The sequence below is a fragment of the Artemia franciscana genome, chromosome 13, assembly GCF_032884065.1.
Source record: "Artemia franciscana chromosome 13, ASM3288406v1, whole genome shotgun sequence".
NCBI lineage: Eukaryota > Metazoa > Arthropoda > Branchiopoda > Anostraca > Artemiidae > Artemia > Artemia franciscana.
In genome coordinates this window covers 26,871,508-26,943,596 of record NC_088875.1, presented here as the reverse complement: position 1 = coordinate 26,943,596, position 72,089 = coordinate 26,871,508, and the positions used below count along the sequence as shown (strand labels likewise).

General features: G+C 35.5%; 3 protein-coding genes across 7 annotated transcripts in view; 2 read left to right on the top strand and 1 right to left on the bottom strand.

Annotated features, from left to right (window-relative positions):
- LOC136034737 (zinc finger protein GLIS1-like) overlaps positions 1 to 5,446 on the top strand; it is a 78,157-nt gene extending 72,711 nt beyond the window's left edge. For all 4 annotated transcript variants that reach the window (XM_065716112.1, XM_065716110.1, XM_065716109.1 and 1 more), the window contains one exon: positions 3,459 to 5,446. In XM_065716112.1, the coding sequence (XP_065572184.1) occupies positions 3,459 to 3,535 (77 nt within the window). In that variant the 3' untranslated portion in view covers positions 3,536 to 5,446. The remainder of the gene's footprint in view (positions 1 to 3,458) is intronic.
- Positions 5,447 to 16,667: 11,221 nt separating this feature from the next.
- LOC136034736 (pre-mRNA-splicing factor ISY1 homolog) lies at positions 16,668 to 65,858 on the bottom strand. 2 transcript variants are annotated; one of them, XM_065716108.1, is made up of 7 exons: positions 65,780 to 65,858; positions 53,753 to 53,775; positions 37,619 to 37,779; positions 35,157 to 35,360; positions 33,085 to 33,234; positions 21,394 to 21,458; positions 16,668 to 16,925 (listed from the first exon to the last, which is right to left on the bottom strand). In XM_065716108.1, the coding sequence occupies exons 1-7, from the start codon at positions 65,780 to 65,782 to the stop codon at positions 16,767 to 16,769; spliced, it is 765 nt and encodes a 254-aa protein (XP_065572180.1). In that variant the 5' UTR covers positions 65,783 to 65,858; the 3' UTR covers positions 16,668 to 16,766. The 2 variants fall into 2 exon arrangements, with proteins under 2 accessions (XP_065572180.1, XP_065572179.1); XM_065716107.1 differs by lacking the exons at positions 53,753 to 53,775; positions 65,780 to 65,858 and adding an exon at positions 42,682 to 42,755.
- A 2,607-nt stretch (positions 65,859 to 68,465) lies between these two features.
- Positions 68,466 to 72,089, top strand: part of LOC136034735 (hydroxysteroid dehydrogenase-like protein 2) — a 43,589-nt gene continuing 39,965 nt past the window's right edge. Inside the window, exon 1 of the mRNA XM_065716106.1 lies at positions 68,466 to 68,590. Within this exon, the coding sequence (XP_065572178.1) occupies positions 68,577 to 68,590 (14 nt within the window). The 5' untranslated portion in view covers positions 68,466 to 68,576. The remainder of the gene's footprint in view (positions 68,591 to 72,089) is intronic.

Here is a 72,089-nt window from a genome sequence, read left to right as displayed (position 1 = left end):
GTCATTATTAGCATGATGATTGTCAAAGAAAAATTTGAGACGACTTTCAGATGCAGTTCTATCTGAGGTACTGTAAGACAAAGAAGATAAAGAGTGTTTATGTTTTATAATACCCTGGAGAAATTTATCAGAGGCGTCATTTAATTTTTTTCGGGGAGGGGGGTGAAAGGGAGTATAGGGAAAGAAACTTAAGCTTTCCAAGAATGGCAAGATTTACATCAAGTTTATTTTATATGATTACGGCAATTTTACAGACAATACGCATTAAGGTGTACGAGGCCATGACCTCCCAGAAATATTCTTTAAATTAAGAAATAGGCTTTTCAAGTGAAATGAAGCTTGCCAATCCTTGCCTTGCTCGATCTTTCCATCCCTTTTTAAACCAAAAGACAACGAATGATTTAAGCCGAAATATCTACAGGAAAATTAGCCATTCAGTTTTTCTATCTTTTGAGGGAGAGAGGAGAGAGACTGCCAAATCATATTTTATACCCTATTTTTCAATAATATTTCCTCTTCTCAGCATATTTTACAATCTCTGAACCTCGGGGGAAGGCCTTAAAACACCCCCTCTACAACTATTCACCTCCCAATAAAGACAGCCCTTGCAAGTACAGTTTGCTATTATGCAGCAATGTTTACAGCATGGTAGTGGAAAGGCAAGGGGTTGCGCAACATTTGTCAAAAGTCAAGGTTAACCTAATTCTGAAATATTTTAGAACGAAATGTTTTTTTTGTCCTAACGCAAGTTATTGGTAGGATCAGGAGAAAACACATGTAATTGGACAAGGTCAAAGCCCTGGGATTCTTTTTTGACTTAAAGCTCCGGATTCTTTTCGAAAGCTTCCTACAAGTTCAGGTTTCTAAGATTCCACCGAAAATTTTCCCAGGATATTATCTGTGTCGTGAAACCCACGTAAGATATTCGATCAGATATCCACACATTGTTGCGAGAAAATTCCATGTCTCGAGTGAAACAAAAGGATCTACACATTCTTAAGCTAGTTGGTGTCGTAGTTTTTTTGTTTTTTTTTTTTGCTTGTTTTCAACTAATTTTCACTCACGTTTTCCTTCTTTTTTTTAGATTTGGCACCCATAGCTACCAAAAATTCTATATGGAGGTATTTTTCTATAAATATATATATATATATATATATATATATATATATATATATATATATATATATATATATATATATATATATATATATATACTAGCTGTTGGGGTGGCGCTTCGCGCCACCCCAACACCTAGTTGGTGGGGGCGCTTCGCGCCCCCCCCAAGCCCCCCCGCGCGCGTAAGTCGTTACGCGCCATATTAGTTACGCGCCATTGTAGTTGTGTCCCTATGTCCCACCTGTGAATATAGATATATATATATATATATATATATATATTTTTAACTACGTAAAACTTGCGAATATACAACATTCTTTGCTGTCCCATTGTCTGTGCATATAAATAGATTGTTTACCGACTCTTGAAAATGCAACATATAATGGTCCATGGGAAAACAATCCGTATTCAGATCTATACCTCATGATTCTAATGATTGCCCTTGAGCTTTGTTGATGGTGATTGCTAATCTACCATTCCCTGTGTCGCCATCGTCATTTATATATCCCCTTGTGCCCCCCGGCATCCCCTTTGTAGTTTTGTCCCTGTGTCCCGGTCGTCATTTGTGTCCCGGTGTCCCAGTCTGTGATTTCTCTTTGAGTGTCCCGGGCGTCATTTATATTCAATGTGTCCCGGTGTCTCGGTCGTCATTTATATCCCCCTGTGCCCCCCGGCGTCCCCGTTGTAGTTGTGTCCCTGTGTCCCGGTCGTCATTTATATTCCCTGTGTCCCGGTCGTCATTTGTATCCCGGTGTCCCGGTCTGTATATACATTCGTTTTTTAGTTTTGTTTTTCTCCTTTATTTTTTTCCTTTTTTATTTTTTTTCTTTTTTAGTTTATTTAGATTTTTAGATTTTTTAGTTTTTTTATTAGTTTTTATTTTTTTTTCTTTTTAGTTTTTTTGTAGTTTTTACCTTTTTTTTAGTTTTTTTAGTTTTTTTTACTTATATCCTGGTCGTCATTTATACTCCCTGTGTCCCGGTCGTCATTTGTGTCCCGGTGCTTTGTTGATTGCTAATCGTACATTCCTTTTGTCCCGGTCGCTTTCTCTTTGAGTGTCGTCATTCATATTCCCTAATAAATTTTTAATTTTTTCCCTTTTTTTTTGTTTTTAGTTTTTTTTTATTGGTTTTTACCTTTTTTTAGGTTTTTTAGTTTTTTTCTTTTTTCTTTTTAGTTTTTTTTGAAGTTTTTATCTTTTTAGTTTTTTTATTTTTATTTTTTTAGTTTTCTTTTTCTCCTTTATTTTTCAGTTTTTTCCTTTTTTTAGTTTTTTTTCTTTTTTAGTTCTTTTAGTTTTTACCTTTTTTAGTTTTTTTTTAGTTTTTTTAGTTTTTTAGCTTTTTTTATTTTTTTTTATTAGTTTTTAGTTTATTTTATAGTTTTTTCCTTTTTTAGTTTTTTATCTTTTTTTAGTTTTTAAGCTTTTTTAGATTTTTTTATTTTGTTTTCTTTTTTTTTTTTGTAGTTTTTACCTTCTTTAGATTTTTGCTTCTTTTATTTTTTTAGCTTTTTTAGTTTTTTTTCGTTTTTTCTTTTTAGTTTTTTTGTAGTTTTTATCTTTTTTATTTTTTTGTATTTTTATTCATATTTTTTTAGTTTTCTTATTCTCTTTTATTTTTCAGTCTTTTCCTTTTTTTAGTTTTTTTTCTTTTTTAGTTTTTAGTTTTTTTTTAGTTTTTTACCTTTTTTTAGTTTTTTTAGTTTTTTAGATTTTTTAGTTTTTTTATTAGTTTTTAGTTTTTTTTGTAGTTTTTGCCTTTTTCTGGTTTTTTCAGTTTTTTTAGTTTTTAGTTTTTTACCTTTTTTTAGTTTTTTTTTTAGTTTTTTAGCTTTTTTAGTTTTTTTTTTCTTTTTAGTTTTTTTTGTAGTTTTTACCTTTTTTAGTTTTTTTTCTTATTTTGTATTAGTGTGAAATAATTCAGACGTCATATGCGGACAAACATGACGTCACCTGATCCATCCACAGATCCACACACAGACAACTTATTTTTATATATATAGATATATATATATATATATATATATATATATATATATATATATATATATATATATATATATATATATTCTCGGCTTTTAAGACATATAAAACTTCGAAAGTATCCACTTAAACAATTCAAATTAGATTTCCTTTCCACTGTTTTTGAGACTTAAACGGGTGTTATAGCTTTGATTGGGGAAATTCAGAAACAAATGATGTTACCAAATGAAAACGCAGATTATGCCATGTGTTATATCCCTCAAACTGAAATCGCTCAAATAAAATTTGGCCTTCAATTTTTTTTTATCTTGGATGGTCATGAAACATAAAGTTTTTCTCACCTTTGGATTAATTTCAGACAATTCCATGATTTCGACACAGCCAGACGAATTCTATACGCAATATTGGTTGGATAGCCTAAACGACCTCCTGTAAGTGTGATATCCAGGAAATCAAGGCAGCATCACCTTCAAGTATTAAGGGTAACAAAAATATGAATTTCCATAAAAGAAAGGATTCCACGTGCCATTACTTTAAGTTATAAAATATATGCATGTTAATCTAGTAATAAGTGCCTTGTCTGTCTATAAAATTTCATGCTTTCTTGACTTATCGTGAACATAATTGTGCATTTTCACCAAAATAGTACGACGATTAATTAAGTTCAACAATGAGAATTTTAGGTTGTTATTTTTCCTTGTTTTTCTTTTAAACCAAGTGGTGAATTTACCTTTTCTGCGAAATTTTTAATAATCTATCTCACAATATAGGATCCACAATTTATATATATATTAGGTATTATTGTGCACTGATACTTTTACAGCTGTGATCAGTTTTGCCGTGTAAGAACACTCTTTGATTTGTAATTTTGCAAAACTTAATTGGTTGTGTAACAAGTTTTGATCCAAACACTAAATACAGTTTGGACAAGCGTTTTTAACCAGAAGTTTTGAATAAACTTTGGGCAAACAAATTAGTTTTACGGGACATATATTAAGCCCCACTTACACCTGATGTCCACGCCACGAATTTAGATTCCGTAAGGGGGTCACGTCATTTTATGGGGAACGGATCCCCCTCCCTTAAAACCACTGGCAAAGCCCTTAATTTTCAGAAAACCTATTTCCATTGTTATTTATTACTTTCTACACACTAGCAGAACTGGACAACATTACTTGAGAAAGTAAATAAAACCTGCATTTGACGAATTTTTTGCAGTTTTTTTTTGCGTTCATTAGCCAGTTACAATTATAAAATTGCGTTCAAAAGGACTAATTGAAACCTATTGGAATTAATTATTTACTTATTGTTCCTCAACGTTTAATAAGCTGCTACTCTTTCTTTTACAAACAGAAAATCCTAGGAATGTTTATTTATTATTAAAAGCTAATAGTACTTTTGATTAGTTTCAAAGGTTCTACGATTTGCGAGATTTAAGATTTTTTATTCTTTCAAGAAATTCATTTTGATGTTCAAACAGCGTTTAACAGAGTAGATTAACTAATTTATCGCGATTAATTGCCGAGCTGTGTTGAACGGGAGAAAATATTGGCTCCTATCTACAACAAAATGGACGGAAAAACAGTTTCATTTTCCTTGGAACTGAAAATGATCTTGACTAAATTAAGAGCAATATCAGCAACGTTTGGTCAAAAATTATTACACGTGTCTTGTATTGAATTCTACTTCAGACGATTCATAATAAAGGTTTTATAAATAAAAACATAATTTCACTTCTCGATAAAAACAAACCCTCTTATTAAAAGTAAAACTTTGAACATCATTATTCCCTGATCTTTTATAAAAGATTATTATTGTTTGGAAACATTTATCCACAAATAGATTTTGTTTGAACAAAATCTTTTGTCGATCCTTTAAATCAAGTAAATAGAATCTTGCAGACGTTCAAAAGAATTGAATAGTATCATTTGTGTCCTTTAAAATGGTCCACATTTCGGATGTAGCCTAACAGAATATAACGCCCTCCAAAGTGTTGAATTCCTCCAATCCTTTCTTCAACTTCAATAAATAAAATAACTTTTGTTCACGGTATAATTTATAGAGTAAGTGCTATTTTTTGATTTATTGCTCCGGTTTATATTCATATGCTGTTGTTTTTTTTTATTGATGGCTGTCCATTTTCATGCTTTATGAGCTTACTACTGGAAAAAAAAATGTACAATATCATAGTAGGTAAAATAAAAAGTTTAATTACCATGTACTTCCATAAACATCATTCACTTTTATCTCAACATCCCAACGATGTCTTTCATTTTTTAGTATAGTTGTATGATGATTTTTGTATATTTTTAGCATTGAGTTGAAAAATAAAGTTACGATTTTATAGTTTCATTGGTCTTATGTTACTTTTGTAGGAAGCAGTCCTTAAGTCGTACGAATTCGAAAGTCTCGCATACTTCTGGCTCAAATATGGAGCATCATACCTAACATTTTGTTAAAATAAAAATAACGATGGGAGGCAATTCAGGGGCAACGGGCACTTTGTTTCTTCCATGATACAGATTGAAAATCCTAGTGTGATTTCAATTGAAAAAAGGTGTGGACTTTCTATAAAGGTGACTTCAATTTCTTCTCTACAGATCAACGGGACTGTGGTACAAGATCTACAGGAGAAGGCTGAAGCTCTTGCTAAGGCTTTTATCGAATTCTCGGATACCGATGAAGACGTAGAAAAGTGCCAAGTTTCTCGGACCAAACCTGCACTGTCCAGGATCGTGTGAATTTTTCAGCTCCTAAGATCCGTCGTATTTTGCGGCACCTTGATGTGACCAAGGCCACAGGTCCTGATAAAATACCAAATGTCGTCCTCAAATCCTGCAGCACCAAACTAGCTGGACCATTGCCACTGCTTTTCTGGATATGCTTTCGCTCCTGAACCTTCCTACAAACATGTAAATCTGTCCATGTTACACCTCCCTAAAGCCAGATGGCGATCCAACGGGCGTAAGCTCCTACAGGCCTATTAGCCTCCGAGGGCGTCTCCAATAAAACCTGTCTATAGTTCATGGACACAAATGACCTACTAGACGATCGCAAATATGGATTCCGGAGGAAACACTCAATATTACACTGCCAAGCGGCCCAGCATCAGGAATGGATGGAACTTCTGGCAAGGGGTTCGACATTAGGCTATTGTCCTTTGATATTGCCAAAGCTTTTGACAGAGTATGGCACCATGTCCTGCTACAGAAACCCCATGCTTACGGTGTTCGTTGATATATATTAAGAGTGATTAAGAGCTTTCTTTCAGGTCGTTCACTGTGGGTTGTCCATGACGAGTTTATTTCCCACGAATTTTCAGTGAAAACTGGGGTTCCCAGGGCAGTGTCTTGGGACCTAAAATCTTCCTTATCGATATAAATGACATAGGAGACAACCTTACAAGATATTAATTTGCCGACGATACTTTGCATCACTATCACTTTGCCGACGATACCACGACACACTCAGCCCTCCCAAAACATGAGGACCCAACACAAACCTCCCTTTCCCTCCAGATGGACCTATATAAAATCAAAAAGTGGTCTGATACATGGATGATCAACTTTATTGCATTGGAAACAAAGGGGCTTCTTATTACTCGATCAAAGACGTCACGTGAACAACCCAGTTTTATTTTCATAAACGAAACTGTAAAGAGAGTCGACGAGCTTTGTCTACTGGGATTCATTTCTCCACCGATTTCTCTTGGAATAACCACCTTGATCCGGTGAGGAGCTCCTGCGCAAGAAAGCTTGGAGTTACTCTTTGCTGCAAAAACATTCTTCCATCCAGCTTGATTATCCCACTTTACAAGTCCTGTGTCAGACCCACAGCTGAATATGGATGTCTGCTATATGCTGGTGCCCCAAAAACGGTTTAAAGTATAGTCTATTCTTGGATATAACTGGATATCCTAGTGAAACATATTCTTATAAGGGTTCACAAAGGTGACGCAAGATGTCTCTTTAAAAAAAATTATTTACAAATGTTTCAAGCTGATTTTTCATTTTTTTTTTTTTTTTTTTTTTTTTTTTTTTTTTTTTTTTTTTTTTTATAGTTATATTAGGACATAAGTAAAGCCAAATACCCTTCTAAATCCCATAGTGATTGCACTGGCAAGCATCAAATTTCAACAGCTTATAAATAATGTTGGATTGATTTTAAAGCTTCAAATCAAACACAAATCCTTATATGGTTTATTTTTTCCGGGTTGTTTGTATTCGTTTAGCAAAAATTCCCTCCAGGACGTTTTGTTTGGTCAAAAAACCAACTTTTCGATGTTACAGAAACTGTGACACTTTGGGTATAAGATGCAAACTGTTTTGGGTAATTTTGTTGAAGCATTCCCCCTTCTAAACTAGCTACAATAATAACAAAATTCAGAGTTCCACAACTCCAATTAACGTTGCTGTGAAGTGCTTTGAAAGTGACTTGATTTAGTTGTTTAAAGTTCGTTTCAAAGTTCACTGATTTTCATTCATTTCCAAAATGCCTATCTTTTAAATAATTTGAACAAAAAAAAATTCTCGCCATTGGGGAAAATGGAGGAAGAAATGTTAAAATACTACCAAATTTAACCCAAAACCAACAAGATTTGGGTTGCCAAAGTAACGTGAAGTGTTTCAGCAACCCTTCGTTGGCTTTACTGACCGTGCTCTAACAAACAATTGATGAAACACTTTGGTTTTGTTTCTTCGCTATCAACTAGTCTACCTAGAACATCAGCTCGTACGACTGATCAGCTTTCACTAAAACTTCCCCCACCGGGGCGAATTTTGGCCGGGACATCAGAAATCAGGGAAACTAATTTGCACAAGTCTCTAAAGTCTTATCTTTAAAAATAACCGTCCTTTAGCAACCTATTCTTAATTACACGCCCCTCTCCGTGGCGGACATGAAGCAAAAGTCTTGCATCTTCAAATTCAACAGAAGTCAATAATAGCTACATGGACTAGCAAAAGATCCCATCCCCTCATCATCAAAGGCGATCCTAGCATAAAAAGATTTAGTAAATATGTTCATGTGAACTCAATCTTAAAAATATGTTCATGTGAACTCAAATTTAAAAATATATTCATGTGAACTCAAATTTAAAAATATGCTAATGTGAACTCAAATTAAAAAACATGTTCATGTGAACTCCAATGTTTTTGTAAAAAATTGAAGAAAGTATGACGCAAACACGTTTCTATAATTCAGATGTCTCTCATTCAATCAGAGTGGCCTAATACTGGTTCAAAATGGGCCCTACGTAATTCTTAGCCAAAGCAGTTTTTCCTACAATCAGCCAAGAAATCACGATTTTCCGCCAAAATTTGTAGTGGCTGAAGCATTAGCAATAGTAGTAGTAATTGTGTATTATTAGTAGCAGTAGTAACAGTTGTAGCAGCAGAATTGACAACAGTAGTAGCAGATACATGTTGTCTTTTCGTCAGTTGAACATCCCACTCATGATGCCCCAGAAGTTTCATCTTGATACTGTAAGCCGTTCCAAAATATACACCTGTATCATGTGGTCTTTAAAATGATGTTTAATTTTCAATCAAACGATCTTCTTTCTAGGCTGCTAAAGTAGCCCCTTCCATTTGAAGTGGATGGGAAAACATTGTTTGGCGCTTTTCTGGCCTTTTTACGGGCAATATTTTCAGGGGAAACAATTTTTTATTCAGCCATGAGGTCCCCTTAGCCCGAAGTTTCAAAAAATCAGGCCATTTACATCAATTCAACTCTTTTTTTAGCCTCCTTTGTTAAAAGAGGAATCAATCCTTCGACCAATTCTCGGCCCAAGGACTGATGGCTGTAAGTTTCAAACTGATCAGAAAAAAGTTTTTGTGGATCATTTTTGTACCCCTAGCCTCTCTCTCTTCCCATAGTGACATTTTTATGATGTTTTTGACCAAGAAGACAGTCTCTGTAAGTTTTACGCCACTGGACCCCTTGAGATCAAACACACCCCCTCCCCTTTTTTTTACTCTATAAAATATATCTGCAAAGAACTGACAATTCTCATAATTTATGGTCCTTATCCCAGGGGCTTTTGGGGTTGTGTCATGTTTTGGTGTAAACTTATTGATATTTTAAGCTACCCAGAAAAAAACAGGTATTTCAAAATGCTGGCTTACACAGCCCTTACAAAAGGGCTTACAAAAAGACTATATAACGAAAAAGGTTCTGGGACAGGATCTGGTTTCTTTCCAAACACTTTTGACTTTTAAAAAAGGCACTAGAATTCTCAATTTCCGATCGAACGAGCACCCTCTGCAATTTCTACGACCTATATATGATACTGTGAATGTCCGAAATCTAGTTAATGTGGACATTCACGGGTGAATGTTCGAAATTTCTTTTTCTCTGCTTCTATTCAATTCTCTTTGTGAGTCAGCTTTTTCAGTCTCAAAAAACCTATGATGGTAGAAGTTGAAGTTTGGTTAGATTATATTGGTTTAGATTAGGTTAAGTTAGATTATGTTAGGTTAAATTTAGTTCTAAATATCAGAAATGGGCTAAAAACTTAACGTAAGCTAACCTAAACCAACTTAATCTTATCTAGCCAAACATAATCTAATCTAACATAATGTGTCATCACCAAACATTACATTAAATTGAAAAAATTGACTGGCAACACTGACTAAACCCATGGAGAAAAAAGGTATTTCGGACATTCACTAGTGAATGTCGACATTAACCAGTCTGCGGACATTTACGGTAACATATATTACAAAGCCGAGTCAAACCCGGAACGAACAAAAATTAACATGAGGGGGGCTGATTCAATAAAAACAAAAAAAGAAAAAAAATTACCGTGGATTGTCAGTTTAATTTACATGCGCTGATATTTCTTCCTTAAAGTTTTTATATTTTTATATATTAAATAAAAAAGTGAAAGCATTTAAAGCGTATTTTGTTTTCAGTAAAGTGCAAATTATTTTCTGGTCTTGAGAAGGCTAGGGGATTATCTATGATATTGCTATGATAGAACTTGGCAATATAAGGTTTTCTGAACTGCCAATATAACTTCAGCTCCCCAGCCCCTAACCACAGAGTCGGATCCCCCCCTCTAGAGAAGAAGCTACGTATGCCCATGCCCATCCTCCGTCCAATGCTAGACTTACAATGATGTTGCATTGTTCCAACATTCATCACATTTACAGTAATATTAAACACTTCAGAGAGAAGATTGATTTAGAAAACATTTATCACTAGCCAACAGTAATGACAAATAGCACTTTATGTCTGCTTTTGTTGCCCTTCCCCCCAATAGACAAAAAATTAAATAACATACCGACAGTGAAAAAGGATTTGAAAATAAATTTTAAAAAGGGAAGTTTTTACAACAGAAAGTAAGGAACGACATTAAAACTTAAGTCAAACATAGATTATTTTGTATATGAAAAGGACTATTCTCTCTTTGATACCCTGCTCTTTATGCTTAAGTTTGATTAATTGTCGCAAATCCTAAAACATAAGGGTCGTTTAATTAGAATAAAAAGCTGTTTAAAGTAATAAAAAAAACTTTAGTGTAAAGAGCGAGACACTGAGGATAAGTTTCAGACAAACAAGTATTATATTGAATAGCCTGCGTTAAACTATTATTACCTAAGTTACACAAATGCTTTTTTTCGTATGTTTTCTTTTTTTATTAAAAACAGGCAAAAAACAATTTAAAAAACAAAGTTTTTCTGAGGGGAAATAAAGACTGAAGTTGAAACTTAAAAAAAAAAAAAAACTATTACTTCACAGCCTATCTAACATATATCGATGAAACCAATGCAAATAGACCATCTGGTGATGCATCCTTATGCTTCTATGATTATAGAAAACTAGCACTTTCTTGAAATCAAAAAAGCCATGTATATCAATTTAGGAGTCAAAAGTACGTAGCCTCACAAATACAAACTAATCTAAAACATTTTTCATAGTCTTACACGAGCTGTGGTATCAGTAACTTACAACATACAATTAAAACTATCTTAAAAACTTTGGCATAAAAAAAAATATTATTTCAACTAGTGCAAAATCATTCATCAGCAAAAAAAATAATAGATGGATTTATCAGGGTATATTTTGGTGTCACCCGCTATAATGCCAATAGCAAGTAGTATACAATTTTAAAGTGTAAAAACATGATTTAGTATTACTCGATATGAAGAACTAATAAACCATAGCATGAACTCTGAAAATCCGGTTATTTCTCTCTATATAACGGAGAATTTCAAGCTTCGATAAAAATTCCAAACCTAGTCCACAGTCCTATTGCTATCAAGATGGCTCCACTTCGAACTTGTCTACAAAATAATCATGAAATATCCTTTTCAGATCCAAAACGACACTCGATCATTGGACTGAGCCCATTGTGCAGAAGTGATGCCAAATTAAACGAATAAATATTAAGCAACAATTCTAGAATGCTCTATTTTTATACTATTAAAAGTATCCTTAAATGGTTTGCTTTTAATGTAGTAAAAGTCCTATATTGTTTAGTGTTTTCAGTAAAGTGCTAGTTTTCTATAGTCTTATGAAGGAATAAATGTAGGGTTGGTTCTCTACATAAGGAAACATGTTAAGAAAACAATTCTTCTTCATAATATGGAAAATAATCCTACTTAAGACTTTTTGCAAGAGGGAGAATTTTTATCTTCACTCCTTTCCTTTTCTTTTCCAGTTTTTCTATCACATTTTTAAATATTTGTGTCCATTCTCTAAGTCTTGAAAATCGTTTATAAACAAGTACCCAAGTGCCACCTAACTAATCTAACCTAACCTCACTTGACCTAAATCATCACTATTTGTCAATTAATATATTCTGTCAGATGGCATTGTTGGTATCGAACTACGAATATAGATTATTTTAAAGCGGAAAATGGTGTCGAATTCATGTTTATTTTTCAGAATTGTGTTAAAAAAAATTGTACAAAAGTGAAAAAAGTGAAGCAAAATATTTGAATTAGGATTATTCTACATATTATGAAGTAAGAATTGTTTTCTTTAAATGCTCCTTATGTATAGGACTAATCTCACATTTATTCCCCTACAAACAGAGGAAAATATTACCAGTGGGTTTATTTGCGCCATTTTTATCGACACAAGTTGGATAGGCTGTGAAGACATAATTTGTTTCCGTTTTAAGTTTCAATTTCACTTTTTCGTTTCAATTTCACTTTTTAATTCCCTCAAAAAAACTTTGTTGTTTTTAAATTAATCACAATATTTAAGGGAATCAGTTCCAGTTCAGCTCATTTTTCTTTTTCAACCTGGAATGTAAGATCAATTGCAGAAAAGTAGGCAAGATTTTTCTTTTTTTTTTAGCCTTGATTTGTTTATATATTTTTCGAATAAAAAAAGTAAAATGCAAATTTTAAAACAATATTCTAGAAATTCTATTCGAAATTGCAAGACAAGAAATTTTTATCATTTCGATCACCGATCTTGTATTTTGCGACTAGTATTGTCTTTTGCTAATCTTTGATTTTGGGTGAATAGATCGTTTCTGAATATAGAACCTTCGGCCTTTCAATTTTAATTTTCCTAGTATTTGGTCGTATCGTAATTTTGATTGTTTTCCGTGATTGTTATATAATACTTGTTGGTATATATGACGTCATCCGTAAATATACAGGATGATGTTAAGTTATTTTTGAATATTAAATTTGAACATGTCAGGTGGGAATAGTGGTTGCCGTGCCAGACAAGGTCCTGGTTGTTACACAGCCTAGTCGTGGATTCGAATCCTACACCTGATATAAACTATTTTCTGACATAACTTTTTAATCTTGTGGAGAGATTTTTTTGCTGTTAATCTGTTTCCTCGTCACGCTCAACAATCTCAAGCACACTAGCCATTTCAATATTCAAGGCTTCACAACTTTAAAAAAGCAGTTACTGTTTGGCAGCAAGGATATCTTATAAGTAACTACTAACAACGAATAAATTCCCTTATAAAGACTACTTTAGACTACGGATCATTTTTTACTAGTTTGCAGCTACCGCTGCAGTTTTGAATCTGTCAATTTTTACTTTTCAATAGCGCTCGTCTATTACATAAGCTCGATTTTACCGAAACCAACAGAAAACAATACACAACTTCATTTTAATTCCAATCAGTCCACACGGGTTGAAAAGATGTGGTAAAATCTCTTGCGGATCAAGCGCCTAATATCTATCAAACAGTTTGTTGTTGGCAAGGAGCAGCTCGGCTCAATAGTAACTGAAACTGAAAAACAGAATTTTTACATCAATAGATACATCAAAAGAATTGGTACAATTCATTTGACCAATTGGCTGATTTTCAAGAAAGGAGGAACACCCTCAAAAAGTCAAAAAATCAAAATGAAAATTGTACCATCAGATTCAGCGTTTCTGAGAACCCCACTGCAGAGGTTTCAATCTTCCATTAGATAAAAAGTGGCATTTTGCATTTTTTTTTTTTGCCAGAAGATAGTTCACGGATGCGTGTCTATTTTTAAATTTTTTTTTCAAAGGGATGATTTCATCGAACAATGGGCCTAGAATATCTAGAGAGGGCGTATTTGAACGGAAATTAGAAGTTCTAGCGCCCTTTTTAAGTGTCAGAAAGATTGGAGGGCAAATAACCTCCTCCACGCCCCTTTTCCTCCAAATCCGTTTGATCAAATTGTGAGATCGCCGTTTCCATTAGCATAGTTGAAAGATACAATAACTATGCCTTTAATGGTAACATGACACCCATAGCCCTTGGAGAAAGGTCTGTAAGTTATGAAGTTTGTCCATTTTCCCCGTAAAATATTTGTTATTGGGAAGTATACCAACGGTTTTTAGAGGTGGAAGGAGTATTCTCGCTGGAGGTTTCTTGAGGTTCGGAAGGGGAGATTTCGGTTAGGAGGGAAGTTTCCAGCGGTGAAGTTTCTAAGGTAAATTTTACACTGGGGGAACTTGACAAAGTTCCTATACAAAATTCTTTTAACTGTCTTATTTTCTTTTTGCTGACTATGTTTTGTATGTGGAGATGTTCCGCGGGAATTTGTCCGGGGGAAATGGAAATTTTCAACAGGTTTGGAATTGTCTGGGGAATTTTCCACAGGACGAATTCTCCATAGAGAATTTTGTGCAGGAAAAATTCTCCGTGGGGAATTTTCCACGGAAGAAACTTCCCACTGGTGGGGAGGAGATTTTCGGGAAAAATTTTCAACAGAACTGGGATTTCCGAAGTGATTGGGAAAATGATTAGTAATTAAAAATGATAACATGCTAAGTTGTCGCCTCCTCAAAACTATGTTGCCTCCGCCTACAAGATCTGGTTCTGTTTCATCATCAACAAGAGTACCCTTCTCTCGATAAACTTCAAATAATGCACAAAACCTTTTCCCCCTACTTCGTTGGTTTTTACGGTAGATATTGTCTCAAGTTTCTTCGCCCCTCGAAAGGAAGCATTTACTCATTAACTGAAGGGTGTTCTTCGAGATTGACTTAAAAAAACGACTTATGAAACCTCGATACTTTTCCCCAGTTTTGATTGTATTTGACTGTGATAAATGCAACATGAAAGGAGACCAAGAGACTTATTTCCAGTACTTGGACAGAGGTCTGCGCGAGGGGAGTCACCCATTACCAAAATTTATTCTGTTGAATAACCCCCATTTGGGGTAATCATAGCGATCAGCCAATCCGAATTGCAATAGAAAGGCCTCATGGTGGGAGCCTGTTTCAGATCATTAATTTACAAAACTTTTTCCACAAAAGAAGTTTCTCAAATAAAATTAAAGAGCTCCATTAAGCCAAAACTAAGTGGAAATGAAGTCAAATAATCTTCCAAGCGTAAAGCTACCACAAATCACTATCAATTAGTGAATGAATCTCAAAACAAACAGAAATTATAATAAATGGTATAATAAATAAAAAGGTAAAGGTAGGGGTAGTTGCCCCCCCCCTCCGTGCACCCATGAGGATGAGTAGAACTAGCTAAGATATGCAATACTGGCTAAAAAATGCAAAAATCGACGATATGAAAACGAAATGAAAGAGAATTTTGCGTTAAATGTTCTATTTATGTAAAGCAATATTCTACTGTTGCTCCAAAAATGCGTTGAAATAAGATTTTCTTACTTAATGTTGACAAAAGTAATAATCAACCCCAAATCTTTGTCGTTGCTCAGAATAGACCTAAAATTTGGCTAAATTTAATTTTTTTCGTTTTTCATATTGTTTTTAGATTGAACATTCAATATTTGAGCATAGAGTTTCCAATAGGAAAAAGTCCGGCCTTGATTATTAGAATTCTTTTGCGCAGAAAAACTCAAGATTTGTAAGAAACAAGGGATTCCATATTTTTAATTATATATTGTTTCTCACTTTTTAATCATAGGAAATATTTCGGATATTTCAATGGTATTGTCTCTGTTCTCATTATTAAAATCGTCTTCCCTCTTTAGAGGGAAGACGATATTTTGTGCAAATATACTTCAAAAATGGGGGCTTACCTATAAGTATTTGCTTTCCACATTAAAATAACACTTTTCTAAATATAAGGGAGGCTGCCACTGCCAAGGAACGGTCTCACTGCCATCAAATGGTCTTTACACTTAAGTTCAACTTCTTATCACAGCCCTACAAATAGAGAACCGCCAGTTCTGCCTTAAAATCAACGAGTTCCACAATAAAAAAGTGGTTATGCACGTCTAATTCCAAAATATTCCTGTAGATTAGGGACGGGTAGGTTGCACAGATTATCGCCTTCTAATTGATCTGAAGGACCCCTAAGGATGGTTCAAAAATTCGGGCGTAAAAATATCCTTATTAGAGGATTTAGGCGGTGTCTTCCTCCCTAACACAAAAGATTTACTCACTTCCCTCAATATGGGTGCTTCAAAATTATTGAGCACTTTAAAACCGTTAGACTAACTTTATAATCAGTATACACTAACCGTTTGTTTTGCATGTATATTAGGGACAAATTAGCCACTGCCTGGAAGGATGGACACTGAAACTGGAGAGGTTAAACAAGTAACTCGTCGACTTTTCTAAATAAAATTCCACAACTGGGACACACAACTGTTGATGGTTGCTTATTTAAAATTAATTTTAGTACGAATAAAATGACCAATCTCAGAATTTTCACTCGATGGCATTTTGTTTCTATTCGAGAAAAACTTGCTGTTTTTTGGCACAACAGATCGGAAATTGACTCTGTTATGGCGCAATAAATTTCGTTGGCTAAAGAACACACACACACACAAAATCCTGTTTGGATGAGCCATCTTTCAAAATAGGAAAAAGTCCCTGATCTGCAGCAATTTTATATCCAAGTGGTTGTGTAGCATATCATGAATAAGTTTAACATATCCTGAGTTTTTACAGATATTATTTATTTTACATACTCAATTACCATAAACTTCTGCAGACTCTTCCAGGCACTGTAAAATGAAGGCAACTGCAAAGAACCGCAAACTCTTTGCACTCCGCAAACTGTGATGCAAACATAGGGGCGGGGTGTGCTTATTAAGGCAAAAATCCTCTCTCGTCTTGCGTCGGAAAAAGAAACGATCCGCAAAAGGGTACCTCTCCCACACAGTCAATAAACAATAACAATATCTTAAACTAATCTGAATTATGTTTATGGTGCATGGAAACCAATATTTAAATACAAAAATTGCACATACAAAAATACATATATAGTCAAAAATTACTGTTGTCATAATCCTTCCGCATCGCCGACGTATTTAGACAGAAGTTCTTTCTTCCTTTTCTGTAGCAGAGCTTCTTTGATATCCTCCTGAGATGGAACGTCGACATGGGCTGTGTATAAAGGCTTGTCGGATAGAAGACTCTCAAAGTCAATTTCTTCCTCCGGCTGTATAAAACAAACGAAAGAGATATATAAAAAATAAAAACAACGAAAGAATATCATTTTTAATCGCATTTTCACCAGAATTTTATTTTAATCACAAAACTATGCTATCAGCTACCAAGACATGACCAGACACGTAAAAATTTTAATATTTCTTTTCCTTTATTCAATTAATTTATTTACTCATTCTAAAAGCTTATTATAAATGCTGTATTAGTAACATGAAATGCAACTAGCCACTTACGGCTCATTTCAACATGAGCCGATAGATTCTAAGCGTACGATAGATTCTAATCGATCGAGAAGACTGTGGATAGTCAAGTTTTTCAGGGTTTTTATTCCTGAAGTCAGTTTAAAGCACCTAGTACTAATAAATTTATTTTATTTGTAACTATTAATTTTTAAAGCCTGAAAATTAAATTTCAGAGCGACAGAGCTTCATGATTTATCGCGTTCTAAATTCTATACTAAAAAAGGTCATACAATTTTTCAGGCTACACTTACAAATGTCATGGATTCGCATTACCAGGTCTTTCATCAGCGTATAAGATGTCTTACTTTTCTCGTGAAAATTTAAATCTTCTTCGCATTGTGCGTAATGTATTGTAGTTTAGTCTCTAATTTAGGCTATCTGTAATCTAGCCAGTTTCTAATTTAGGCTATATATTTCTAACGCACACTACCTCCTAAAATGTCATCCTGTCCTTGCATGTTCTAACCAAGCTTATTAAAAACTTCCTTAGAAAGAGCTGATAAAAAGACAATACTACCCAACTGACCTAAAGTGTATTGTCAAGAAACTTAACTTTTTGCAATGCAGATTTTCAGCCACATCTTCTGAAAATACGTCTTGTTTTTTTAAGTATTTATAGAAAATGAGTATTTTAAGCATATTCTTGGATACGATTGGGTATCTAAGTGAAACCTATTCTTGTAAAGGTTAATTCAAAGGTGACACAAGATGTGTCTTTTTACAAAATACAAAATATTAACAAATGTTTTAAGCTAATTTTTTTAATTTAGTTAGATTATGACACAAGTACAGCAAAGTATCCCTAGCAGTGGTTATGATTGTGAGTCCATAGTGATTGCGCTTGCAAGCATCAAATTTCTATAATATTGTTGAATTATAATATTGAATTATAATTATAATATTGTTCAATAATATTGTCACGAATATTGTTGGATCCATTTTGAAGTTACGGATCGAACATTGTTTCTCATCTGGTTCATTATTTTTGGGTTCTTTGAATTCGTTCAGCAATTATTCCCTCCAGGACATTTTGCTTGTCCAAAAAACAAGTTTCAGTGTTATGGACACTGTGAAACTTTGGGTATAAGATGTAAACTGTTTTGGGTAGTTTTGTTGAAGCAATCCCCTTCTAAACTGGCTACAATAATAACAAAATTCGAAGTTCTATAACTTCACTCAAAGTTGCTGTGGAGCCCTTTGAAAGTTGGCATTATTTAGTTGTTTAAAGTTCGTTTCAAAGTTCAGTGATTTTCATTAATTTCCAATGCGGCTATCTTTAAAAAAGTTTGTAAAGACAAAATTTACCGCCATTGGGAAAAATGGACTAAGAAATGTTAAAATTCTACCAAATTTAACCCAAAACCACAAAATTGGGTTTGCCAAAGCAAAACTGCTGCAAAGCAACTGGATTTGCAGAAACTGCTAGGTAACTGTCGCACATCTTAAGCGCTTTTCACTTCAGTCCAACTTCGATTCGCAGTTTTTGCCTGCCTGCATGCTGGCTAGAACGGAGCTTTCCAGTCGACAGCAGTAACATGGCTCGATGGAACGAAAGCTGTGTTGCATAGCTTAAGATAGTCCTCTCCGACACACACTATGAAACTCCACTTCACCTCATACACTGTAGGAACTGGCTTAACTACTAGCGAAAATCATCCTTTTTGGCCATGGACAAGAATTATACACAGGTTTCCAAAATATAACATCATATTCATCAACCCGGCCTGAGGTCTACATTTTCCGTAAAAACTAGTGAGCCCTTTTGTAGCAAGAAGCTGAAATCAGAGGACTAGGGAACAAAGGACAAACAAAAATGTTGATCCCGCAACACAATGAAACTTGGTTCAATTAGAGCGATTTATAAGATCACATTTGATGAAGTTATATTGATAATAATAAACAATTTTGTTGTTATTGTAGCTAGTTTAGAGCGAGAATGTTAAAACAAGGTCACGGTTTTTGCTACAGGGTGTTTTTATTACTCAACCCCTTTATTTAAAATTTAAGACTCCTACATCTTTTTTCTCTAATGGCTTCGGTTGTGACCGGATCTTAAAGATGCCAGTTTTCTAATTGATGAACTATATTTATAATGTTTTTAAGTTAAATATCACTTAAAACACCTTTATCAATAAAACACGAGAATTCCCGTAGTTCAATATTCAAAAAATTTCCGTACTGCCAAATTAGCAACAAAATGGAAAGCAGTCCTTCAAATTAACACAGAATATTTCATAAATCTAAATTAAATGAAATTTAAATAAATTTAAATAAAAGTTAAATAAAAATTTAACTTCATGCATGTCGACACTATTACTGTAAATACGCAAGTTTATTTTAACCTCCCTACAATTTTAATTCATTATTATTCGGGATAAAAAAAAAAAAAAACAAGAAATGCTTGAAACGATTCAGGACTGGTTTGGTTATTCTTCCAGTAGTCCTAGCTTAATCTGTATCTCATTACACTTACCCTGTTCTATATACGGATATATTTTTTTTTCTCATATGTGTTATTAGTTCTCTTACATTCTTAGTTTGTATATTTCTGCTTATTTATTTCTTTACCGTAAAACGTTTTATATCCCATGTTTAATTACTAATCAAAGTTATTTCTCATTAATTCAACTTTCCTCAGTTACTCAAAGGCTAGTCAAAGAACTGGGTTTGTTTTAGCAAATAAATCGGTCTTTACAAGATCCTGAAGTTCTTTAGAAACTACTACTGTACAAAAGAAATTATTGATAATAAATTTCAAAAGCTCAAAAGTTATTTTTACTTTTCTTTTTTACTTTTTTTCTTCTACTTTTTTTTTTACCTTTCCTACAATAGTCTAGCACCAAAGCCCATTTCGAATTACCTCAACTGATTTACCGCCAGTTCTCTTCAAGCCATGTCAAAGTCATTTATATTATAAGTTTGAGACGAAAAGATGTTCAATTAATCATTCATCTTGCACATTATGTAGATGCAACTGACTTTAACAACCTGGTCATTTAAACTTACAGCAAGATTTGCAAAACCACCAATTACTCAGTAAGAAGCCACTAGTCTTGGCAGTCTCACTTTACGATTAGATAAGTGCTAACAACATCCAACCAATCCGATGGTTACAAAGCGGGAAGCTGAAGCCAGTATTTCTTCAAAACAATTTTACAATCACTTAGTTGGTTTCGATCATTACAAGATATTAAACGTTTTTTTTCTCTTTTATGTCTGAATCCAAGCAATTATCCCTCATTATAGATATTCTATATAGTCATTAGGTTTCATTAAAGATAATTCATGTTTCTGTCATGTGTTTCAATGTTTAATAGCTTAACGTCTAAATTGTTTCATAGTCCCCCTCTTTTAGAGACTAATGAAGCTTGTGTGGGGAATTGTGATTGAATGACTTTTTGCAATTTTTGGTTGAAACATAACTTATCTCATATTTTTTACCTAGTTCGTTAAGTGTGCCCTGTCCTGATTTAAATACGGGGAATCATTTTGAAACTTTCAGGGAAAGCTTATTTCTATAAGGCGGAGGTAAGAAAACCATAATGTTGTGTTTCGGAGTTAGTAACATATTTTGTCTCCGGTCGTTACGAAAAAGTACACACTCCTGTTTTTTTCCTTTTCTATGGCTGATGTCCGACAGGCTCTTGGCAAGGTAATAATCAGCTGTGTAAGTATTTAGCATAAACACGGGACAGATATTCTTCAGGGACAACATTGCTTCATAAGATAATGAGCAACCAATGAAATCCTGCGAAAAACCCTGGAAAAAGTAGAGACAGTGATCCAGAAAAGGGACTAGAGCTCGTACCATGTGGCCATAACAAAGATTTTACATGATTAAACACTGATTAACGAAAACTTGAACAATTTAGATGTTTACGAATGGAAAGGAGGACTCTATCTAATGCTAAGTTATCAAAGCACAAGGTTCTAAATTTTTATTCCTAAAAAAAAAACTCTATATTGAGATCAGCCACTAGCCTCTGCGGTTTTGCTCATACAACCTATAATATATCCACATCTAATTAGCATTTTCAATGCAATTTAACTACCGTTTGAAATATACGAATGCAAGGTTTTTAGTCAAAAACTTCAAAGTTCAAGCTCTGTCGAAAAATAAATCATTATCAATTCTGAGTCAGGATGAAAATTGCAAATGCTTAATTTATCTACAAGGCATAAAAAACTAAAGTAATAAAAAAATATCAAAAAAATTACTTCCAAATTATCAGCAATGTCTCCCTGTTTTCCTTTTTTCCATTCTTGGACTACTTCACGTATTGCTGTAAAAAAAAGAAGAAAAATAAATAATGTAGAACATATATATTTATTTCAAAATTGACTTTCATTCGGGGAACATATTACAATAGTATAGAGAAATTATTGAAGATCAAGAAAAGCAAGGAACAAATAAAGATAGCTCAGCTACATACCCCCCCCCCCCCCACCCTCAGATGAACAGTTGTCATCTACAAACCTTCAGACATGGAGTATATATATATGTATATATATTTCAGTATATAATATATAGTATATAATATACTTCATATATATACAAAATATACATATTCGTGGTGTATATATATATATATATATATATATATATATATATATATATATATATATATATATATATATATATATATATATATATATATAAGTTTGGTTCTAGCCTTTGAACTGTGAACAACTACCCGGTTAGGATAATATTGTACATGATTTATACAGATTGGTGAAAATCGTGTTAAGAGTCTCGAGTGAAGAACTATATCCCTTGCCATGAAAGGATTTTGCTAGTGTTTTATTCTGATTCTAACAATGGAAGAATTTTCCGATAATCAAGCTGCTGAAGAGACTCTTTTGCAGTTAAGCACAGAAGACGCAACGAGTTTTAGTACTCTAATCGGTGCCTTAAAAGGAATTCTTGCCAAGGTAAAGAAAATCCCAGGAGGAAGGGATTACGCATTCGATATTTGTGAGCGAATTCAAATTTTATATCATCAGCTTTTAGAAGAAAATGCAAAACTTTTGCGCAACGAGAACGATAACCTTCAAAATATAATCAAATTACACGAAAAATTGGAAAATAAAGATACAATGGCCCTATCCTCTCTTAAAAATTGTAGATCGTACTCTAGTGTTGTTAAAGGTCCTGAAACCTTTAGTATTATTCTTGAGCCAAGCAGTAATGAAGCAAAAGATCATAAAAAAAAAGAGAGAACCACCGGCAAAAATAGCGCAAGACATTAGTAAAATAATCAGAGAAGATTCCACCAAATTTTCTGCTAAAAATATCAAACATGGGCGAGAAGGCAAAATCATTGTTGAATTTAACTCAAAACAAGATTTAAACAATGCTCTTTGTGCTTTCAACAAAAATTCAGTAGCACTAAAATATACTTCGAGGGAATTAAAAAAACGCCTGCCAAGAATGCTTGTGAACGGTGCTCCTATAATCAAAAATAAATCAGAGTGCAAAGAATTTATAGAACATAGTAATCCAGATATGGAAAAACTTGTTATTGCTGGAGAAACCTTGGAAGTGGTGACTATTATTGAAAAAGGAAAAAGTTGCAGCGTCGTATTAGAAATGAGTCCAAAAATCAGAGGAGAAATTTTAAAAAGAGGAGGCCTCAATTTTGGATTTCTTCGCCTACAATGCGAAGATTACATTAACCTTATACGATGCACCAATTGTTGTCTTTTCGGACACAAGAAGTCTGAGTGTAAGGGCGATTTAACCTGCTCTTGGTGTATGGGTAATCATGACTATAATGAATGTACTAAATCCTTCAGTAGTCGCCCTAGTTGCCGTTCTTGCAATAAGCGACAGCTCAATTGTGAGCCACATCCATCGTACGACTACAAAAATTGTCCAACTGCTAGAGAAATAACCCAACAATTAAAAAAGAATATTGATTATGTAGCCTGGATGCAGAACACGTCTCAAGTAAATACGTATAAGAATAACTTACTGTTTCTACAAATTAACCTACAACATTGTTATGCTGCAGCGGCACAATTAGAAAAACACTGGTTGACTTATGCCCTGATGTCGTGCTTATTCAAGAGCCTTACATTAATAAATCTGGTAAACTTTCGCGTGTGCCGAATATGTACAATACCTTCTCAAAGACAACATTTGAGAAAAGATTCTATAGTGCTGCTATACTTGTCCATAAATCCCTAAAATGCGATATACACTACGAAATCTCGACCAATGAATGTGTTACAGTGTCTGTTTATCTTAAAAGTAGAATAAGTAGAACTATTCTAGTTTAATCCATGTATTGCCCTCCATCCCTGTGCTCAGTAGATAGCTATTTAGCAAGTATAGATAGTCTTAGAAATTATTCAAATTATGTTTTGGGGGCAGATTTTAATGCCAAAAGTTCACTGTGGCTTAATAATATTTATTCCGATTTGAAAGGTAAATCCATTGAGGATTTTGTTGCCAGGAAATCATTAGTAGTACTGAATGACCCAGATATGCCAACGTATGAATTTTCATATTCGAGCCCCGACGTCACAGCAGTTGGTCTAAATTTACTAAAATTTGTTGACAGCTGGGAAGTGACAAATGACCCCCCATCCTTATCTGATCACTTGTATATCAAGTTTAACCTAGTTTTTGAGGCAGATATCGTGGAAACTTGTAATAACATCAAGTATGATTACAGAAAAACTAACTGGAATGTTTTTAGCAACATTATTTTAAATGAAATAGATAGTTTATATTCCCTCCCTACTACGGATGCTGAAGAAATAGATAAAGCTGTAGATGCTTTAACAGCCTTAATACAAAAAGCTACCAATGAATCAACTCCAGTGAGTCGTGGCTCTCCCAAAAAGTATTCACGGTGGTGGACTTCAGAATTATCGGAACTTAGAAAAGGGTATAGACGATTGCTACGGATATTTAAATCCTGCAATTTTCTCGAAAATGAGGTTAATTTAAAGAATGCAAAAAAGAATTACAAACTGGGTATTTTAAATGCTAAAAAGAATGACTGGAATAAATTCTGTGCAGATGAACCGAATTTGGATCCATGGAATACAATCCATAAAATTTGTAAAAATAGTAATGCCATTGTTCAGCCACTACATGTAACAAAAGATGACGGCAGTAAGACTAACTCTGTAACGGAAGCCGGGGAGGTATTGCTAAATAAGTAGTTTTTAAAGGACGATCATTCAACTGATAGTGATTACCATGGTGAAATTAGAGCAGAACTTACAGATTTTTTGATTAATAGCACATCAGGTGTTACCGAAGTCTCCTTGAATGAATTAAAAGAAATAATTAAAGGTTCAAAGGCCCCAGGCCCAGATGGAATTGTAAATTTAACCCTAATTAAAAACATCAATGTTCTTGCTCCTAGTTTGGTAAAGTTAGTGAATAGTTGCTTAAAAATTTCATATTTCCCGAAAAGTTGGAATATGCAGAAAAAAATCTTTACTTTATGCATATTTTTTGATATAAAAGGCGCATTTGACTCCGCATGGCACCCTGGAATACTGAAAAAGTTAAAGGCTAAATCGTGTCCTGATGGGCTTTTAAATTTAATTTATAGTTACTTTTCTGATAGAGTTGTTACGTATAAGGGTGAATATTCGTGCATTTTGGAGCGATCATGTCCTCAAGGTGGAATATTATCCCCCCTATTATGGTCGGTTAACATAAATGATCTTCTAGAAATAAATATTCCTAATGTAAAAATTCAGGCATATGCTGATGATGTTTGTGCAATTATCACATCAAGCAAAATATCAACTTTAGAATCCTTGGCATCAAGGGTATTTTCGAACTTGGTCAGTAGATAACAAGCTCGTGTTTGATAAATCCAAGACAGAAGCAATTTTATTTTCAAGGAAGCATCAGCTTCCGACCGTAAAGCTAATGTACGATGGAATTGAGATACCTGTTAAAAATAAGGTTAAATATTTGGGTGTTATTCTTGATAGAAAGTTATTATGGACTGACCATGTTAGACATAAAATTAACTCTGCAAAACAATATTCTGCTCGTCTTTTAACGGTTGCCAAGGGTACTTGGAACCTGAATCCACATGCATTGAGGATGCTATATAAATCAGTAATCGAAAGCCATATTGATCTAGGTATTATAGGTAATGTTTGCCTGAAATCTCCCGCAAGCAATATTAATGTGCTGCCAAAGGGTTTCGACTTCCCTCGCAAATCTTTCAAGCATTGATCCAGAGCCTCGAGCGATTTTTTGTGTGCCATTGTGCACTCATCCCAAATAATAAGTTTGCATTGCTGCAATACTATACCCATCCCAGATGATTTGGAAATATTGCACGTAAGAGTTTCTGTAGAATGCAAATTCAGAGGCAATTTCAAAGCGGAATGAGCAGTTCTTCCACCAGGCAGCAATGTTGCGGCTATTCCAGACGACGCAATTGCCAACGCTATATGAGAATGGCACGCTTTCTGTTCTTTCTTTCTCTATCAGCCTCAAGCCTGTTTCCTTGCTGTTCTTTTGATTCCTCGGCACGCTTTCTTTTCTGACTTTCTCTATCAGCAGCAAGTTTTTTGGCATAGACTCTTTGAGCATCTTCCTCGGCTGTTGCCATTGTAAGTTCATCAGTCATTGGAAAGTTAAACATTAATAGATTTCTAAGTGAACGCATGTCTTAAATATCTTTAATGACGTCACCGTCATAACAAAAATGACGACAACTAACTTCATGACGTCAGTCAACATACAAACATGACGTCACCTGACAGACACATCCACAGACAACTTATTTATATATATATATATATATATATATATATATATATATATATATATATATATATATATATATATATATATATATATATATACTAGCTGTTGGGGTGGCGCTTCGCGCCACCCCAACACCTAGTTGGTGGGGGCGCTTCGCGCCCCCCCAAGCCCCCCGCGCGCGTAAGTCGTTACGCGCCATATTAGTTACGCGCCATTGTAGTTGTGTCCCTATGTCCCACCTGTGAATATAGATAGATATATTATATATATATGTTTTTAACTACGTAAAACTTGCGAATATACAACATTCTTTGCTGTCCCATTGTCTGTGCATATAAATAGATTGTCAGGTTTACCGACTCTTGAACATGCAACATATAATGGTCCATGGGAAAACAATCCGTATTCAGATCTATACCTCATGATTCTAATGATTACCCTTGAGCTTTGTTGATGGTGATTGCTAATCGAACATTCCCTGTCCCGGTGTCCCGGTCGTCATTTATATCCCCCTGTGCCCCCCGGCGTCCCCGTTGTAGTTGTGTCCCTGTGTCCCGGTCGTCATTTATATTTTTTACTTATGTCCTGGTCATTATGGCTTATGTATGGTCATTTATATTCCCTGTGTCCCGGTCGTCATTTGTATCCCGGTGTCCCGGTCTGTATATACATTCGTTTTTTAGTTTTGTTTTTCTCCTTTATTTTTTTCCTTTTTTCTTTTTTTTCTTTTTTAGTTTATTTAGATTTTTAGATTTTTTAGTTTTTTTATTAGTTTTTAGTTTTTTTTTCTTTTTAGTTTTTTTGTAGTTTTTACCTTCTTTTTAGTTTTTTTAGTTTTTTTTTTACTTATGTCCTGGTCGTCATTTATACTCCCTGTGTCCCGGTGCTTTGTTGATTGCTAATCGAACATTCCTTTTGTCCCGGTCGCTTTCTCTTTGAGTGTCGTCATACCTGGTTGGTGGGGGCGCTTCGCGCCCCCCCAAGCCCCCCCCCCCGCGCGCGTAAGTCGTTACGCGCCATATTAGTTACGCGCCATTGTAGTTTTGTCCCTATGTCCCACCTGTGAATATAGATAGATATATTATATATATGTTTTTAACTACGTAAAACTTGCGAATATACAACATTCTTTGCTGTCCCATTGTCTGTGCATATAAATAGATTGTCAGGTTTACCGACTCTTGAACATGCAACATATAATGGTCCATGGGAAAACAATCCGTATTCAGATCTATACCTCATGATTCTAATGATTGCCCTTGAGCTTTGTTGATGGTGATTGCTAATCGACCATTCCCTGTCCCGGTGTCCCGGTCGTCATTTATATCCCCCTGTGCCCCCCGGCGTCCCCGTTGTAGTTGTGTCCCTGTGTCCCGGTCGTCATTTATATTTTTTACTTATGTCCTGATCATTATGGCTTATGTATGGTCATTTATATTCCCTGTGTCCCGGTCGTCATTTGTATCCCGGTGTCCCGGTCTGTATATACATTCGTTTTTTAGTTTTGTTTTTCTCCTTTATTTTTTTCCTTTTTTATTTTTTTTCTTTTTTAGTTTATTTAGATTTTTAGATTTTTTAGTTTTTTATTAGTTTTTAGGGGGTTTTTTTTCTTTTTAGTTTTTTTGTAGTTTTTACCTTCTTTTTAGTTTTTTTAGTTTTTTTTTTACTTATGTCCTGGTCGTCATTTATACTCCGTGTCCCGGTGCTTTGTTGATTGCTAATCGAACATTCCTTTTGTCCCGGTCGCTTTCTCTTTGAGTGTCGTCATTTATTTTTTTCTTTTTTAGTTCTTACCTTTTTTAGTTTTTTTTAGTTTTTTAGATGAAAATTTTTTTTAGTTTTTTCTTTTTTTTCTTTTTAGTTTTTTATTGGTTTTTACCTTTTTTTTAGCTTTTTTAGTTTTTTTTTCGTTTTTCTTTTTACTTTTTTTAGTTTTTATCTTTTTTTTTTTTTTTTTTATTTTTATTCTTAATTTTTTTAGTTTTCTTTTTCTCTTCTATTTTTCAGTTTTTTCCTTTTTTTATTTTTTTTTTAGTTTTTAGTTTTTTTTAGTTTTTTACCTTTTTTTAGTTTTTTTTAGTTTTTTTAGTTTTTTAGCCTTTTTATTTTTTTTTTATTAGTTTTTAGTTTTTTTGTAGTTTTTGCCTTTTTTTAGTTTTTTCAGTTTTTTTTTTAGTTTTTAGTTTTTTACCTTTTTTAGCCTAAAATTTTATTAGTTTTCTTTTTCTCTTCTATTTTTCAGTTTTTTCCTTTTTTTAGTTTTTTTTTAGTTAATCTGGCGTAACGGACAGACAACTTATTTTTATATATATAGATATATATATATATATACTAGCTGTTGGGGTGGCGCTTCGCGCCACCCCAACACCTAGTTGGTGGGGGCGCTTCGCGCCCCCCCCAAGCCCCCCCGCGCGCGTAAGTCGTTACGCGCCATATTAGTTACGCGCCATATTAGTTACGCGCCATTGTAGTTGTGTCCCTGTGTCCCACCTGTGAATATAGATAGATTTATATATGTGTTTCAAACTACGTAAAAATTGCGAATATACAACATTCTTGGCTTTCCCATTGTCTGTCCATATACAAAGCCGTATGTACTAATAATGACGTCATATGCAAACGTTCTTTTTACAAACAAACAAACATGCATACACACAACTCGTTTTTATATAGATAGATAGATAGATAGATACAATACAAATTAACTACGTAAAACTTGTGAATATACAACAGTCTGTTCCGAAATACAACTAACTTCGTAAAACTTGAGAATATACAACATTCTTCGCTGTCCAATTCTCGCTGCATATAAATAGATTGTCAGGTTTACCGACCCTCGAACATGCAACGTACAATTGTCCATGGGAAAAACAATCAGTATTAAGATCAATACCACATTTTTCTAATGATTGACCTTGAGCTTTGTTAATGGTGATTGCAAATGCTAATCGAATTGGGAATTGCAATCTTTTAAATTGAAAAGGCAGATCTGTTGGAATCATGGGAATGCGAGGAATAAGAACAGCCTCACCCTCAAAAGGCCCTGTCAGGATTGTGGCCTCTATTAGGTTTTCCATTGTTTTTTTTACGGCAAGTCGAGTGCCATTGCAAAGCTTTGGTGGGTTTATGTTACGTAACAATATTATTGGTACGCCTATTTTTAGTTGTAGCACGTGTGGTGGAAACCCTGAAAGATCTATGGAATTTAAAAATTCAGATGGATAATTAACCGCTTCATTTGGTTCCAAAACTGTGTCGACTGACTTGTAAAGGACTGCCTGGTCTTGAATCTTGGTCAAAACAATATTGTTGATTTCGTGGACGTCTATATTCTTGGGTGCGAGAATCGCTCTTTCACTTAGCCATTTATTATTTTTATAATTTTTTAGAATATTCGGAAATATATTTTCAATCAATTCATTTTTGGACGTCACTAAATTACAGAAATCAGCAGGTAGTTGTATACGTCCTGAAATTGAGTCTACTGGGAGCTTTCCGTTTCCCATTGCTAGCAATTGATCTGAAAATGTTTGACCAGAGTCATCGTTTTGCAATCGGACACGCATATTTGTAGTTAATTTTAATGTTTTTACGTGTGCCCATAAATTAGAATTTTTCAGGCAAGCATTCATTTCGTCTGCAGGAGTTGATCTAGGTATTATAGGTAATGTTTGCCTGAAATCTCCTGCAAGCAATATTAATGTGCTGCCAAAGGGTTTCGAATTCCCTCTTAAATCTTTCAAGCATTGATCCAGAGCCTCGAGCGATTTTTTGTGTGCCATTGTGCACTCATCCCAAATAATAAGTTTGCATTGCTGCAATACTTTACCCATCCCAGATGATTTGGAAATATTGCACGTGGGAGTTTCTGTAGAATGCAAGTTCAGAGGCAATTTCAAAGCGGAATGAGCAGTTCTTCCACCAGGCAGCAATGTTGCGGCTATTCCGGACGACGCAATTGCCAACGCTATATCATTTTTAGATCGAATTGATGCCAGAATCAGTTTTATCACAAACGTTTTACCAGTACCTCCTGGCGCATCCAAAAAGAAAATTTCTCCAACGTTGTTATCGACACAATGCATTATCGTATCATAAATGTCTTTTTGTTCCGACGTTAACTTGGAAATGTTATTTTGTACATACGACAATAGATCACTCGTACTGTAACTTTGTTCACGATCCAATTCTACACATGTCGAAACAGCAGCGATACGGTTAGGTGAAGGCATTCCCAAACCCTGAAGAGGTTTGTTTGCCATACTTATGCAAATATCTTCTATAACAACTAAAGTGTAGTTATAAATTTCTGGTGTAAAATCAAAAGTCATGTCTGACGTCTCTAACTGTTTTCGATGAAGTATATCTTCGGACATTTTTGACTTATATTTTTCCCATAACTCTGTAGGAGCTGATGGAGAGCAAGTTGTTAAAATGATGCCAAACAATGCACGAATTTGACTTGGGGTTGACGTTTCGCACGCGTCATTGATGCAGTTATCCCAGTGTTGGTCATTCTCCAATAAATTCAGAGCTTGGCATGCACTACGGTAAGTGTCATGTATAGTACCATTTACAGTCCTCAAATACTCAAAGGATGTCGGACCGGGTACATTCACCAAAAGCAGGCGTAGAAAGAAGCATTCATGTTGATTGGGGTGAACGGTGTAGAGTCTTCCTATCGTGGTATCTTTGAAGATGGTAGGTTGGCCGTCGACTGACTTACCCTGTTTTCGACGTTCAAATACTTTATTTTTAGTATTCCACGTGTAATACGAAGGCACTTCAGTATACAGCAGTTTTTTCGCAAAAGAATCATTTTTGCAAAGCGAAAAAAAAGCTGTTAATGTTGTATCCGGTGGATTCAGGACTCTTTGTTGCACGTTGGTTTCCGTGAAATAAACACGTTGACCATTCTGTAAATGTACCGCTAAGTGAACAACAGCTGGACTACGTTCATGTATCGGAAATGAAAGAATTCGCCAAACAGCTTCATTACTGCTTATGTATCTTCCAGCCTGATATTCTACGATTTCATCGAAATCTTTGATTTCGGACTGCAAGCCAAAAACTGCCATGTCACTGCCTTTGTTGACGTATTTACATATATATTTTATTGCCTTTACGGAGTTACAGTATTCAACGTTTATATGTGCATTAAATGTTTTGGATAATAAAGGGGAATATGGAACAACCCACTGGTTATCTACTTCGATGGTGGTACCGTTACGCTTCTTTATTATTGCTGTTTTACCGCCATCTTCAGTAGATCTTCTTCTATATTGTGGGTAACCATCATTGCCAGTAATTGTTGTGGGTACTAAAAGTCGAGGATATTGCTTTGTGCACCTTCCTTTGGCCATGCATGGTGAATTTTCGTTCAGTGCACCGCAAGGTCCATGTATCATATTTTTTACAATAATATCATGTAACCCCTTATCGACATTTTTATCAGGTATTTCAGCGGAAATCACATCATCAATTTCGTTTGAAGTAATTTTTTTATGTAGCCAGATTAGTATATGTGCGTGTGGCAAACCTCGTTTTTGCCATTCCACTGAGTACATCCAGCATCGCACTGACCCAAACACTTCATGTTTTACAAGGTAGTTTATCAGTGATTTCAACTTTTGCCGGAAGACACGTGCCGTAATGTCATGCCTATGAACCGCCGATTGTCCTTGAAGTAAAAGCTGCAGTATCTCGTCCCAAGATTGATTACATGTAAATGTAATAAATAAATCTGGACGACCATAGAGACGAACATACGCAATAGCATCTTGAGCATATTCATGCATATGACGTGGACTGCCAGCATATGACGAAGGTAAAATTGTTAATCTTCCAACGTTTGTGGTATTACCGTCATTTATAACTGCATCTCGCAAATGAATGTATTGTTCAGAGCGGAGCTTGGTCTGATTCAGGCGGATATATAGCAAACGTTCTGATTCAATTTTTGCATACATATCCACGACAAATTGGTGAAACAATTCACGGCATTTTAAAATATAATTTTCTTCATCCTGCCGAATCATTAGTCTATAGGAATAATAATGCATTGCACTGCATTTCTTATTCATTTCTTTGTTAGTGGCTGGATTCATCAATTTAATATTAAAGTGATAGCCGTCGGCTCCATCCCAAAAAATGATAGGATATTGTAGGGCATCGTAGCATCGATGAGTTTCAGCAATTCTTAACAACTGGGCGTTTCGCTTATGTAGAATAATATCTCGAGGTAAAAACTGATCACCGACCATAACGATTGCCACTTCGTCGATAGTCGGAGCATTGTATCTACGCACATGTTGGCCAGGAGGCGTTTTGTCAGCGGAAATAACAATTTTATGAGTATCAGTAGGCATCAAATCGATGGCTGTTTTGAACAGACGCACTAAATTATTATTTTCGTGGAAAAGATGTTGCAATTGGGAAACGATTGTCCTTTCAACGTTGGGAGAAATTTCGCAACGTGCATTCAATTCAGAATTTCTATCACTGATGAAGTACAATTGTAAAAATTTATGATTCTCGCCTAATAATGGTAGAAGGGACCCTGCTTTATGATAAATTTGCCCTTTTACTTTAAAAGTAGACATAAATTGATCTGGATTTTCGATTTGGGCTCCAAACGACGTCATTTGGAAACATGAGTTGTATTGTCTGATTTTTGACAAAAAACGCTTAGATTCTGACGTAGTTCCAGTAAGGAAAGTCTTCAATGGCTCTGGTGGTGCAGCCAATAGAGGAAGTTTAACTTTTCCTGAGGCGCAACACATTCCCATTGTTTCACCATTGAATTTCAAGGCCTTGCAAATATGTGCTCTCTATTTCTGACAGTATAAGTTCAAATCTGTATTAGAAAAAGAAGTAAAACTCTTTGGATTATGATTTTGTGATTCCTATATGACCATAGTGTAATTAAATTATCATAAAAGAAACTAATAAATCCTGTGGCAGTGAAAATGTATTTTTTTGTCAACAGTAAACAAGGAGCAAGATTAAGAAAAGACATCTTATTTGAAAGAAGAGGTAGCCCCGAAACCCAAGCAACTTCCCGACCCTGTTGAAAGTGTGCTTATGGTCTTTATTCAAGGAAGTCCTAATTTCTTAGATTTTAGTTCGAACACAGGTATAACTAAGAGGCTTACCCTTCTTTTCTTCCTCCCTTTCTAATTGTACTAAAATGCCATCATCATCATCTCTGTACCCATAGTAGTCAGCATCAACATCTTTCATAAGCTCTGCTCGTGTTTTTCTGGGAGGTGGGGGTGGTTCTTGTTCAAATAACTCACGTACACCTTAAAAATACTAAACACTAGAAATTTTTTCAAGCAATACAGTAGGCTGTAAGAAAAGTGTGGTTCAATACCGCTTTCTAGGGCTATAATGAGAGAAAGGTTGAGATGGATAGGGGAAGTTCTACAGAAGAAGGAACACAGATTGACAAATATTTTCCTTTTTGGCCAACCGTCTAGGGCAAAACGAAAAGCAGGTTATCCCCGGTTGTGGTGGGAGGATTTCACTAGGAAAGATTTGATGGCAATGGGAACTTCCCTTGAGGGTGTATAGAGGGAGGAGTTGAATAGATTAGGATGGTGGATGAGGGATAAGCGTGCGAAGCTAAGTTGGCCTCAGGAGGCTTGTTGCTAGAGTGAGGGTTGTTAGTAGTAGTAGTAGTGGCAATAAATTTAATAGTAAGAATTGGATCCCAAAGGTTCCTGTTCAGTCGAAAATCAAAAGAGGTACAATATGGCTATATTTACAATGTTGGGATTGGGTTGGGAAGGGGGTTGAGGCCTTATAACCCTAGTTTAGGCACTAGAACCCTTCGCTTATCTGTTTCAGAAACAAGGTTAAACCCCATATGAGACACATGTGATTATCGTCCTTTGGTCTAGGACAGTAGTTTTGTCATTTAGAATCGTTTTAAAAGGAATGCTGAACCGTCATAGTCGATAGAGGTGAACTTGTTTATATTTATGCAGTGGGAATGGGGAGGATACCGTTTCGAGGGCCCTGAGATTATGTAGACCAAAATATGTGCATGAACCCGACTGGAGCAAGCAATAGCATCCATTCTATAGCTAAGTACTATAATTAGATACATCTGCAAACCTTTGTTTTAGGCTACTTGCAAAACTTAGGGCCTTTGTTGCCCTCAAGGATATATCATCTGGAACTTTCGAAAGTTCTGATTAAAATCTTTATGTTGTAACTTTGATTTGATGACTTCTGGGGCTGCAGTGGCAGAAAAGGTGTTGGAAGGAAGGTTGGATGCCCTCCAGTCGATTTGGGTCCTTAAAAAATATAATATCTTTTAATTTTAGATCAAACATGTGTTTCACCAGCGTTTTACGACCAACGGTCTATAGGAAGACCCCTCGAAACAGAAATATGTCAATACAAACAAGATCGTTCTCGGCTTTTTTTTTCTCTTAAACAAACTTGAGCCATTAATAGGCATTATCAATTAAGTTCATAAGACAATAAAAGAAAAAGTTGGCAAAGAGCACAAATCGCCCGTTTCAATTTCACCATACTGATTATTTAATGTGAAAATTATCGAATTTTTACATAGATAATTACACTTGTGAGTTTAAGAAAATGTCGTAAAGAATTTAGAACGGACTTCCTCCAATTGTTTTCTATGATATTATTTGATACTTTCTGCAGCTTGGAGCTATTTATTTTTAGAATATTATTTATTCTAATATATAGATATATATTATTTTATTATATAGATATAGATATATATTATCTATAATATATATATATATTATTTATAATATATTAATAGATATATATTATTTATATAAGAGTTAAAAGCCAGAAAGTTATATTATGTGCATTCCAGGCCTTGACATACGAGGCGAATTCTTTTCGCTGTATATTTTGTTTATTTTTTAGGGGATTTATCATTCGTCAAAAAAATAGCTAGAATAAATCAAACTGCAATAATAATTTTACCACTTTTTTAAGATTGTTATTCATCTAAGTCTTAAAGAAAAATTTTCTTTATTGACTCAACTGATTGAATCTTATCTTTATTGACTCTATTTATTGAAGCTGTGAGTTTAAGAATCGAATTTTATGTATTTTGTTCACTGATATACTAGTACTTATGCTAAACCTTTTTGGAGCTGATTTTTTACCAATTCATCTTAGCCAACAATGAAGAATATTACTAACAAAATGTTCTCTGTTTTAAAATGAAATTTACCAGGCAGATCTTTTGCAGCTCCAAAGTACTTGTATCCTCTATTTCCAGGCACTTCTTTCCCTTCTTCATCAAGCATCTTTGGACCAAGTTTCTGATAGTTTGGACCACCAAGCTCTGATATCCTAACCTCCCAATGCCCTTTTTCACGAAGTAATTTATTAATTTCATCATTCAAATCTCTGATCCTGAATTCGCCTAAGCCAGCTGAAAAGACAAAAAAAAAAAATCAAACAGTGATTCGGCGGGTAAGGTGGAACAACTAAAAGCAAATCTGAGTCGCGATCAAGTCATCAACAATGAACTCATTTTTTTTTCACAGATTAACTAAACAGACTAGTTTTTACAGCTATTTTATTTTCTGCTATGCCCAGAATTTACATAAGTTCTTTTTTTGTAAGATTACCCAAACAGAAGAAATTCAGAAACTCTAAAATCAAATTACTCAGTTGCAAACGAAAACATAAGCTACAAAAAACTGAGACATAGATTCGTAGATATTACTAAAACAAAGAATTTAAGAAATGCCTCTTCAAGTGGTTTTTATTATTTTTATTTAAGGTAAATCTATGGGCTTGAACATACAAAATTAATTTATCAGACATCATCATTTCCCTAAGGCTATAACTAACTTAACAGATCAACTAGGTATATTCATGCGCAGTCGGCAAACAATTGTGACGCATTAATCTGCGACGAAGAGGGATGAAACTTAATACAAAATGTACATTTTTGCGTGAAGCCACGGATAGAATTGAGCAATCCAAGTTATAATAATTTCAACGTGAGGTTTATTTTAGTAAGACTTTGCTGAAGTCATTTCATTGAATTTTTTGTTACTGAAACTCCATTCTACTTATTTGCCTTTAAGACTTCGTCGATTTTCTATTGACATTTGTACAGTCACTAGGATAAGTCGCTAATTTTCTTAACAACCGCATTCCACACAATCACTTCAGACTATGGGTATTAGTTAAAAAAAACAAAAAAAAAAAACAACTAATTTTAGCAGTTCCCTTATACCATTCAATTTACTTTATTAGATGGCCATACTATTCATGTGACAAGACGAGAATAATCAAGTTACGTCTATACAGGTTACATGAACTACTTTTAGGCCTTGTAACTTAAAGCAACATCTTTTTTGTAATTAATATAACTTTTGACATCGTTTCTTTAATAGCTTTTTATAATTTAAAGCACACTACTCCCTTTTTTTTTACATTGAACCAACCAGGAATAGGTACAAAGAAACCATTGAATCAATCAAAGTAATTCTCTAAAAAAAAGTGATAGCTTTACTTATAACAATTAAGTGTTTCAGCTAGAGGACGTATGGCAAGGGGCCACACTTGACCCAGTTTCAAACATACTGGCCGCGGACTGCATGAGAACACCGACAAATGGCCAATTCTAGAAGCCTCTGGATACCATAAAGACGTACTTAGTCTTTGAAAATGGCAAATAAATTTGTTTTGAAGTTCATGACTTGACATTAACTTTACCTTGGTTTGCACTTAGAAGCGTCTTACTATGACAATAGGGACACTATTTCAATGTTTCCTTAGAAGAATGGGTTAAATTATTTTTATCTGGAAGGCAGCAAGACTTGTATTTGGAGGAGATGATTTTTTCCAAATAGGGAGGGGGCATTATGAGAATAAATAATGGTCCTAACCTCTCCCTTTAAGGCAAAATGTTCCCCTTTGGGACAAGTTCCTGAATTTCTAGAGCCTTATGCACGAATCAAAACCCCTTCCCCGAAATAGTCCTTGAGTGATAAAAAAGTGTCGCATGCCTAAGCAAAACGGAGCCCGTCAGATTGTTCGGTTTAAGACAAAACAACATAAATGAAATCTTACTGACCACAACAATGCCCTTTCTCTCAAACAATGTTTAGAAGCCTTTCTTCTTATATTAAAAAAAAGAACTTTAAATTTGCAGAGAAGAAAAAAACAGCTTTCCAAATTACAGATTTAATTTAACTAACTAAAATCCCTTCATGCCTAGTATACTGAGAAAAGAACATAAATGTAACTCAATAGCAATGACGAAAAAATCTAAATTATTTTAGAGAGAAATGCATATAGACAGTACTAAGACTGTACTAATGGATTTGATGCATATACTTTTGAGTTTAAGCTTCTGTTAATCGCTCTTTAAATTTGTTTCTCCATAACCCAGAGGGAAAAAGGTCGAAAAATCTAATTGCCGCTTATGTACTGGACGATTTTTACTTCAGAATCAGTGGGGGAAATGTGCATTTTTATTCGCCATTTTCACAGGAGTCTTTCAGACCTCTTCCCCCTGTGTTCAGATATATTTATGGCTGTATTTTTTGAACTATCAAAAATATGGTGGTTTACACTATGCTTAATTCTAAACCAGTTTGTTTCATTTTGATCCATATGGCTATGTCTGTTTTTAAAGTAGATGATTCAAAAAGAATATGATATATTAATTACCATTTTGAATTTGTGATACTTTTTTAGAGATTTCTCTTATAATTTGCATCCTCCATTTTTCTGCTTCCTGTAAATCATCACACTCTGTTGCAAGGTAAGGTCGTCTATCTTTGGCTTTTAGGGTCCCCATTTCTGCTGCACGCCATCTTGCCAACGCTGTCCTGTCAACAATGAAAGTGCACATGAGTCACAAGGATAAATTTTTCGAAGTAGAAGAAAGAAAAAAACATATTAAAACAAACTAATTCTTTATGATACATGTGCATAGGAGGTATATAACGCTCAGACTGTTCCTAAAATATCTAAGAACGGGTGAACTTCAACTATTTGGGACCAATAGTTATTTTTAAAGTATTTTGCTATCTTTCCTCTTCATGAAAAAATTTCATCTCCGTCAATGTTTGGCTACAAATGCAGCCATAGTTATTTATAATGAAATATTTCGTAGTCCAAGAGTAACTGAAATTTACAATTCAGACAAGATTTTTTTTTTGTGCTCCCAAAAAACATTCGAGCTTCCAAATTTGCCTAGATATACAACATCAGATGTTTCAATACTTTAATAAGAATAACATAAACCTGTTGCATAAATGGACACAGAGTACGTCTCTGACTAACAAATACATTTCAACGGTAAGAAGGGATTCCCCTATAAACCCCAGTATTTTCCATGTGATCCACCCATTTTAAGGTTTCCAAGCTTCTGAGCTTGCAAGTAAAACAGTAATTAAATGTTTCTCCGTTAAAATCCGGATGCGCATTTTCAGTTTTGATATTTCTTTTACATTGTCACAAACTAGCTTTTTGCGCATTAGTTTTATAAGGCATTTGAATGTCAGCACTAAATGCTTAATTTCCTTACTCAGGGGTAACTATATCTATCCCCCTTTATATGGGGGATACGGTAATGATCCCTTTATATGGATCATTATGATGGACTTCGTCTTAAGGAGCACAGGAAAGGCAATTGGAGACCATGGAATCAAATGGGGAGGAAGAACGCTCCTGGACTTAGATTATGCTGATGATTTAAGCATGTTAGATGAAAGTGTGAGCAAAATGAATGAATTTTTAGAGGTTTTGCGAGTTCAGGGTGCTAAAATAGGCTTGCAAATTAATGTTAAGAAGACTAAGTCACTAAGGCTAGGAATAAGTGAAGATGAACAGGTGACATTAGGTAACGAAAAGATCGATCAGGTTGGGAGCTTCAGTTACCTTGGTAGCATTATTAGTAAAGATGGTGGGAGCAGTGAAGATGTTAAAAGTAGAATAGCTACGGCTCAGGGTGTTTTTTCACAGTTAAAAAAAGTTTGGAAGAATAGAAAGATAAGTCTAAATACCAAGATTAGAATATTGGAAGCTACAGTGATGACAGTGGTCAAATATGGCTCTGAAGCATGGGCACTCCGAAAAGCAGATGAAAATTTACTAGATGTTTTCCAGAGAAATTGCCTACGGATTGTTCTGGGTACCCGGCTGACTGACCGTATTTCAAACAGTAGGTTGTACGAAAAGTGTGGTTCAATCCCGCTTTCTGGGGCTATAATGAAAGAAAGGTTGAGATGGCTAGGCCACGTTCTACGGATGAAGGATGACAGATTACAAAAAGATTGTCCTTTTTGGCCAACCGTCTAGGGCTACACGGAAAGCAGGTCGTCCTTGTCTGGGTTGGGAGGATGTCATAAATAAAGATTTAAAGGAAATGGGAACTTCCTGAGAGGGTGTAAAGAGGGAGGCTTTAAATAGATTAGGTTGGAGGAGGAGCGTGCGTGGCTGTGTTGGCCTCAGGCGGCTTAGTGCTGCAGTGAGTTATTAGTAGTAGTAGTAGTAGTAGTAGTATATATATATATATATATATATATATATATATATATATATATATATATATATATATATATATATAAATAAGTTGTCTGTGGATGTGTGGGTCTGTCTGTCGGGTGACGTCATGTTTGTGTGTTGACTGACGTCATGAAGTTAGTTGTCGTCATTTTTGTTATGACGGTGACGTCATTAAAGATATTTAAGACATGCGTTCACGTAGAAATCTATTAATGTTTAACTGTAAAATGACTGATGAACTTACAATGGCAACAGCCGAGGAAGATGCTCAAAGAGTCTATGCCAAAAAACTTGCTGCTGATAGAGAAAGTAAGAAAAGAAAGCGTGCCGAGGAATCAAAAGAACAGCAAGGAAACAGGCTTGAGGCTGATAGAGAAAGTAAGAAAAGAAAGCGTGCCGAGGAATCAAAAGAACAGCAAGGAAACAGGCTTGAGGCTGATAGAGAAAGAAAGAACAGAAAGCGTGCCTAGGAACTACCAGAGCAACGCGAAACCAGACTTGCTGCTAAAACTACTACTACTACTACTACTAATAACTCACTGCAGCACCAAGCCGCCTGAGGCCAACACAGCTACGCACGCTCCTCCTCCAACCTAATCTATCTGCTAAAAGAGAAAGTGAAAAAAGAAGGCGTGCCGAGGAACTACCAGAGCAACATGAAACCAGACTTGCTGCTAAAAGAGAAAGTGAAAAAAGAAGGCATGCCGAGGAACTACCAGAGCAACATGAAACCAGACTTGCTGCTAAAAGAGAAAGTGAAAAAAGAAGGCGTGCCGAGGAATCACAAGAACAGCAAGAAATCAGGCTTGCTGCTGATAGAGAAAGTAAGAAAAGAAAGCGTGCCGAGGAATCAGAGCAACCTGAAAGTTATCGCCTGGCATTCAGGTACAGCCCAGTCGATGATTATAGCTTGAGTAGATGTGTTCAAATCGGGACTATGTCTAAAATTTGTCCCTATTGCAAGGCCTTGAAATTCAATGGTGAAACAATGGGAATGTATTACGCCTCAGGAAAAGTTAAACTTCCTCTATTGGCTGCACCACCAGAGCCATTGAAGACTTTCCTTACTGGAACTACGTCAGAATCTAAGCGTTTTTTGTCACAAATCAGAAAATATAACTCATGTTTCCAAATGACGTCGTTTGGAGCCCAAATCGAAAATCCAGATCAATTTATGTCTACTTTCAAAGTAAAAGGGCAAATTTATCATAGAGCAGGGTCCCTTCTACCATTCTCAGGCGAGAATCATAAATTTTTACAATTGTACTTCATCAGTGATAGAAATTCGGAATTGAATGCACGTTGCGAAATTTCTCCCAACATTGAAAGGACAATCGTTTCCCAATTGCAACATCTTTTCCACGAAAATAATAATTTAGTGCGTCTGTTCAAAACAGCCATCGATTTGATGCCTACTGATAAGCATTAAATTGTTATTTCCGCTGACAAAACGCCTCCTGGCCAACATGTGCGTAGATACAATGCTCCAACTATCGACGAAGTGGCAATCGTTATGGTCGGTGATCAGTTTTTACCTCGAGATATTATTCTTCATAAGCGAAACGCTCAGTTGTTAAGAATTGCAGAAACTCATCGATGCTACGATGCCCTACAATATCCTATCATTTTTTGGGATTGAGCCGACGGCTATCACTTTAATATTAAATTGATGAATCCAGCCACTAACAAAGAAATGAATAAGAAATGCAGTGCAATGCATTATTATTCCTATAGACTAATGATTCGGCAGGATGAAGAAAATTATATTTTAAAATGCCGTCAATTGTTTCACCAATTCGTCGTTGATATGTATGCTAAAATTGAATCAGAACGTTTGCTATATATCCGCCTGAATCAGACCAAGCTCCGCTCTGAACAATACATTCATTTGCGAGATGCAGTTATAAATGACGGTAATACCACAAACGTTGGAAGATTAACGATTTTACCTTCGTCATATGCTGGCAGTCCCCGTCATATGCATGAATATGCTCAAGATGCTATTGCGTATGTTCGTCTCTATGGTCGTCCAGATTTATTTATTACATTTACATGTAATCAATCTTTGGACGAGATACTGCAGCTTTTACTTCAAGGACAATCGGCGGTTCATAGACATGACATTACGGCCCGTGTCTTCCGGCATGAAATCACTGATAAACTACATAGTAAATTTTGAAGTGTTTGGGTCAGTGCGATGCTGGATGTACTCAGTGGAATGGCAAAAACGAGGTTTGCCACACGCACATATACTAATCTGGCTACATAAAAAAATTACTTCGAACGAAATTGATGATGTGATTTCCGCTGAAATACCAGATGAAAATGTCGATAAGGGGTTACATGATATTATTGTAAAAAATATGATACATGGACCTTGCGGTGCACTGAACGAAAATTCACCATGCATGGCCAAAGGAAGGTGCACAAAGCAATATCCTCGACTTTTAGTATCCAACACAATTACTGGCAATGATGGTTACCCACAATATAGAAGAAGATCTACTGAAGATGGCGGTAAAACAGCAATAATAAAGAAGCGTAACGGTACCACCATCGAAGTAGATAACCAGTGGGTTGTTCCATATTCCCCATTATTATCAAAAACATTTAATGTACACATAAACGTTGAATACTGTAACTCCGTAAAGGCAATCAAATACATATGTAAATACGTCAACAAAGGCAGTGACATGGCAGTTTTTGGCTTGCAGCCCGAAATCAAAGATATCGACGAAATCGTACAATATCAGGCTGGAAGATACATAAGCAGTAATGAAGCTGTTTGGCGAATTCTTTCATTTCCGATACATGAACGTAGTCCAGCTGTTGTTCACTTAGCGGTACATTTACAGAATGGTCAACGTGTTTATTTCTCGGAAACCAACGTGCAACAAAGAGCCCTGAATCCACCGGATACAAAGTTAACCGGTTTCTTTTCGCTTTGCAAAGATGATTCTTTTGCAAAAAAACTGCTGTATACTGAAGTGCCTTCGTATTACACGTGGAATACTAAAAATAAAGTATTTGAACGTCGAAAACAGGGTAAGTCAGTCGACGGCCAACCTACCATCTTCAAAAATACCACGATAGGAAGACTCTACACCGTTCACCCCAATCAACATGAATGCTTCTTTCTACGCCTGCTTTTGGTGAATGTACCCAGTCCGACATCCTTTGAGTATTTGAGAACTGTAAACGGTACTATACATGACACTTACCGTAGTGCATGCCAAGCTCTGAATTTATTGGAGAATGACCAACACTGGGATAACTGCATCAATGACGCGTGCGAAACGTAAACTCCAAGTCAAATTCGTGCATTGTTTGGCATCATTTTAACAACTTGCTCTCCATCAGCTCCTACAAAGTTATGGGAAAAATATAAGTCAAAAATGTCCGAAGATATACTCCATCGAAAACAGTTAGAGACGTCAGATATGACTTTTGATTTTATATCAGAAATTTATAACTACACTTTAGTTATTATAGAAGATTTGTGCGTACGTATGGCAAACAAACCTCTTCAGGATTTGGGAATGCCTTCACCTAACCGTATCGCTGCTGTTTCGACATGTGTAGAATTGGATCGTGAACAAAGTTACAGTGCGAGTGATCTATTGTCGTATGTACAAAATAACATTTCCAAGTTAACGTCGGAACAAAAAGACATTTATGATACGATAATGCATTGTGTCGATAACAACGTTGGAGAAATTTTCTTTTTGGATGCGCCAGGAGGTACTGGTAAAACTTTTGTGATAAAACTGATTCTGGCATCAATTCGATCAAAAAATGATATAGCGTTGGCAATGCGTCGTCCGGAATAGCCGCAACATTGCTGCCTGGTGGAAGAACTGCTCATTCCGCTTTGAAATTGCCTCTGAATTTGCATTCTACAGAAACTCCCACGTGCAATATTTCCAAATCATCTGGGATGGGTAAAGTATTGCAGCAATGCAAACTTATTATTTGGGATGAGTGCACAATGGCACCCAAAAAATCGCTCGAGGCTCTGGATCAATGCTTGAAAGATTTGCGAGGGAAGTCGAAACCCTTTGGCAGCACATTAATATTGCTTGCGGGAGATTTCAGGCAAACATTACCTATAATACCTAGATCAACTCCTGCAGACGAAATGAATGCTTGCCTGAATAATTCTAATTTATGGGCACACGTAAAACATTAAAATTAACTACAAATATGCGTGTCCGATTGCAAAACGATGACTGGTCAAACATTTTCAGATCAATTGCTGGCAATTGGAAACGGAAAGCTCCCAGTAGACTCAATTTCAGGACGTAAACAACTACCTGCTGATTTCTGTAATTTAGTGACGTCCAAAAATGAATTGATTGAAAAAGTATTCCGAATATTCTAAACAATTATAAAAATAATAAATGGCTAAGTGAAAGAGCGATTCTTGCACCCAAAAATATAGACGTCCACGAAATCAACAATATTGTTTTGACCAAGATTCGAGACCAGGCAGTCCTTTACAAGTCAGTCGACACAGTTTTGGAACCAAATGAAGCGGTTAATTATCCATCTGAATTTTTAAATTCCGTGGATCTTTCAGGGTTTCCACCACACGTGCTACAACTAAAAATAGGCGTACCAATAATACTTTTAAGAAATATCAACCCACCCAAGCTTTGCAATGGCACGCGACTTGCCATAAAAAAACAATGGAAAACCTAATAGAGGCCACAATCTTGACAGGGCCTTTTGAGGGTGAGGCTGTTCTTATTCCTCACATTCCCATGATTCCAACGGATCTGCCTTTTCAATTTAAAAGATTGCAATTCCCAATTCGATTAGCATTTGCAATCACCATTAACAAAGCTCAAGGTCAATCATTAGAAAAATGTGGTATAGATCTTAATACTGATTGTTTTTCCCATGGACAATTGTACGTTGCATGTTCGAGGGTCGATAAACCTGACAATCTATTTATATGCAGCGACAATTGGACAGCGAAGAATGTTGTATATTCGCAAGTTTTACGCAGTTAATTTGTATTGTATCTATCTATCTATCTATCTATATAAAAACGAGTTGTGTGTATGCATGTTTGTTTGTTTGTAAAAAGAGCGGTTGCATATGACGTCATTATTAGTACATAAGGCTTTGTATATGCACAGACAATTGGAAAGCCAAGAATGTTGTATATTCGCAAGTTTTACGTAGTTTGAAACACATATATAAATCTATCTATATTCACAGGTGGGACACAGGGACACAACTACAATGGCGCGTAACTAATATGGCGCGTAACGACTTAAGCGCGCGGAGGGGCTTGGGGGGGCGCGAAGCGCCCCACCAACTAGGTGTTGGGGTGGCGCGAAGCACCACCCCAACAGCTAGTATATATATATATATATATATATATATATATATATATATATATATATATATATATATATATATATATATATATATATATATATATATATATATATATATATATATATATATATGTAACCCCGGGTTCATCCAATCACAAATAAACTTTAAAAAGTTGTTGAGTACACTCTTACAAAGGTTTTAGGTACATTTTTTATATCCCCTCCCCTGGGCTTTCTTAATATTTTTGTACTGATAGAAATTAGAGATCCCTGGAAGCATATATTTGATAGTTCCTCCTGCTCAAATGTCACAGTATTGACATTTTCTGGATGTTAATTATCCAACAACTTGTGATGGGTAAGTTAATGAACCTAACTTTTTAAATTTTTAATTACTATCGTTATTTTGTACATGGGAAAAACATTCCAGAAGGTAATTGTCATGGGAAATTTTCCGTTAGGAGGAGGAAATTTCCAGGGGAATTTTCTGTGGAAATCTTTTCCACAGGAGTGGAATTTACAGGGGACAATTTCTTTCCTTGTGAGATTGCAGCAATGCACAACTGGTAAGCTAGTAAGTAAAAATAACGTCTACTGTACTTGGAATAAAACAAAATTGATTGCAAGGTTTGCAAAAGGCAATCAATATTGAATAGTTAATATTTAAAAATATAAGTATGAATTAATAGATTGTAGCTAGAATATGAGTGTGGTAAGTCTGTAAAGTTGACCAGACCAGATTTCATAGTCCAACCTGGCATTGCTGTTCTCAGTTTCATGGTCCTCAAGGCAGGAAGTGCAATGGGGGGAGGGGTCCATCCTGTAACGTAACTATGAGTTTGTGAGTATGAAATACTTGCAGATCACAATATTAAAGGTAAAAAAATTCAGAGCATTAAACTCTGTAATTAGTTTAGGTTTTATAACTGTCTCGCTTAAATTGACTTTAAGAACATGAATGGGAAATAGAATGTTCAAAAATTAGCCTTAAATATTATATTCAGTTTTAAATTTTGAAAATATCTAGTTATAACGAGTTTTATAAAAGAATGGGAAAACAAATTTAATAGTGAATACTTCCTTTTTCATTTCTCTCAATTTCTTAACTGTTATAAGAAAAAAATATTAGGAATTAAGAGCATCCTAAATTTGATACATTCTAATAAAAATTCATTAAAACATGAGTAAAAATTGAGCATCAAGAGCGGAGGATTAAGGGAAGTAGCAACCCCTTAGCTTCAAACAAGTTTCTGTTCGTTTTCTATATTATTGAAAATCCCATATATTGAATCAACAAAAGCAAAGGAATATTTCAGCTACTTACTTGTGTTGAACTCAAATTTTTAGTTTCGTTTAACTTAGAAAATGATGACTAGTTCAATGACCATCGCATTTGCAGTGATGCCCCGGGCGGATAGAGTTTATATTTAGAGGACAAATTCTTCTAGAGTAAGAAAAATCGCAGATAAAAAAACTGCTTCTTTTATATCTTACTAGCTGTTGGGGTGGCGCTTCGCGCCCCCCAAGCCCCCCCGCGCACGTAAGTCGTTACGCGCCATATTAGTTACGCGCCATTGTAGTTGTGTCCCTATGTCCCACCTGTGAATATATATATATATATATATATATATATATATATATATATATATATATATATATATATATATATATATATATATATATATATATATATATATATATATATATATATGTTTTTAACTACGTAAAACTTGCGAATATACAACATTCTTTGCTGTCACATTGTCTGTGCATATAAATAGATTGTCAGGTTTACCGACTCTTGAACATGCAACATATAATGGTCCATGGGAAAACAATCCGTATTCAGATCTATACCTCATGATTCTAATGATTGCCCTTGAGCTTTGTTGATGGTGATTGCTAATCGACCATTCCCTGTGTCGCCGTCGTCATTTATATATCCCCCTGTGCCCCCCGGCGTCCCCGTTGTAGTTGTGTCCCTGTGTCCCGGAAGTCATTTATATTCTCTGTGTCCAGGTCGTCATTTGTGTCCCGGTGTCCCAGTCTCTGATTTCTCTTTGAGTGTCCCAGGCGTCATTTATATTCCTTGTGTCCCGGTCGTCATTTGTGCCCCGGTGTCCCGGTCTGTATATACATTCGTTTTTGAATTGGTCTTTTTTTTAGTTTTTAGTTTTTTACCTTTTTTTTAGTTTTTTTAGTTATACCTCATAATTCTAATGATTGCCCTTGAGCTTTGTTGATGGTGATTGCTAATCGAACATTCCCTGTGTCCCCGTCGTCATTTATAAATCCCCCTGTGCCCCCCGGCGTCCCCGTTGTAGTTGTGTCCCTGTGTCCCGGTCGTCATTTATATTCCCAGTGTCCCGGTCGTCATTTGTATCCCGGTGTCCCGGTCTGTATATACATTCGTTTTTGAAATGGTATATGATGAAATAAATTTTTGTATTTTTCCTCTTTTTTTTCTTTTTAGTTTTTTTTTTGGTTTTTACTTTTTTTTAGTTTTTTAAGTTTTTTTTCTTTTTAGTTTTTTTTTATTTTTATTTTTTTTAGTTTTGTTTTTCTCCTTTATTTTTCATTTTTTCCTTTTTTTCTTTTTTTTTTCTTTTTTAGTTTTTTTAGTTTTTTAGCTTTTTTAGTTTTCTTTATTAGTTTTTATTTTTTTTTTATTTTTAGTTTTTACCTTTTTTTTTCAGTTTTTTTTAGTTTTTTTTTTACTTATGTCCTGGTCGTCATTTATACTCCTTTGTACCGGTCGTCATTTGTGTCCCGGTGCTTTGTTGATGGTGATTGCTAATCGAACATTCCTTGTGTCCCGGTCGCTTTCTCTTTGAGTGTCCCGTCGTCATTTATATTCCCTATGTGCCGGTGTCCCGGTCGTCATTTGTGTCCCGATCTGTAATTTCTTCAGTCGAAAACATGACGTCAGTCGACACACAAACATGACGTCACTCGACAGACACACACAGACAACTTATTTATATATATACTAGCTGTTGGTGGTGCCCACCAACACCTAGTTGGTGGGGCGCTTCGCGCCCCCCAAGCCCCCCCGCGCGCGTAAGTCGTTACGCGCCATATATTTTCTTTTTAATTTTTTTGTAGTTTTTACCTTTTTTAGTTTTTTTCTTCTTTTGTATTAATGCTAAAGCCAAGGTTCAAACCTGGAGCCTCTCGGACCTAGAACCTGAAACATAACGCTTTACCAACTCAGCTACTTCGGCTTGAATACATTCGTTTTGAGCAGCTTCCTCGGGTGTTGCCATTGTAGGTTCTTCAGTCATTTTACAATTAGAAATTTCTCTTTCAACGGTCTTCTTACAATTAAAAATTTTTCTTTGAACGATATTCTTAAATACCTGTGTCCTGGTCGTCATTTATATTCCCTGTGTCCCGGTCGTCATTTGTGTCCCGGTATCCCAGTCTGTAATTTCTCTTTGAGTGTCCCGGTCGTTATTTATATTCCCTCTGTCCCGGTCGTCATTTGTGTCCCGGTCTGTAATTTCTCTTTGAGTGTTTTTTCTTTTTAGTATTTTTTAGTTTTTTACATTTTTTCTTTTTTCAGTTTTCTTTTTCTTCTTTATTTTTCAGCTTCACTATGAAATACATAACGCCGAACCTTTGTTTTTTTAACTAAAATCTGGTAGGCATTGATGACCTTATCCAAGTCAAAATCCCAAACCCAATCATCATCGCTATCATTTTCAGTTTTGATATGTTTTGACTCTCGCTGTCCAGGTGGATCTTCATCTAACTGCGCGGTTTTGCGTTCTTTAGCCTCAAGCCTGTTTCCTTGCTGTTCTTTTGATTCCTCGGCACGCTTTCTTTTCTGACTTTCTCTATCAGCAGCAAGTTTTTTGGCATAAACTCTTTGAGCATCTTCATCGGCTTTTGCCATAGTAAGTTCATCAGTCATTTTAAACTTAAACATTAATAGATTTCTACGTGAACATATATGTCTTAAATATCTTTAATGACGTCACCGTCATAGCAAAAATGACGACAACTAACTTCATGACGTCAGCCGACACAGAAACATGACGTCACCTGATCCACAGACAGACAACTTATTTTTATATATATAGAAGATAGATTTTGGAGCTTTCATCTCCTGAACTCACAATAAGAAACCACAAACAATAATTACATTATTTTATGGCAATTCCCATTTTGGCTCGTAGAAAACTCACTAGAATCACTGAGAAAGAGCCTATAGAAGATAGTTTTCTTGGAAACCGCAGGAACAAGTGAGTCGATCACACGACTCAGCTTCCTCCTCTCCCATCATTTAGTCGTCAATTAGGTATGCACGAAAGCTTTTCGAAGCTCACATCAAATATTGGGTTGATCTTTCCCACACATCTTTTGTAATAAAGAAGCAACGTTTATATAACCGAATTCCTTCTGAGATTTTAAATTTGGTAGTCCCCTCTGTTACTTCGATATTACGCCATTCTAGAAAATATTTAGAAACTGAGACAATCCAAAACTTCGTTCTGTTTTCTTCCGCTTTGCACAAAATCTTCGTTGTTTCCTTCCTTGGGCTAGTAATTGCTATCTGTTGACAAAGTATAACATTGCTGATCTCATCATCTCTAACAAGCAGTTGTTTACAATGTCTGCTTATTGAAGCTAATCCATACTTGGGCTCCAAAACTAACCCAGTGGCTCTATTTCTTTTCTGTTTATTCCATCTTCATTTGAAGTGGTTGCAAGTTATTATCTTGCCTAGCTTCTTTGTCTTCATCAGTTATTTTTGTGAGCTGTGTAGATTTTCTTTTTCTGTTCTTCTTTTTTCTCTGCTACGTCTTTTTGTTTTGTACGACGGCTTAAAATAGTTACGATCTACTGACCTAGATTCAAGATATTTATTTATAATTTGAATAAGCAGATATTGCACTTAAATTGGTTTCAAATAAGTGATAATTTTAGCCTAATTGCAATTGGTAACAGAACCTGGCAATCATTTGTCTTATTTTTGGGACTGGCCGCTTAGTGATTATGTCTTTCAGAGTGTGCCCTAGCTGTGAAAGTTCTTTGGGGAAAGGCAAGCTGTTTCAGTGCTAAGTGCTCGAATTGGTCTCATCCCTCTTGTTCATCCGAATCTATGATATCTGTTTCAGAAAGATAGAAGACTCCTAATTGGATTTTTTTCTATCTGCAAAGCCGCCACTGAATTTTCTAGTAACCCCAGAGAGAATAATTCCCATAACTCTTCAAAAAATATCCGAATGCTGTAGCCCCTGTGTCTCAAGATTTGCCCTTGGGTGTCAGCCAGAAAGTGCCTATGATAAACAATCCAAGTCATATTCCTTTGTGAAATGAACAGATAAAGTTGGGTAATTTTGCCAGCGAGGAGACTGGAGATTGGGTGTGTGGTTTTTCAGAAACTCTTGTAACTGCAGACGGGATTTCTCATATGATTGTGATGCATTCGAAAATGGGTATGTTGGTAACTGCAACGAGTTTGCTCTGTAAGTTTACCAGAAATTCTTTAAAGAGAGTAGTGAGACGTGGCAACACTGAAGAAATTGCTACAGAAAAAGACATTATGCAGCTGGTTATTAATCTCGACCAGAAAAGTTTCAAATGGCCTACAATAGTGTCTCGCTCATTCAGAGACTACACTTTATTAAAATCTTATTCCAGTGTACAATTGGATCGACTTGTTAGTGACTATGGCGGAAAGATAGAAAAGTCTGTCGATTCTCTTGAGAGAATTGAAAGAAAATGTAGTCCTCGTTGTCGAAATACCCAGTCCCTCTCTCCCCTTCAATATCATTTGATTGGCCTTCTCTACCAAAAGATCTGACAGAGTTTATTACTATATATTACTATAGCTAGCCCGCCAGCCTCGTTACTTGATCCTAGTAGCGGCTGAATCTGGGAAGAAGTCTTCCTCTGATCTAAAGGGATCTTTCCCTGGCTGTGTCATTAGTTTAAGAAAGCCTAAATTTTACGCAATAATCCGCGGTGTGGATATAGATTATGAAATCGAAACTCTAGCAGCGACTTTGCATGGGATCCTGGAGTTCAGACGTCTTGAAAAGTCGAGGACGGTAATGGTGTCTTTCGAGTCTTAAGCATTTTTGAAGTATTAAATTGTCCATGAGATCAAGTTTGGTTAAGAGTTCTTCAGAATTGATATAGCCAGTGCTTAATAAAAGATGTTTTACATGTCAAAGTTTCTCTCACATTGGAAAGAACTGTGATTCTACAACCCTGAAATGCGATCATTGCAGAAGACATCATAGATCAAAAAATGAAAGCAATTTGTTACCCAATTGTAACTCAAATAAGTATCTAACTTACAAATCCAGTTACCCTGCCTTGAAGAAGCTTCTTAAATGAATACAGTTTCTAGAATTACGTCATTTAATTCAAATGGAGTTCTTGGCAAATTTGCAGTGCTAAATGAACTTGTTCCTGAAAATAGTTCAATACTATTTTTGCAAGAGTAGCCTTTGCTTGCCCATTCATGTAAGGGTAAGGTCCCTTACAGCTTTACACAATATATTTATGGTTCCTGCAAGACCATAAATATATGGGCTGCCAAGATAGTGGTGTTGTTGTAGTTGTTTAGTTGTTCCTAAAGAGTTTAGTGCTATTTTATCTTGTGCAGATGAAATTTTACTTGCTTGCATTGTGTTTTAGTCAATTTTGGTTGCCTATAGAACACCCATCACTTATTTGTCTTATGAAGCATTTACGTTAGCTTGCCATAGACATTGTATTTTCATTACCCTAGCAGATTGTGAGTTTACGCAATACTGTTTGTGGGGATTTAAAATACATGAAGGAAAAGAAAGCAATTTTCCAGTCAGAAGTGTGTCGTCATAATGGTATTTTGCTAATGGATGCCTCATCTGAGGTTGACATGAATAAAAAGAAACTTTGGAAAGCTCTATGCTCAGCAGAAGAATTAATGAACCTTTCAAAAAAAGAGACCTTCACTTGTCGAGCAGGAAACTCATTTTGATGACCATTCAAATTCTTGTGATGATCCTGAACAACTTTTAGATGTTGATCGAATTTTGAATAGTTCTTTCAATTTACGTGATTTTTCTATTTTGTTTGATTCTTTATTGGGCACATGTGGTAAATTAGAAACAAAATTTTTCCAATATTAGGATGGGATCCACTCAAATCAAGGCAAGTTGGTTCACACTTCTTTTTCTTTTGACTTTTTTTTTTTATTTCATCCTCAAGTCTGGCAATGTTCCCTCATCTTTTAGGGTCAGGGTAGTAACTGTTATCCCAAAATCCAGTAAAAGAGACAAATGAACTTGTGATTCTTATAGACAAGTAACAAAAGGTTCAATAATTGGTAAGCCTTTTGAATTGCTTATAAAGGATCTTTTTGATCATCTGGATCTTGGTATTAATCAAGTAGGCTTTAAAAAATGAATGGGCTGTGATTATGCCCATGCAACATTTGATGCAATAATTAATGAGTCAAAGTCTTCTGGATCCACTCTTTATGCACTTTTAATTCATATAAAAGGAATCTTTGACAATGTTTCAGATGCTTCCACTCTTTCAGCGTAATTAGAGGCGGGATTCCACTTTCTTTGGCTGGGGTTCTTAGATCCTAGTAATGAGTGCTTAGAATAAACATTGCTACTTCTGATTCTTTTCCAATCCAATTTATGTTGGTTTTGGAGTTAGACAAGGTGGTTTTGTCCCCTTATATCTTTAATATAGGTTTGGTGGAATGTCTTTGTTCACCCTCTAGAACCTGTATCTCTTGGGGGCAGGATGTGTCTTTAACCGCATATACTGATACTATTTTATTGAGTTGTTCTAAAGCTAGTTTAGCTCAAAATTTTAATACCCTTTCCAGTAAGCTTAAAGATAGAGGCCTTTCAATCAGTGTGAAAAAAATGTCAATATTTTCAATCAATAACAGCAACCAAGCGGAAGTAATTTCAGACAGGATTACTTCATTTCTGGTTTCTGATACTGTTCTTTATCTGGGGTTACCTTATTGTGCTCCAGCTCAAGGTTCGAAGTCAATGCTAATTTGAAATATTCAAGATAAAATTAGAAAGGCATTTGGCTCAATAATATGGCTCCATGGAATCTATCATTATGATATTTTAGGTTCTCTTTTTAATGATGTTACTCTCCCACATGTTCTCTATCCTGCCCTACTTTTCTAAGATTTTAAAATCTGCGTTTTGTCTTCAATTTGCCTTTATATTTTAGATATTGTATATTTTACTTAGTTTTCTGATTTGTTTCAGCAGCACTGACTTATTTTTGAGATTTAAAATTGAAGATCCATTTGAGTTAGCTAGGATTAAGAAGGATAATTTTTTTCATAAGTCAGAAAATTTTCTCTTTTGGTGCAAACTTTTCCCTTTTGTCCAGAATTTAAATAATATTTGATACTTTGCATCTTTTTTTTTACATATTTTATTCAGTTATGTTATTAAGCCTATTTCAAATCAATGTTTTTATTTGTTTGTTGAAGTATTTCTTTTTTGCAATTTCATTTATATATTTTATATACTCCTTGATTTTGAGGGAAATAAATAAATAAAATCAGTTCATACCAATGTCCTCTAATAATAAATCATCATTTTCTTGTGGGATTCCAGTATATTGCACACGTTTGTATGTTTGCAACTGCAATTTAGATTCTCTCTCTATTCTATTACACTGTTAAAATAATCTGTACTATATATTATATTGACTTAGACAACCAAAATAAGATTTAATGATGAAATTCCAACATATACTCAAAATAAAATTAAAGACTGGTATGTCATATGACAACTCAATTTTAGAATGCTTCCAGATTAGAGTGAAAACTACATCAAAGGCTTACTGGCAAGATCTGGCACTGATCTTAGAAATTCTAAAATTGACTGGTTTTATTTCTTGCGTACAAAATAAGAGGTATAATTTATACTTTAACAGCAAAAAATCACAGACTTACATTGCTTTCTCTGAATTCCGAGCCTAAAAAAGAAAAAACAGAATAAATTCACAAAATTTCTGTACATCTTCAATTAGAGATACACTTAAAAGAGACAACTATAGAAAGAAAAGGTTAAAGAAGACAAAATATTTTTCCCTAAGAATTCTGTAACATTTCAGACTGTGTATTTCTATTGATTTTAATCAAATTTTTTTAGTAATTTCATATCCTTTCAAGTAAAATATGCCTTTTTCCTTTGTCGTCTTATTAGTGTTATTAGCTACGCTTTTCCAGGTAAACCACAATTTTCATTTTTATTTAGCTGGATTCTGACAGATTAACAATTCCTTTCTCATGCAAGGGTGGTCAGCCTCAAGAGGGGAAGTGTCAATCTCTCCTGCCCTTCAGATAGTCTTTCTGATGATACACAGCATAAATTGAACCAAGACCCACACTAAGAAAGAGACAACAGTTCATGAATATTTCAAGTAGACACCCCCTCTCCCCACGAAGTAAAGGATACAACACTAGCTCTTTAAACATACACTTAACTTTTGCTTTTCTGAAAACAAAACATAATGTGTTCATCTGATTATGAAATGCAGGATGTACTATCTATTAGAAGGAAATACCTCTAAAAGCAATACAACTGTTAGATGGCTACAATACTAACTTTTATTTATTAATATAACTACAGTTTTGATGACTTAAGTTAATTGACAAGCATCTGGGATGATTCAATTTCTGGTTTCTGACATACAAAATTTGGCAAACAACATGATTCATAAAATTTGGATTTTGCTTGCAAATTTTTTTTTGACGTTTTGATTAGCTGTGATGGAATAAAAAGAGAAAAATAGCTTTGAAGTTCAATACTAGGCATTAGCCACCTGACCTATCAATGTATTGCATGGATAAATATTTAGAAATGCAATGGTTTGAAACAAAATAATACTATTTAGTTCTGACCAATCTGAAAAAAGAAAAGAACAAGGTAATGGAACAAATAAAATTAAGATGTTCATTATCAATATCCATCTATAATTTCTTTTTCTTATTGCAGAAAATTTTAACTTTGCATTTTTTTTCTCATTTAAATCAGTTTGGATTTTTGGAACTATGATTTTGAGTGAAGACTGATTAATGAATACCAGAAAAATAGGCAAATCAGGTTAACATGAAAAACAGTAACTGTACAAGTGTTATTAAAAAAGCAAACACCTCAAGAAGTGACAAAATTGTTGGATGGCTAAAATACTGACGTAAATTTATTGACACAGCTACAATTTTAACAGCCTAAATCAATTGACAAGCATTCAATTGATGGTTTCCGACTTAGGTGAAATTCAGCAAACAATATGATTTATAAAAATTTTGTATTTTGTTTGTAAATTATTTTTGACTAGCTGTGAAAGAATAACAAGAGAAAAATAGCTTTAGAGCCCAGTACTAGGCTTTAGCAACACAACCCATTAATACTTCGAGTGGATAAATATTTAGAAATACAATGAGACAAGACATGAATGCATGGTTCAGACCAATCAGAGACATGAAAAACAAGGTAAAAAAATAAAGAAACTACTAAGAAGTCTGCTATGAGTGCTAGTTCAACTCTGGGGCTGATGAAGTTTACTCTTTCCACAAACTACCTCAAAGTTGTTAGTCTTCTGCATAAAGGACTAGTTTGATCCAAGCTCAAAGTTAGAATGTCTCTGATTATGAACTTCTAGGATGCAATGGTAATGCTGCTATGACTGGATTTTTTGCTGATAATGTCCATAGTAAAGCAGTATCTTCTTTATCGGTTGTTGGGACAGGTAAATCTATTATAGAGTCTGCTGAAATACTTTAGCATTGTCTATGGTCCAGACAAGTGTAGTACTCATTTTCTTATAGTTGAACATACCATGTCAGGTTTCTATGTCAGCTATGCAAAACTTGCTGCACTGAAATATAGTTATAGTAAGCATGTATTTGCTAAACTATATAGTGTCAAGGCTCTGCCTCAAGGACAGTATATCTTGTCACTCTGGGATTTCCTGTGTAAAAATAAGTAGTTAGAAATTTGACTGGGGTTTTCTTGTTATTTGAAGTCTTTATTAAGATTCCTACTGTATTAAAGGAATGGTTTTGTTTTGAAAATATATTGTGTTCCTGACCTGTAAATGTAGTGGATTCATTAGTATGTGTATTTGAAAGAAAAATTCTAAATTGATTGCTTACTTTTCAACCATTTAGCATCATTTATAAGTGCTGCTTGGATTAATTTTATATTATGTATTTTTCTTGTTTCGAAGTTGATTTTTCTTTATATTTTTGTTTCTTTACTCTGCTTCTTTTTTTAGGTTGTAAGTAGGCAAAAATAGACTTATCTTATATTATTGGCTGAAACTCATTAAACAGTCTACCCTTACAAGGACCTGCACTCAATTCTTTTCCACAGAAACTGTCAACAACTAGAGTGAACTCTCTGAAGACACAGTTATTGCTGAATATATTAACATTTTCAAATGAAAACTAGGTGCTGAGTAGCCCTTGAGGGAGTATAGACTTGGCTGGGATGCTACTGATGATGCAACTGCACCTGGTCACTCAACAACAATGAAAAGAGTTTCAACCATCAATACTGGAGCTTCATAAGGAAAAATTCTTAGATTGCTCCAAGCTGCAATTTAACTTGTGCATATAGTACACAAAAAAGGATACCACTGTGCTTACAGCCCATTCCAGTATATATACACACATAGATCAGACCTAGTAATAAGACATTGGTGATGGTAATCCTAATCATATCTTGAAGGTTTGGCCTCCTATTCTTTGTCAAGTCTCCTTAGCTGACACTGAAGAAACGGTATCCTCACTTAAGCTATTCTAATTGTTAATTACTTTTTGGTTGAAATCTTGTCTGATTCTATGGTTGAATAAAAGTTTATGAAGCTCCCTTGAGTGGCTTCAAGTTTGTCTTTGATTGGCAAGTTGTCTAAAGATCTTGTTTATGGCTTGGTTAAAATACTTATGTGCTAGTAGCATGTTGTTACACCTGCATTTAGCAGTCAACAATGATAGCTTTAGGGGATTAAGCCTATCAACATATGGTTTCTTACAAAGTCTAGGGATATATTTAGTAGCCTGCTTCTGTACACCCTTGATCAGATGAACATCCCTTTTATAAAAGGGATCTGCAATGTAGGTTCCAAAGTTCAATACTGGTTGCAAAATCACTTTATACAGCTTCAGGAAGATTCTACATGACCAGCTGGGGAGTGTTCTTTTGATAATATCCTTTGGAAACCATTAGTGCAGAATGTTCATGGAGCTTTATGACACTATCTTTACTGATTCCCAGGTCATTACTGCTAGCACAAATTGGAAGTTGTATAGGCAATGATATCAGTGTTGTTTATACTGTAGATTATTGTGGCCAAATTGAATAATGACACATTTCAAAACATTAAGGAAGAGAAGCCTGTCTTGTCTGCCCATGCCTGTATGTGATTGAAAAATGATTGTATCAATAATCTGTCATAGAAACCACATAGTTTTAAGTCATTGGCATAGAGGATAAGGTAGTTGCACACTTCAGATGCCATGCCAATAATATAGAGAAGATACAATATTGGTCTAAAAACAGTTCCTAGAGGAACATCAATGAGGACCTAGCAAGGTCATGAATAATGCATGCTGTCTGTTTTGAAGAGTTGAACTATTTGTGTTCTACTAACCATAAAGTCATTTAGCCAATCTAGTAGCTCTATGCTTATTCCTACTGCCATTACTTTAGATTTAGAATGAAGCTGTTTATGCAGGACCTTATCAAATACTTTTCCATTGACAGAAATTTTCTGTAATTACCTTAAATTGCATGTCTAGCAAGATAAGAAGGTCATGAGCCTCCTGTGAAACATCTTGCTGGTGGTGTGTCTACATTCTACATTGACCCAGTCCTGATTGACTCCTTTCTTGAATGCATTTGTAGTTTGGGACTGGATGGTGGCATTGGAGAGGCTGTTCCAGTAAGGGACAGCATGTACAGAGAAAAATTTCTGGCAACAGGGGACTTGCAGCTCTTTTGTGTGACCTCTTATTAACCTTGCAAGGGATGATGAGAATACTTGAATTGAGAGGTCATTTTCTAGTAGTTTGTGAGTGCCAATTGCATCTCCTCTCTTCCTTATATAGACTAGGGTGAGGAGTTTTGAGGGATACAGGGCATTCCTCATACAGCTTGTCATACAAAGCTGGTATGAGCTTTGTTGCTTGCCTTAGGACACTCTCAAGTGCTTTAATGTCCATTTTGTAATGGGGAGATGCTAGGATCATTCCAAATTCCAGGTGTGGATGCACAATAGCTTTGTACAGTTTTGTAACCACACACAGCTTCCTAGTAGTAAACATTCTTTTTATGAGCCTTTGAACTTGGTTTACTTTAGCAACTTGAGTTTGTCATAAACAATAGCCCCCAGGTCCTTCTCCTTACTTATGGCCTCAAGTAGGTCATCTCCAATATGGTAAGGTCATCTAGGATTGTTGTGTCATAGATGCAGGACTTCACATTTTGACACATTGAGCTGCAAACCCCACTCACATTTAAATTTAATTCAAATCTAAGCACTTTTTGAGCTCTTAAAAATGACAAATTTTCAATTAAAGTATGAGTTATCACTTGTTTTTGACAAAATAATGCTACATAATCTCAGTGCTAAAATTATTTATAATTAGGTTAGGTTAAAAAGTGCATAAATTTGAATTTGTGGTAGAAGCAATTATTATATTTGTAGAGAACATAAAAAAGGCATCAAGTGCTATGTTCACTTTATTGGTAAGTCAATTCTATGAACTGCAAAATGTACCCAAATTTTTTAACATTTTTAGCCCCTTTAAGAGCTCAAAATGAAATTTGCCCCAGATACAATTACTGAATCTAGAAAGAACATAAGAAATGACATCAAGTGATGTGCAATTTCATTTTTTCTTCACTAAGCTACATGAATGCATATTATTTACTGATATGGCTTAAAGTTAGTATGGCTTAAAAGTAGTATCTGCTGTAATAATAAGAATTATAGTTTCAAAAACCAAAGCCAAAGAAAAAGAGACTGAAAAACCAAAATTAAGTAAATACATTTTGTAAAAATTTATATAGATATATATCTGACATGTAATAAAATTGGTAAAATTCTAGTTAATTGACTTTTGGCTATCTCAGAAAGGGGTTAGGTTAGGAAAATGAAACTTTTAGGGATGGGTCTAAAGGCTAAAGTATGTCCAAGGATGATATTTTGAAGTACCCACCTCTATTCCTTCTCTCTCTAGAGGGCCTTGAAATTTGACTACATGACAAGTCTACCTATTGAAATTTTGACAAAACAACATTTTACCTTAATTTTTAGTTACCAGTTGCCTTTTCTCTGCCTTTAGTTCTGAAAATGCAATTTCTGTCATTTGAGTAGAATTCTGAGCCATATCAATGTTTTTTACCAAAATTTAGAAAATGTATTTGCATATCATTTGAATAACAAATACATGTGGTTGCATAGTTTTGAACCCTGGATATATATGTATTGGGCTGTGGGATGGAACTGTTTTTCTTTGTTTTTTGCGTTTTCTCGGGTCTTGTGTTACCCTAGGTGTTGATTTGGGGGACCTACCTCAGTGCTGTGATTGATGTATTTGGACTTTTGGGCGATTCGTTTTGGTTTCACTTCTTCTTCTTATTCAGCAGACGGGCTTTTCAGTTGATACTATTTAGCCCTTTTCCTTTTGGCTCACTCTGTGAGATCGACAGAGCTATGGAGCTGGTTTGTCTTGTATGATTTGTATCTGCTCAGATTTCTTGAAGTATATCTTTTGATACCAGCAGTTGAATTATAAGAGAGTATATATTGATCTCTGTGCTCTGCGGGAGAGTATGGTCAGCAAGACTCTTGGCTGTTAGTGGAATTTTGTGGTGTTTGAAGCATTCTACCATTTTACGTCGCAGGGTATACTGTGCAGACGTCAGCATATTACATTCAAATAGGCAGTGATCTATTGTTTCATTCTTAAGATTACATGACCTGCAAAGGGGGGACGAGGGAACTTCGCCACTTGAATTAGGAATCTGATATGAAAATGCCTGAAAATTTAGCCCATTTGAACCTGACCGAATCCTATGATAAATCTTGGAAAGGTGCTTACTTGGGAAAGGTGATGGGGTAGGATTCTTATTAATTATCAGTACCTCTGTAAATCTCCAGCGGTAAATATCTCTAATGGGGATTGGTCTCCCACTTGGCTGGTCAATATTTAAAGCATTTTTGGCTATTTCATCTGCCTTATGGTTACCTATTATACCTGAGTGGCTTGGAATATACTGTATATGAGTTAAAATACCTTTTGAAGCAAAAATATCAATAATCCTAAGACAAAGAAATGTGTCAATATCCATCTTATTTTGAGAAGCTGACGAAAGAAGCTCTAGGCTTGACAAAGAATCAGAATATATTATAATATTATTAATATTAACTTTCATATATTCATTAACCATGAGGAAATCTAGTGCCATGATTATGGCGTTTAGCTCGGCAGACATTACAGATGAATTATCTTGTAATCTCTCTCCTAAAGCGATATTATGGGTTGGGAAGAAAGCTCCGCTTGCCACTTTCTCATTCATTTTGGACCCATCTACAAAAATTTGGAAATAGTTTTTATAAGCAACATTATTTATTTCGGCAAATTTTTTCTGAATAAAAGAAATGGGGGTAAGTTCTTTGGTCCACTTTGAGAAGTCAGTCTTTATTATGGGGGTTGACCAACTCCAAGGGGGGGTTTGGGGGAATGTGGGTGCAATAGATTTTACTGGCACTGGGAACTTCTTCTGGATATTTGCATATTCATTTGCAACGCCTCTAAACATAGATGGATTTCTTAACCAGTTATGCAGGGTATGAGAATCATTGGCTTCAATTTTTGTAAGGTACTTAATTAGTAGAGATCTTCTTCTTTCATTTATTGGTGATAGTCCACTCTCAGTAAGCAGAAACTTAGTTTTTGTTGATTTCCTAAGACCAAATATAAGACGAATTATATCATTTTGTGTCGTTTCGATTTTTTGCATGTGGGTCTTAGCACAAGCACCATACACTATGAGGCCATAATCAATATGGGGTCTTATATATGATTTATAAAATTGGATTAGTGTTTTTTCATTACAGCCCCAAGGTGTGGCTATTAGCCTCACCAAGGTTTCAATTCTCCAGGGAATTGCACATCTTCCCGTTCTTCATTAAGCGATATCAGTGTTGAATTTTTCCGCCCAGCGTTGCCGCTCATTCTGAAATTATGGCGTCCAATAGCTCAAAACGCCTAAAACCCGCAACACCCGAAAAAGGAGTCGATAAGTGTGCTGTCTCTGGTTGTGTTCTGAGTGAGTCCTCGCCAGCCATTCAGTGTGATGAATGTGATAAATGGCTCTGTGCAACATGTCTAGGAATGAGTACAGCCGAATACAACATTTTCTGCAAAATGAATGAAAGACTTGGAAGTATTTGGACATGCCCATTATGTAAAACAGGTTCCAGTAAGCCTGATGTTCCAAATATAGTGAAAAGCACTCTCGAATCCCATTGTAGTGAAATGCGTGACATGTTTGCTGGTTTCAGATCTGATATGCAGACTTCTTTGGACACTGTGAGGGCTCAGGTGGAAACGCTTGAGACGGCTATACAATCAAAGGTTTCCATAGATGATGTGCAGAAACTTGTGGAAAACTCTATAACTACCCGTCTCGAAACAGACGTCCGCAAAATAGTGAGACAAGAGCAAGACAGAAACAGAAGACGACTTAATCTGATTGCCTATGGCGTTCCTCTGCAAACCAACGATGCTCAGTTCATCTCAACTTACTTAAAAGATGAATACTCAATTAATGTCGGGGCTATTACTAACTTGAAACGTCTACCTAATGGTAAGAATGCAAATACCATAGACAGACCCAACCCAATCCTTTTTTCTATAAATGATTACAAAATAAAAATTGATATATTGAAGGCCTCAAGAGAGAGGAGGGGGAGTATCTCATTCTTTGCTGATGCATCCAATGAAGACCGCCAGAGAAGGAAAGAACTAATTGAAGAGATAAAGAGGCGTGCAGCAGCCGGTGAAAAAAACCTTGTCATCCGTGATGGCGCCATCGTGTCAAAAAACGTGATCCCCCGGGGGGAGGGAGTCCTTCCCCCCCCTCGCTCGATGGTTCACTAGACTTACCCATATCCCTTGTAAATAGTGTAAATAATGCATCAAGCCTAGCCAGAAAGACTTCTATAAGTTCAACCTTTGTTTCCGCGGCTTTGGTTTTGAGCTCTGTCTCTCCATCAAGTGCTGCATCTGATTCGTCTGAGACCAACTACGTCACTGCTAGTTTGGGCAACGAAAATCCATATCAGAGTTCAAAAGCCAGAACTAGCAACAGCCCAGTCGGCCAAAGAAAACGGACGCAACTAAGAATATTATATACAAACATTGATTCTTTAGTGCCAAAACTCTCAGAACTAAAAGTGTTACTTTATGAAAAGGATGTAGATGTTTTCTGTGTTTGTGAGGCGTGTCCTAAGAACTCTTTGACCAAATTGGAAGACGCACATATTCAAATCCCTGGATACTTACTCCTGAGCAACCTAGATAGTAACCTGTGTCGAAGAGGAGTGGCTATCTACACTAGGCTTGGAATTAAGGTAGATAAAATTGATTTTTCTATTTCTCAACCTACTAATACTTGGGTGGAACATGTATTAGTTAGACTTCTAATTGGATTTGAAATTGTGAATATTGGTGTGCTTTACCGTAGCCCATCAGCTCCAAACCAACTAGTATCTCACCAAGCAGTTTCTAACGTAATACAGATCTTATGTAATCTAAATTCATCACTTGTGCTTTATGGTGATTTTAATATGCCAGAAGTTCGTTGGTCTGAAGGTATTGGGTACTCACCCCCTAATAACCCCTCCTACACAACCATCCAAACCCTTGCTGACAACTTCCTAACTCAGATAATAATGCAACCCACTAGATTTAGACATTCACAACAACCATCATTACTTGACCTCCTTATTACAAATGACCCTGAGAGGATTACTTCCACTTGTTACCTCCCAGCTATTGGTGCAAGTGACCACATATGTATAATGAATGACATTAATATTAACCATAGTCGTGATGGTAAACTTAAGAGAACTTTTACCAATTATGCTTTAATCCGTGAAGAACTAGCTAATATAAATTGGGATGAGGGATTATCAGATGAGACAGACATTGAATCTAGTTGGAATCGTTTTAAGTCTACTTTACTAGGTGCATGTAGGAAGCATACAAAGGTTTATTGGTCAGATAAACCAAAGACTCTTCCATACCTTCCCAGGAATATTAAGAAAATTATCAAAAAGAAAAATAGAGCATGGAATAAATACCTAAAATGCAAGTGTGACAACCATCACAACAAATTCGCCATGCTCCGAAACAAGCTGAGAAACATGACAAGAAAAGTTATCCAAGACCATGAAGAATCTATCGCAAATGAGTCAAAGAAAAACCCAAAAAAGTTCTGGCGCTATGTTACAGCTAACAACCCTTCCCGTCGACGCACCAACAGGCTAAAAAAATCAGATGGCTCCAGTACTACTGACCCGAAAGAAATCGCTGATTGCATGAATGCCAGCTTTTGCACAAACTTCACCTCTAAGCCACCTGACATTACACTCCCAACCATACCTCCTGTAACAGTACACAACCCAATGTCCCCTGTAATCATTACTCAAGAAGATGTATTTAAAATACTAAGAAGTTTAAACTCCAACAAAGCTGCTGGACCTGATAATCTCCACCCTCGGCTTTTGATAGAATCTGCTGCTCACATTTCCCTCCCCCTTTCCAGAATATTCAACATGTCCCTGGCCAAAAAGTCAGTACCAAATGATTGGAGAACAGCAAATATTATACCAATTTTTAAGAAAGGCGACAAGGATAGCCCAGGAAATTATTGACCAATAAGCCTAACCTCAGCCATTTGCAAGATTATGGAAGGTATCATTAACCATGCTCTTATAAATTATTTAGAAGAAAATACACTTATTAGCGATAGACAACATGGATTTCGCAGGGGCAGGTCAATCGACACCAACTTTATTCAATCATATGATCATGCAACTAAAATTTTGGATATGGGTAAACCGGTAGACATTATCTTACTTGACCAAGCCAAAGCCTTTGACAAAGTTGAACACTCATACCTGTTGCTGAAGCTTAGAGCTTATCAGGTGCATGAGGATGTGATTGATTGGATTGGAGCATTCCTAACTGGCAGATCTCAACGTGTCATGATCTACACTGATAATGGCGATCCAGTTTTCTCCTCCACTTCCCCGGTTATAAGCGGCGTCCCACAGGGAACCATCCTTGGGCCAACATTGTTCAGCATATATATTAACGACTGTACAACTTATCTATGCAACCTTTTAACATTATATGCTGACGACTGTAAGCTCATTGGACCTGCTGAAACTGAAGAAGAAAGAGCCTGCATTCAGCTGGACCTTGACAGGCTATCCTCTTGGTCATCAACTTGGGCCCTACAATTCAATGCAACAAAATGCAAGGTACTGCACTTAGGGCACAATAACCCCCACCATCCCTACCATATAGGGTGTGATCAGTTGGAAGCAGTTGCCGAGGAAAGAGACTTAGGCGTCATTGTGGACAAAGATTTAAAATTCCACAGCCACACTCAGGCTCAGGTTGCAAAAGCTAATCGAGCTCTCGGACTCATTAAGCGCTCTTTTGTAACCAGAAAGTCATGTGTGGTTATAAAACTTTATAAATCCCTTGTCCGTCCCCACCTTGAGTTTGGCTTGACTTTGGCCTTTCCCCAAAATAAAATGGACACAAGAGCCCTTGAAAGTGTCCAAAGGAGAGCAACCAAACTGGTCCGTGGCTTAAATAATGTCCCTTACCAGGATCGCCTAGGATCTTTGAGACTTCCAACCCTCACCTATTGAAGATATAGAGGAGATGTGATCATGGCACGCAAAATTTTCAAATCCGGTCACCTGAACCAGATCTTCACCCCCTCTTTGGCTAACAATTCAAGAGGTCACAGTCTTAAGCTTCACCTGCCTGGATGTCGGAGAAGGGAACGACGTGGTTTCTTTTCCATTCGGGTGGTCCCCCTCTGGAATAGCCTATCCGAGTCTACCATCCAAGCTGAGACACCCCACTCCTTCAAGGCTGGAGTCGACAGGGACTGGGAGAGGGCCGAGTGGAGGCTGGACTGGGAAGCTAAGCCAACATAATTACATCACTCACCACCAGCGAGAACTACAGGAGGATCTACCACCTTATCTCGCTGGCAAATGCGATTTAAGGTAATTTAAGGTAATATCTTTAAAACCTTATAAATTGGGATGGAGCAAAGTTGTGAAGCTGAAAAAAATTTTGTTTTACTTCTTTCAAGCAGAAGATCTAGGCTATTTTGCAAGATTTCATTTTTATAACACTCATATTTTTAAAGGTCATAAAAGATCAGGACCACAAGGGCCCAGGGCCAAAGATCAGGGAGAAGGAGTGGAGGTGGACACTTAAAAATACCTTCCTGGGACATACTTTAGCCTTTAGACTCATTCCTGAAAGTTTCATTTTCCTAACCTAGCCCTTTTCCAAGATAGCCAAAAGTCAATCAACTAGAAAATGGTAAGAAGTGCATACTAGAGGTTTAGGCTTACCATAAGAATGAAAATAACAAAATCAGAGAGTGGCTTGGGCTAGCTTAAATCTTGACATCAGGGAAAAGGTGGTGAAAATGCAAGTTTAATGCTAATAATTATAATCTTAGAAAATATAAAATACAAAACTAAATTACACTAGGCTACTCTATTTTTATGATCTAATTTCTATACTAGGCATAGCCTATAGTTAAAATCTATTCAGGAGGCTTGAAACCAAATTAGCTTATTATTAGTCTTAAACCTGGAATCTTTCTTTAGTAAAAATAATTAAAACAGGACTGGAACTTACCATGTCTAAAAATTTGAAATTTATAAGTCAAGAATATGATTTTGATCACTTCAAATATATTCTATCCATGTAAGCAATTATAGACAGTCACTGTTGCCAACGCCACTAACTTCCAAATAGTTAGGAAGGGCAAAATCCATACATCTTCGGGCCAGTTTCAGGTGTCAAGCATAAGTGCAACCAGTCTGCGAAATATTTTTGTTTTCATCTAGGTCTACCTGACTCCTGACTGCTTGATCTACATGCTATGAAAGCCAAAACGCTTGAAAGTATTTGTAATTTTATTTTTATACTTAGCAATTAAAATTTAGAAATTTATTTTCAATTCTGGTCAAAATTTAAACATTCAGTCAAACCTCTTGAACCAAAGTAATTTTGTGCATCGAATTTTTCGATAAATAGCTTTAACATAGAATTTTGGAAGGATAGACATGGGGAATGCGAAAAACAAGGGCTAATTTTCCTCTTCCATTGGACTAAAGCTTGAGCTAGCATCACCCACCTGCGGTAAAGTAATTAATTTGTTGTCATAACATGTGCTGAAGTCAGCAGGTTTTCTCTACTGACGTAGTAGTCCCTAGGTAGTACTTACTAACGTGGTGGAGTCACCAAGTAATACATACTGATGAGGTGAAGTAAAAATTTAAGCCCTACTACATGTAAGGGACTGATTTGGCAGATATGAGGGTAGTGACCTACGTTACGTCCCTAATGACAATGGGTAGCGTCTTGTAAAAGGATAGGTTATGGCTACTAGGTGTGATTATGTAACCTTGCTGGACCCACTCCGAGGTAAGGAAATACGGGAAGGTTGCTACCCTAAATGGGAGAGGAGCTAACTGAAGAGGTGGCTAATAACTATAGTAAAGTTCTAAATTATGATTTGCCTAACCAACTTTAAGGAGACTTCCTTCTGTGCAGCAACAGAAGACGGGTATCAATTATTTATTTCTTTCAATTGACTCTAAGCAATGACGATACAGATTACTGACTTTGAACAACAACCACACAAGGTACGTGCTCTTAGCAGCAAGATAAAGGGAACAGTATTTCAACAGATTAAAAGTACAAGATAAAACCATAAGAAAACACATACACTTGCGTTGCTACAAGCTGTCAAAACACGCTAATATCAGAGGTAAAAGATAATTACAAGGGAAAGAAGCTTGTGTCTCAGTCTTGCTCACTTCTATTCAATAAGCCTAACCACCCATCCTGTTTTAACTTCTTCTTTTGACCGAAGCATCCTGTAGCTTTTGCAATTGTAGTTATTTTGATATTTTCGCAGTTTTGTTAATTTCGTCTATTTCAATACTTGTAAATTGCATTTTTTTTTTTGTCTTTTAATTTCTTGTAATAAAATGAAATTCTGTTCAGAATTGTCAGCTTACCACGGTACTCCCTTCTTTAAAAAGAGCTGTTCCCAACTCTCTGTTTTTTACCTTAAAAGGACTTCGTAAACACTAGGAACATATTTCTTTTGTTATCATTATTTTTAAGAATATTTATTCAGACAACTTCAATTTGCTTCTTTAAATTTACTTTCTAAGAGAAAAGTAAAATAACATGCACAGATTATTCCCCAGTGGTGTAGCTTTGGATTCGTTTTTAGTTTCTCTTTTATTTGGGATGCTTTGTCGTCCGAATGCACTTATTGTGCACCAACGAAAAGTATCTGTTTTAATCATTTAACTATTCAAGCTTGACACAGCTTTACTCGTTTACATATTATTTATCTTTTTTTTCTTGCTGATTCAATAAATAGCAGGAAGCTTGGTTAGGACAGAAAAGCTTGCGTTTTTTTTATGAAATGAGATTAGAGTAATTCTTATAGTTATTGTAAAAACAAGAATTTTTTTTAATCTATTTTATTTATTCTCAGGAAAAATCAATCAACCAGGAGCATGTAGTTGTTTAATACACTTATTATCTTTAAGTTTTGCATCGCTTTGAGAAAAAAAACATCGTAAATACAATATTTTAAAAAAAAAATTTTACTTTTCCATTTCATCAAAATAATATGTTCTTTTAGTAAAGTTAAGATAAATCATTAAGTGACATTTTTTTGTAGCATTAAGTTAAAGCCTTATGAGCTCGTGTAGTAAAGTGATGTTAGTCTGGCCCCTAGAGGGGGTATGGTGTACTAGATGAGTAATAAAGGTGACAAATACTATGTTAGCGTTTCTTTGGAGTTGGCCTGACTAAAGAATTTTTGATTATCTAAAGGTACTTTTTGGGGAGTCAAAAGGGCGAAAGGACTAATTGACAGTTCATATTCCTTGTATAAATTTTTTGGAACTGGAACTGTCAATATTGTGAATCTGTTGCTCCTGTTCAGTTGAGTGAGTCCGGTGGAGTATTTTTTCTATCAAAACTAATCAACGCAAAGACAGCACAGTATTTCAAATTTAGCCTGACGAAATTCTTTTTATTACTATTGCAATTTTGTCGGCAATAATTTTATAGCAATTGTTGACTTCTCATATGAAAGCATATTTTGAACTTAAACAATTTAGGAAGATTCATGATTATGATTACAGCATGACGACAAAACAGAAGTATAAACGGGAAATTTTCCCTCTCCTCCTTTCTCCCAGTAGACGGGACTGATCCTATGAAAGGCAAACCATAAAATCATTCATTCTACTTCTGAACAGTATTGATCAACAACAACAAGCGTCTCAAAGACCGAAAGATATGTCATTCGAGTCGGAAGATTCTAGAATATTGACAGCTTTGCTCATAAGATGAAGAAGAAAAGTAGCAATTCATTTTCTCCAGTCAAATTTGAAAAGAAATGATCAACACAGGGTAATAGTACTTCAGTGTAGTTAGTAGAATGATTGTGTTTTCTTTAAAATATAATTTAGTGTTTTTCACTTGTCTGCTATGCTTTGAAGAAAGCTGATCATAAATGAACATAGGAAGCCTCATAAAATTTTGCCACTAGGCTTAGGGATTCAACAGAAATCACACAATACCAGCTTGGATGTTGATCAAGGTAAAGGTCTAGATTCATAGCTATTGAGATGGAACATTACCTTAAATTGCAGCTTGGAGCAATATAAGGGTTTTTCCTTGTAGAAACTTCAGAGTTGATAACACGTGACACATAGTTGAATACATACACTTGACTAGTGGTTTGATGTTGCTGATTCTGATTCGAGTGTTTCCCAGTTATACTTCCATTCTTGTTTTGACCATTTGTTGTCAAGATGGTTCTCAAAGCTGTCTGTGGTTTGGGCAGCAATGGTATCTGGCAGTAATTTGTTCCAGAGGTTGGCAACATGGTTGGTAAGAAAATGGGCACATTGCTGCTTTGAGGAGAAATGCCTAGATAACTTCAAGTTATGTCCCCTTGTACAAGAATCCTGAGACGCCAGAGGAAGAAGACCAGGAACTGCCTTTATATTAATAAGTTTATGAACCAGAATGGCATCACGCCATCTTCTTCTATAAACCAGAGTTGGGAGTTTCAGCTTGCAGAGCCTTGTAGGGTAAGGGAGCTAATGTAGTCCACTCACCATCTTAGTAGCTCTTCACTGGACATCTTCAAGAATTTTAGCATCTTTTTTGAAAAAGGGGGATGCAAGGACCATGCCTGTCTCAAGCCTCAGCTGAACAAGTCCTTTATACAAAAGGCTCAGAATTTTAGGAGAATGGGAGGAAATTGTTCTTTTTATGAGCCCTAGTGATGAGCTAGCTGACGCTGCTGCCTTCTTTGCATGAGTGCTAAATTTAAGATCATTGTCAACAATTACTCCTAGGTCATGTTCCTCCAATACTGGAGAAAGGAGCTGACCATAAAGAGAGTAAGTTGTGTTGATATTCTTGTGCCCAAAGTGTAAAACATGACAAAGTGACATTTTGACACATTAAAAGGGAGTAGCCAAGATTTCACCCACATGCTAAGGAGATCAAGGTCATTTTGAAGTTGGGAAGTATCTTCAAGAGTGCTAGCTGGACCAATTACCTTGGAATCATCAGCATATAACGTCATCCTGCTTTTAAGCGCTAGAGGAGAATCATTTATGAAAATATTGAACATGGTGGGGCCAAGAACACTACCCTGTGGAACCCCACTGTTAACATTCTGAGAGAAGGATAGAATAAGATTGCCATCTGCATCAAACAGTCTTACATGCTGAACACAATTCCTCAAGAAATCCAGAATCCATTTAAGAATTTTTTCCTCCAAACCAATAGATTGTAGCTTAAGCTCAAGTCTCCTATGACAAACTTTGTCAAATGCTTTTGAAAAATCAAGGAGGATCATGTCAACAGGGATTCCCAACTACAGTAGTTTTGTAATATAGTCATATGACTCAAGCAGATTAGTGTCAACTGATCTGTTGCATTGGAAACCATGTTGAGAGCTGTTAAGAAGATGATTCTGATCAAGATGCTCAACAACTGCTTTGTTGACAATATGTTTAAGAAGCTTAACAACAACAGAGGTAATACTAATAGGCCAGTAATTTTCTACAGAATCTTTCCTTCCCTTTTTGTGAATGGGGGTAATATATGCCACTTTCTACTCAGCAGGAAGCTTTGAGCTATCCAGAGATTGTCTAATGAGTTTTGAGAGTGGGTATACTATTTCTGTTCTGCACTCATGCAAGAGACAGGGGTGGAGGCCATCTGGCCCTGCAGATTTATTTACATCCAACAAAGTTAGCTGTTTCATAACAGACTCCTCTGTCAGCTCAAGAGGTGGCATTGATTGAGTAACAATATATGAGGGGGGAGCTGGGAGCTTACTAGCAGTTTCTGATGTAAAAGCTGATGCAAATTGGTTATTTAGGATCTTAGCTTTAATAGCTGGGTCTGAAACTGTCTGACCATGATGAGTCAAATCAGGGACAGAGTGCCTATTTTGACATTTAACAGAAGCATACTGCCAAATCAGCTTGGGATTATTTTTTATATTTTCAGCTAACCTTTCTTCATGTCTCTTCTTCAGTTGTTTGATGGAATTGGTGGCCTCATTCCATGCCTTTTGATACTCCTGATATTTTGCATCTGTTTTCTTTTTTTTTGAAGTGTTTCCAGGTTTGATTCTTCCTATTTAGTAGTTTGCTAATTAGACAAGTCATGAAGGGTAGTGTTTTTGCCTGTCTCCTCCAAAATGTTCTAGTGTGAGCTTTTTCAAAAACTAGCAATATAGCTTTGAATTTCTGCCAAGATTCTTCAATATCTGAATTTAAGAAAATATTTTGCATCATGCAGAATAACTATAGTTAACACATTTTGACTGCACCTCCTCTATAGCCTAGTTTAGCCCCCCCCCCCTTAGATAACTTTGATGACCACACTGCCTTTTCATGACAAAAGTAAAACAGTTCAAAATAGGGATGATACCTTTTTATTGACAGTGAAATATAAAATTATTTAACTGGATATTTTGAACACATATACAGTGTTCAAAATATCCAGTTAAATAATTTTATATTTCACTGTCAATAAAAAGGTATCATCCCTATTTTGAACTGTCAGCTCAAGAGGTGGCATTGGTTGAGTAGCAATATATGAGGGGGGAGCTGGGAGCTTACTAGCAGTTTCTGATGTAAAAGCTGATGCAAATTGGTTATTTAGGATCTTGGCTTTAATAGCTGGGTCTGAAACTGTCTGACCATGATGAGTCAAATCAGGGACAGAGTGCCTATTTTGACATTTAACAGAAGCATACTGCCAAATCAGCTTGGGATTATTTTTTATATTTTCAGCTAACCTTTCTTCATGTCTCTTCTTCAGTTGTTTGATGGAATTGGTGGCCTCATTCCGTGCCTTTTGATACTTCTGATAGTTTGCATCTGTTTTCTTTTTTTTTGAAGTGTTTCCAGGTTTGATTCTTCCTATTCAGTAGTTTGCTAGTTAGACAAGTCATGAAGGGTAGTGTTTTTGCCTGTCTCCTCCAAAATGTTCTAGTGTGAGCTTTTTAAAAAACTAGCAATACAGCTTTGAATTTCTGCCAAGATTCTTCAATATCTGAATTTAAGAAAATATTTTGCATCATGCAGAATAACTATAGTTAACACATTTTGACTGCACCTCCTCTATAGCCTAGTTTACCCCCACCCCCCTTAGATAACTTCGATGACCACACTGCCTTTCCATGACGAAAGTAAAATAGTTCAAAATAGGGATGATACCTTTTTATTGACAGTGAAATATTAAATTATTTAACTGGATATTTTGAACACATATACAGTGTTCAAAATATCCAGTTAAATAATTTTATATTTCACTGTCAATAAAAAGGTATCATCCCTATTTTGAACTGTTTTACTCCCCCCCCCCTTTTGTGAAA

What these genes read in the sequence shown, in the direction of transcription:
- LOC136034736 (XM_065716107.1), bottom strand. Translation starts at nt 42,740, where the DNA reads ATGCAGTTATCCCAGTGTTGGTCATTCTCCAATAAATTCAGAGCTTGG. An exon ending in AGAGCTTGGCATGCACTACG is followed by an intron (nt 37,780 to 42,681) that starts GTAAGTGTCATG and finishes CATTGTTGACAG; the next exon opens with GACAGCGTTGGCAAGATGGC. An exon ending in AAGGGAGGAAGAAAAGAAGG is followed by an intron (nt 21,459 to 33,084) that starts GTAAGCCTCTTA and finishes TTTTTTTTACAG; the next exon opens with CAATACGTGAAGTAGTCCAA.